General features: G+C 45.4%; 1 protein-coding gene and 1 long non-coding RNA gene across 3 annotated transcripts; one reads left to right on the plus strand and one right to left on the minus strand.

Moving 5' to 3' along the window:
* Positions 1-14,777: 14,777 nt before the first annotated feature.
* LOC140916449 (plasma membrane calcium-transporting ATPase 1) lies at positions 14,778-18,206 on the minus strand. Its single transcript, XM_073358095.1, has 2 exons — positions 18,009-18,206; positions 14,778-17,555 (listed from the first exon to the last, which is right to left on the minus strand). Exons 1-2 carry the CDS (start codon positions 18,204-18,206, stop codon positions 14,778-14,780), a joined length of 2,976 nt encoding a protein of 991 aa, XP_073214196.1.
* A 1,877-nt stretch (positions 18,207-20,083) lies between these two features.
* LOC140916528 (uncharacterized) lies at positions 20,084-31,532 on the plus strand. Of its 2 annotated transcripts, none has more exons than XR_012160540.2 (3): positions 20,084-20,258; positions 22,467-22,589; positions 28,461-31,532. It is a non-coding gene; the product is annotated as an uncharacterized LOC140916528 (long non-coding RNA). The 2 variants fall into 2 exon arrangements; XR_012160541.2 differs by lacking the exon at positions 28,461-31,532 and adding an exon at positions 23,562-23,635.
* Positions 31,533-72,089: the final 40,557 nt, after the last annotated feature.

A 72,089-nucleotide genomic window follows, 5' to 3' on the forward strand; every position in this document is an offset into this window, starting at 1 on the left:
CGGAGAGAAGGCTTTGGATTCTTTGACCATGGGATGGTGTTCCATGGAGGAGGAGTGCTGGGTAGAGATGGGCTCCACCTAACGAAGAGAGGGAAGGGCATCTTTGCGAGCAGGCTGGCTAACCTAGTGAGGAGGGCTTTAAACTAGGTTCACCGGGGGAAGGAGACCAAAGCCCTGAGGTAAGTGGGAAAGCAGGATACCGGGAGGAAGCACAGGCAGGAACGTCGGTGAGGGGAGGGCTCCTACCTCATACTGAGAATGAGGGGCGATCAGCAGGTTATCTCAAGTGCCTATATACAAATGCACAAAGCCTTGGAAACAAGCAGGGAGAACTGGAGGTCCTGGTGATGTCAAGGAATTATGACGTGATTGGAATAACAGAGACTTGGTGGGATAACTCACATGATTGGAGTACTGTCATGGATGGTTATAAACTGTTCAGGAAGGACAGGCAGAGCAGAAAAGGTGGGGGAGTAGCACTGCATGTAAGGGAGCAGTATGACTGCTCAGAGCTCCGGTATGAAACTGCAGAAAAACCTGAGTGTCTCTGGATTAAGTTTAGAAGTGTGAGCAACAAGAGTGATGTAGTGGTGGGAGTCTGTTATAGACCACTGGACCAGGGGGATGAGGTGGATGAGGCTTTCTTCCGGCAACTCGCAGAAGCTACTAGATCGCACGCCCTGGTTCTCATGGGCGACTTTAATCTTCCTGATATCTGCTGGGAGAGCACTACAGCAGTGCCTAGAAAATCCAGGAAGTTTTTGGAAAATGTAGGGGACAATTTCCTGGTGCAAGTGCTAGAGGAGCCAACTAGGGGGGGAGCTTTTCTTGACCTGCTGCTCACAAACCGGGAAGAATTAGTGGGGGAAGCAAAAGTGGATGGGAATCTTGGAGGCAGTGATCATGATTTGGTTGAGTTCAGGATCCTGACACAGGGAAGAAAGGTAAGCAGCAGAATACGGACCCTGGACTTCAGGAAAGCAGACTTCGACTCCCTCAGGGAACTGATGGGTAGGATAACCTGGGGGAATAACATGAAGGGGAAAGGAGTCCAGGAGAGCTGGCTGTATTTCAAGGAATCCCTATTGAGGTTACAGGGACAAACCATCCCGATGTATCAAAAGAATACTAAATATGGCAGGCGACCAGCTTGGCTTAACGGTGAAATCCTTGCGGATCTTAAACATAAAAAAGAAGCTTACAAGAAGTGGAAGATTGGACAAATGACCAGGGAAGAGTATAAAAATATTGCTCGGGCATGTAGGAATGAAATCAGGAGGGCCAAATCACACCTGGAGCTGCAGCTAGCAAGAGATGTTAAGAGTAACAAGAAGGGTTTCTTCAGGTATGTTAGCAACAAGAAGAAAGCCAAGGAAAGTGTGGGCCCCTTACTGAATGAGAGAGGCAACCTAGTGACAGAGGATGTGGAAAAAGCTAATGGACTCAATGCTTTTTTTGCCTCTGTCTTCACGAACAAGGTCAGCTCCCAGACTGCTGCGCTGGGCATCACAGCATGGGGAGTAGGTGGCCAGTCCTCTGTGGAGAAAGAGGTGGTTAGGGACTATTTAGAAAAGCTGGATGTGCACAAGTCCAAGGGGCCGGACAAGTTGCATCCGAGAGTGCTAAAGGAATTGGCAGCTGTGATTGCAGAGCCATTGGCCACTATCTTTGAAAACTCATGGCAAACGGGGGAAGTCCCGGATGACTGGAAAAAGGCTAATGTAGTGCCAATCTTTAAAAAGGGAAGAAGGAGGATCCTGGGAACTACAGGCCAGTCAGCCTCACCTCAGTCCCCGGAAAAATCATGGAGCAGGTCCTCAAGGAATCAATCCTGAAGCACTTACATGAGAGGAAAGTGATCAGGAACAGTCAGCATGGATTCACCAAGGGAAGGTCATGCCTGACTAATCTAATCGCCTTCTATGATGAGATTACTGGTTCCGTGGATGAAGGGAAAGCAGTGGATGTATTGTTTCTTGACTTTAGCAAAGCTTTTGACATGGTCTCCCACAGTATTCTTGTCAGCAAGTTAAGGAAGTATGGGCTGGATGAATGCACTATAAGGTGGGTAGAAAGCTGGCTAGATTGTCGGGCTCAACGGGTAGTGATCAATGGCTCCATGTCTAGTTGGCAGCCGGTATCAAGTGGAGTGCCCCAAGGGTCGGTCCTGGGGCCGGTTTTATTCAATATCTTCATAAATGATCTGGAGGATGGTGTGGATTGCACTCTCAGCAAATTTGCAGATGATACTAAACTGGGAGGAGTGGTAGATACGCTGGAGGGGAGGGATAGGATGCAGAAGGACCTAGACCAATTGGAAGATTGGGCCAAAAGGAATCTGATGAGGTTCAATAAGGATAAGTGCAGGGTCCTGCACTTAGGACGGAAGAACCCAATGCACAGCTACAGACTAGGGACCGAATGGCTAGGCAGCAGTTCTGCGGAAAAGGACCTAGGGGTGACAGTGGACGAGAAGCTGGATATGAGTCAGCAGTGTGCCCTTGTTGCCAAGAAGGCCAATGGCATTTTGGGATGTATAAGTAGGGGCATAGCGAGCAGATCGAGGGACGTGATCGTTCCCCTCTATTCGACATTGGTGAGGCCTCATCTGGAGTACTGTGTCCAGTTTTGGGCCCCACACTTCAAGAAGGATGTGGATAAATTGGAGAGAGTCCAGCGAAGGGCAACAAAAATGATTAGGGGACTGGAACACATGAGTTATGAGGAGAGGCTGAGGGAGCTGGGATTGTTTAGCCTGCAGAAGAGAAGAATGAGGGGGGATTTGATAGCAGCTTTCAACTACCTGAAAGGGGGTTCCAAAGAGGATGGCTCTAGACTGTTCTCAATGGTAGCAGATGACAGAACGAGGAGTAATGGTCTCAAGTTGCAGTGGGGGAGGTTTAGATTGGATATTAGGAAAAACTTTTTCACTAAGAGGGTGGTGAAACACTGGAATGCGTTACCTAGGGAGGTGGTAGAATCTCCTTCCTTAGAGGTTTTTAAGGTCAGGCTTGACAAAGCCCTGGCTGGGATGATTTAATTGGGGATTGGTCCTGCTTTGAGCAGGGGGTTGGACTAAATGACTTCCTGAGGTCCCTTCCAACCCTGATATTCTATGATTCTATGTCTTCCCAGTTTGACAGTGGGCAACTGATAACTACACTTTGGGTATGGTCTTTCAACAAGGTACACACTCACTTTATAGAAATTTCATCTAGCCCATATCCCTAGTTTGCTTAAGAGAATGTCACATGGGACTGTGATCGTAAGTACCTAAGAAATCACTGATTTTTAGTTCTGTGATCAGTTCCCTTTAATCTGTCAAGATGAGGTCTGATATATAATTCCTCTGTGTTGGGTACAACACATTTTGAGTTCGGAAGTTATCATCAATAATATTTAGAAATGATGAGGACATTTTATTACTGGCAGGATGAGCTATCCAGTTTATATCACTCATATTTAAGCCCCCCATGATAATGCAGTTTTTTCCCCTATACATCATAGTTAGATGCTTAAGAAGCCATGCATCTGTTCCCTAGTGTGATATGATGATCTGTGGGAAACATTAACTTAGCATTAGCTGTTAGAAGGAAAGAGTTGTGAACTCCTGGTTCACTAACTTACAAGTGTTCAAGTGAGTCATTTTCACTTACCTTAATAATTTATGTGAATTCCCTCTCCCTGCCAAAGCCACACCTTTTAGGTTCAGTAATTAATTCAGGTCTAATTCAATTATTCCACAGAATAAAGTTATTAACTCTACCATTCTAATGTCTGTCTCCAAGTAACTACCAGTTTTTGTTTCCCACCCTTATCTACAGTTCTGCTGGACCGTGTTATTGAGTGCCATCAAGTGGGTCTTTGATCACAGACCTGGTTAAAGCAGATGGCTGTGATTAGAACTCTTCATCCAGGTTAAATGGAAGGAGCAATTAAATGCCCCTTCATGTAGTGAGAGCTGGAAATAGAAGCCTCCACCTAACATACTGAACTACATGGCAAAACCTGAAGAAGAACTAACCCAGGGACAATACAAGTGATTTCCCTGGGACTGGGGTCTGGTCTACACTACAGACCAATATCGGTATACCTATGTCGCTCTTGAGGTGTGAAAAATCCACACCCCTGAGCGATGTAATTATACTGAGCTAACACCCCTCCCCCACGCAGACAGGACTATGTCACCAACATAAACTACCGCCCCTTGGAGAGGTAGATTAACTATGCTACAGCAGGGCAGCTGCACCGATGCAGTGTTTCAAGTGTAGACTAGCCCTGGTTGAAAATGCAGAAGATAAAGAACTATTTGATAAGCTGTGTGAGAGAGAGCGATTGAAAGCCAGCAAAGGCCTCTGAGGCATAGGGCTGGGCCAGTGATGAGGATTTTGGGGTGCAGCAGGCAGGCTGCCCCAGGGCTGGGACCAGGGAGGAGGACTCCCCCCAGCCCTCTCCCCACTGGCAGCAGTGAGCTCTGGGGGAGAAGGAGGCCCCCTCCCTGCCCCCCCAGGCACGACACTTACCCAAGCCCTCCCAGGCTGCTGCTCAGGAGGTCCAGCCAGGAGAAGCCCCTCCCCCTCTGAGTCACCTGCTGGGGCGAGGCTTCCATGCACCTCCTCCCTCCACAGGCGCAGCAGCCGCTTCAGTCTGCCCCCAGCACCTCTCCCTTGCAGCCAGCCCCAGCAGCGGCTGGCAAGGGAACACAGGTCAGAGCTGAAGGGGGCAGCCACCCGCTGCCTATGGCAGGCAGGGACACTCGGAGGGAGGCGCACAGGGGCAGCCCGGTCCCAAACATTGTGGAGCCAGGCCCCCCGGGCCCTGAATTTGTAGGAGCCCGGACACCACGGGCCCATACAACTCACCATCCCATGGGTAAGATCTGAAATATTCATTAACCTGGGAGGTTAATGTGTCTGATCCTTTGGGATTGGTAGAACTTTTTTATATGATGACTAAGATTTTCAGTAATCCTCATCGTATTTGACTTGGGTGTCTGGGTGGAGGCCTCAGGCTGGATTGCTTCAAGGGAACTGTGTTGTTGGCTTCTGGGTAACCACTGAGGTATTTTGTACTCGTTTGGTAAATCTAACTATTGGAATATCCACCAACTTTGGAGATTGCCTCCCCCATTCTTTGCAGTTCACCCTAAATGAGTGACCTCAGTGGCTCCCCTGGGACTGCAGTCACAAGGCCTGTGTACATTCCTTGTAAGTAAATAAATTCCTCCTCCGAAAGGAATCAATCTGGCAAGGTCCCGCCCCCCAGCTAACCACTCACGTCAAAGGGGCAACCGACCTTTCTGGGCATCCTAGTGATCTGCCACACTGTGTTTGGGAGATACACTGTCACCTCATTAGGTCTGGTTGTAATTATGAAACATTGCTGTGTCTCAACATGGTTGTCAACAATGCAGTTCGCTGATATGATGCTCTCCATGGTAAATGTGGGCCAGGGCAAAGCACCTTCAGGCTCATCAGTGCCAACCATGTGTAGACCCAGAGAGTTGAGGGTACTCAAATCCCAGCCACCAAATATGCCTGTCTACATTGTTTATGGGACAGAGGCTTTGTGAGTGTCCTGTGCTATCTGGTAGGCTGGTGCAGTCCCGGGAGTGCACACAGCCTGCTCTTGCAGGCTTCTTACTGGTACAGCTCTTAACTGAAACCATGACCATGTGGGAAGGCGCCTCAGGACCAGGCCACCTTTTCCTAACAGATCTTTGGGGTTTCTGATTCTGGGCTTCCTCGTTATTTCCCCTTGTCTTCCTCTGCCACGCTAGCTAGATGCTGTCCCATGTCTGCCTCTTCTGACAAGGGCATCCATGGTGATGCTGTGTCACATCCAACCCATCAGGCACATCCTCTGATCTTCTTGGTTGATCTCCTGCATAGGAGGCAGGTGCAGGGGGACCCCTAGGTTTGAGTTGAGGCTCCTGGGACAGCTGTACTGAGAAAACAGGACAGCCGGTAAGGGAGTACATTACTCATTTTAAGGAGAATATACAAGTTAGTCCAACAGAATCTTAAAAACCGTCAGGAAAGTCAGAAAGTTTCATCTGATCAGCCTACTGAAGAAAGATAATTTGATATTGGTGATTTGGTGTTAGTGCTGATCCCTGTGAGGAAAAATAAAATGCAAGCTTATTGGGAAGGACTTTCTGAGATGGACATGACGTCCCAGGCTGCCTGGAGGGCTTCGGACGTAGATGGCATCCAGAGAGGTCTGCTCTGAAGGGGCCGGGCTACTCCATGAGTAGCTCAACATGAGTCGGAGGCCTCGGGCCCGATGGGGATCAAGGACTACCCGACATAGGCCTAGCCTCTGTCCCAGACTTCCCTCGGTGCCATTACAAAGAGGGAGTCTTTCCGGTCCTCTTGGCGTGCCCGGTGGACAAGGAGTGGTGCCGACTGGACGATGGTACCAGAGGGTCTCCACATACCAATGCCGCGGTGCCAGGTCCCGGTTCGGAGCAGTGTGCCACGGTTGGGGCCAGCGCCAACTCCATTAGGATAGCCTGGAGCCTAAAGTCCCTTTATTTTTTAGTCCGGGGCTTGAAAGACTTGCAGATCTTGCACCTTTCGCTGACATGAGTTTCTCCCAAGCAGCACGGACAATCTGCGTGCGGGTCGCTCCTTGGCACAGAACGCCTACAAGAGCCACATGACTTAAAGCCTGGGGCGTGGGGCATACCCTGGCCCAGGCTCAATGACTAACTGAATGACTAAACTAATTGAATTAGCTAACTACAGGTACTACTGAACAAATGAAGAGTTCTGGGGACGAGCTGCAGCAAAGCTGGAGCTGAGCAGTTCCGATGCACCTTGACTGGCAGCAAGAAGGAACTGAGGGTGGGGGGAACACAGCCCTCCCCACACCGCGCCAGGCAGGCGCCGCTCCAGGGGTCACGGGGAGGGCGCTCCCCCCTACCCGCACCGCCAGGGGAAAAACCTCCAGCACCGGTGCACGTGGCAAGCACGCACACATGAGCAATCACTCAAAGAAGAATCTCACTTTTAACAGCAGTAGCTTCTTCTGCCAGTGTAGAAAGACCCAGAGCTCTGCCAATGTTGGCCCCGCGCTCCAGAGGCAAGCTGCCACTGGGATCGCCGCAGTCGCCACCGGCCCAGTACCAGTCTCGGTCAAGGGAACGTTCCCGACACCGCCCAGCGATGTTCAGAGCTCAGTCTATGTGGATCGCCCTTGACACCAGCCAGACTGTCTGGATGGGTGCCGTCCAACCGGGACTCCCAGCATTGCTTGTCTTCGCAATGAAAATATCGACGGAACCATGGTGGATGTCGCCAACAGTCCTAGTCTCGCAGGAGATACTGCAGTCAGTCGTGGCACGATTGTTGACACCGTTCCCGCTTGGACTCCCGTTCCAATCTCCTTCCTTAGATATTTTTAAGGTCAGGCTTGACATAGCCCTGGCTGGGATGATTTAGTTGGGGATTGGTCCTGCTTTGAGCAGGGGGTTGGACTAGATGACCTCCTGAGGTCCCTTCCAACCCTGAGATTCTATGACTCTATGTTTGAAAGTGAATGGAATCACATATGATATAAGGAAGCCCAATGGCAGAAGAGCTGTGCAAACAATGTGTATCAATAGATTAAAAGCTTACCATGAAAGGGAGATGGCAGTAAATATGATTTATAGTGGCTGATGCCTTATCGAAACTGGGAGAGCCCTGATGTATAGTCAGGAGCATCAGTGACACCCCTTCATACATCAGTTTTGTGTTGAGAGTGTGATGCTGGCAGACCAGGTGCCAGCTCATGTCAAAACCCCAAGCCAATTCACTTTTATATTAGTATAGATCAAAGTGATTGTTAAACATAGAAACGTGTATTTGGTATTTAAACTTCAGGAAAACTAGTGGATATTACTTGCGCTGTTTTCACTTATTTGTATCCCATTATAATGTAGTAGCAAATATTTACACTGGGTGTACTCCTGTAACTAAATAACCCACCACAGCAGAAAGAGGTCTTGGGGAATGCAAATGAAGTACTCTAACAGAAAAGTCCTAATTTCAAAGCAAGTGGTCATTGTGCGAGATGATTGCAGGTCAAAGAGTCAAAATGCACTCCGCACTGTCCGTCATCAAAGGAAAAAAACCATGTGGGTGGTGACCCTGCAGCTTGTTTTCTGTGAGAAAAAGCTATAAATATGGATTCAAGGAAAGATCCTTCATCTCTGGACTGTTTGGACTCTTACAGGAAAGTGTACCAGATGCAAAGTGGAGATCTTCAGGGACAATCTGGGAACCCTGAAAAGACTTCTGGGAAACTGGCAGTTTATTACATCACTGCCACCATTTGGAATTACAAACCGCAACTCACCTCTGCATATATTTTACCTGCTTTAACCTGTCAATAACTCTCACTTCCTTAGTTAATATATAGAGCCCTACCAAATTTATGGTCCATTTTGTTCAATTTCACAGCCACAAGATTTAAAAAATTGTAAATTTCATGATTTCAGCTATTTAAATCTGAAATTTCACTGTGTTGTAATTGTAGGGGTCCTGACCTAAGTTTCCTCTAAGCTGCATGGCCAGGTGGCCATCCAGCAAGCTATCAAGTGCCACACACTTCAGGTGTCCCTCTGCCCACTGCCGTGCTGCTCCTGCCCTCTGCCTTAGAGCTGTTCCAGGTAGCCTCCTGTTTGCTATGCAGAGCAGGGGGAAGAGGACGCTGATGTCAGGGTGTCCCCCTCCCACCACCCCTGTATCCCATCTCTGAAGAGTTGGGGGGGAGGAGAAATGTGACAAGGCTCATGAATGGGACAGACGGAGCTTGCTGGTGACTGCTGCTGCTGTGTCTGCTTTGAGTGCCAATCTACTTAAAAGGACAATGTGCAGCAGCAAATCATAGGGCTGAAAAGAAACAGTAGTGCCCAGGATTGTAGCTCCACCATTTGGGCTGCATTTTGCCATCATCTGCGCTTTAATTAAAACAATTCCTGAGTTTCTATCTTTTTCCATTGTGAATACAGAGTGGATGTGATCGTTCCCCTCTATTCGACACTGGTGAGGCCTCATCTGGAGTACTGTGTCCAGTTTTGGGCCCCACTACAAGAAGAATGTGGAAAAATTGGAAAGAGTCCAGCGGAGGGCAACAAAAATCATTAGGGGGCTGGAACACATGAGTTATGAGGAGAGGCTGAGGGAACTGGGGATGTTTAGTCTACGGAAGAGAAGAATGAGGGGGGATTTGATAGCTGCTTTCAACTACCTGAAAGGAGCTTCCAAAGAGGATGGCTCTAGACTGTTCTCAGTGGTAGCAGATGACAGAACAAGGAGTAATGGTCTCAAGTTGCAGTGGGGGAGATTTAGGTTGGATATTAGGAAAAACTTTTTCACTGGGAGGGTGGTGAAACACTGCAATGCGTTACCTAGGGAGGTGGTGGAATCTCCTTCCTTAGAAGTTTTTAAGGTCAGGCTTGACAAAGCCCTGGCTGGGATGATTTAGTTGGGGATCGGTCCTGCTTTGAGCAGGGGGTTGGACCAGATGACCTCCTGAGGTCCCTTCCAACCCTGATATTCTATGATTCTATGATTCATAACACTGTAAATTGATGTGTAAACACTCGAGTGACAGTAACCTCCACAGACCTGCCTCTTGTGGTGAGAGAGGGCTGGGTCCTCTGTAGAATTTTAAAAGGGCCCCTTTCAGTGAGGAATGTGTTCTGGGAGATGTGTTCTCCCACCCTGGATCCATGTTACCCGGGTCTGGGGCAATGGCCTGACTTCTCTATCAGTGCGCAGCTCAGTGTCGGAGCTGTCACTCCGCCAGGACTCCACACTTTGGGCATACGGATACTTTCTTTAAGTTTTAGTCCAATCACTATAACTCAGCATGGGAAGAAGCCGCTCCACTTCTCCCAGAACTCAAGGGGATGCTGTATATACACACTTCCTCCTCAATATCATCCTCCTGCGCCTATGTGTACACACTGGGGCTTTAAGGAAAAGCACCATATAGCATGAGAGTTAGCAATACTGATTACCTGAAGGAAGTCCCAGGGCAGCTGCAGTCCACTGTGGAGTCCTGCCAGGCTGTGAAAATACTTAAAGGGGAAACACATGTCTCTGTCTCTCTCTCTCACACACACACACACTGTGTCTCTGTCACACACACACACAAACTGTCTTTCACACTCACCTCCCAGCACATAGTTGTATTATTGTGGTTGTTGTTACTTCTTGATACTTCCTGCAATGCACATATATCCTCTGTGATTTTATTCTTTCAAAGTACTGTTATTTGAGGTTTTTGACTGGTCTATGTATTTCATAATTTTTATTTCTCTCTTATTCTTAAATTTAATTCTTTGAGTACTGATTTATAAAATGCCTAACCTGTCCTGGCTGGAGTAATTATCCTCATGGTAACTTTTTTAAAATATAGTGTGACAAAGTTCCTCCTCTGCCTTGGTAGGTCCTGCACTTATTGGCGGATTTGCTCGCTTCAGAGATTCACAGCAGCCCTCAGTTTGGTCACTTTTGCTCGTGGCTCAAACCTGCCATTCACTCAGCTAACCTCATCACTGACTAGCATGGGGAAAGGGAGGAGAACAATCCCCACAGTCTCTGCTGATCCACCTAGTGGGTCGGGGGACAAGCCAGGGACCTTCCCCTCTGGTGGGACCCACAGTCCAGGTCAACTCCTCTTGTATCCAATAGGGAGTTGGGTGGATGGGGGGAACCCAGGCCCACCCTCTACTCCAGATTCCACCCCAGGGCCCTGTGAATCACAGTGTTTCCTGTAACAGCTGTGTGACAGCTACAACTCCTTGGGCTACTTCCCCATGGCCTCCTCCCAACACCTTCTTTATCCTCACCGCAGGACCTTCCTCCTGATGTCTGATGACACTTGTACTTCTCAGTCCTCCAGCAGTACGCCTACTCACTCTCAGCTCCTTGCGAGCCTCTTGCTCCCAGTTCCTTGCATGCACCTCACTAACTGAAGTGAGGTCCTTTATAAACCAGGTGCCCTGATTATCCTGCCTGTTCTAACTGATTCCAGCAACTTCCTGATTGTTCCTTTACTCAGGGAAAAGGGACCTGCTTAATCTGGGGCTAATGTATCTACCTTCTAGCACTCTCCTGTAGCCCTCTGGCCTGACTCTGTCAAAGCATATTATATCTAGGTTTTTTGTTTCTACTGGTGGCACACATCCGCACATTACCTCGGTAATTTGGTGAACATAACAAAATTCATTCTGCACATGGATGGAAAAAATTAGAGGGGACATTGATCCTGACCCAAAAAGGAGTTGTTGGGGGGGGTCACAAGGTTATTGTAGATGAGGTTGCAGTACTGCTACCCTTACTTCTGCACTGCTGCAGGCAGCAGCATTGCCTTCGGAGCTGGGAAGCTGGAGAGCAGCAGCTGCTGGCCAGAAGCCCAGCTTTGAAGGAGGAGCTGCCGCCAGCAGCAGCACAAATGTAAGGATGGCATGGTATGGTATTGCCACCCTTACTTCTGCGCTGTTTCTTGCAGAGCTGGGCCCTCAGTCAGCAGCCCCACTCTTCAGCTGCCCAGTTCTGAAGGCAGCAGTGCAGAAGTAAGGGTGGCATGGTATAGTGTTGCCACCCTTACTTCTGTGCTGCTGCTGGCAGGGTGCTGCCTTCAGAGCTGGGCGCCCAGCCAACAGCCGCTGCTTTCCGCCCACCCAGCTCTGAAGGCAGTGAAGTAGTAAATGTGGCAATACCACAACCACCCTAAAATAACCTTGTGACCCCCCTGCAACTCCCTTTTGGGTCAGGACCCCCAATTTGAGAAATGCTGGTCTCCTCTGTGAAATCTGTATAGTGTAGGGTAAAAAGCACACAAAAGACCAGATTTCATGGGGGGAGACCAGATTCCATGGTCTGTGACACGTTTTTCATTACTGTGAATTTGGTAGGGCCCTACTAATAAATGTTCAGTTAGTTTACTATAGAATTGGCTACCAGGGTTGTCTTTGGCATAAGATCTAGATTACCAATTGATCTTGGTTAAGTGGCTGGTCTCTTGGGACTGGAAGTAACCTGATTTGGTGTATTTTTGGTATAAGTGACCTTTTATCACAAGGTCCAGGATGTCTGGGTGGCAAGATAGACTGGAGAGTCTGAGGGGACAGTCTGTGACTCCATGGTAAGACTGGTACAGTGATCCAGGAGTTCACATTTGTTACTGGACTGGTGAAATCTAATTATAGAACACACCACCAGCTTGAAGTGTCTGCCGTTTTTCTGACAGTCTGCCCGGAGGTAGGCACTCACAGTCACGAGCCACTCCAGACAGTGTGCACTTCAGTACTGTCTGGTACTCACCCACTAGGAATCCATCATCTGCCTCCCCGCTTCCACCCAACACTGGGAGGTCTGAATTGTTGAGGATAAAACAACAGTGTGACAGTCACTGGGAATCCTTGCACAGACCCATTACGAAAGCCTGCACTGTTCAGCCTGTGGCGCCACAACCCAGCATTGAGAGGACATTGGAACCCCAACATGGTCAACAGCTGAGTGACTCTTTCAATGAGAAGCTGATGTGATCTGGTGCCCTTCTGACAAGGGCCTGAACAGACTCCCTGAGGCTGTGCAATGTCTGTAGTCTCCTCTCTGGTCTTTTGGAAGGCCCCGGATGGTAGTGACTGTGCTGAAGGCACAAAGAGCATGCGTCCCTTTTGTGGCTCTCTCTAGGTTCTCACTGAGCTCATTCTACAGTTGCATGGTGAGTCTCTACCACTGCATGGCCTGTTCTTCTGGGAGGTCAAGGAAGACCCTGGCACACTCAGACATCCTATTAGCAGAGTAGAACTGTGTCTTCCTCTTCTTCCAGCTCTGGGCCAGTGCCAGCCTGGCTCTTCATTCTGTTTTATATAAAGAGGCAGAAGGATGGCTGGAAGCAGTATGACAGGTGTAGCACTGTGTATCATCCCCCAGCCTGACAAGGTTCATCCCATCAAAAAATGCACATCATCTCCTCCCTCTGGCCTCCCCCAGAGGTATGCCTAGTTTCCCTTCTGTCTCTCCTTCCTTGGCCAGAGCAACTTAATCTGTCACTCTGTCTGTCTTTCTGTCTCCAACACATACTATCATTGCAGTCAGCATATGGGCGTGTGCTGCAGCTATGAGAGGCAATGGGTGCCCTGGTCTACACTACAAACTTATATTGGTAAAACTACATTGCTCGGGGTGTGGAAAATACTAACACCCAGTGTAGACAGTGGTATGTTGACAGGAGGGCTTCGCCCATCAACTTAGCTACTGCCTCTTGGGGAGATGAAGTACCTATGTTGATGTGAGAAGCTCTCCTGTCGGCGTAGGTAGCGTCTTCAGTAAGATCTGGTCTACACTACAGACCTATATTGGTATAACTATGTTGCTCAGGGGTGTGAAAAATCCACCCCCAAGTGATGTAATTATAGTGAGTTAATCCCCTTTGTACACAGCGCAACACCTCTGTGTCTTGGGGAGATGGATTAACTATTCTGATGGGAGAGCTCTCGCCCATCGGCTTAGAGTGTCTTTATTAACAGTGTTTTAAGTATAGACATTCCCTAAGTGCTACAGCGGCGCATAGACAAGCCCTTAGAGAAGCTGCATTTGCAGGGAGAGGTGGGAGCCTTTTGGGCTTTTGAAAATGTGAGATGAGCAGCCATTGCCTTAGCCATGGTATTGCCCCTCCCATTCATCCTCTTAAAGTGCACAGGACCCTTTGGAGCTGCTCCCCCAACTTTCTGCCATGTGCAGCCAAAGCAGCCAACCCACCCCTTTAGGCACTTTCCTGATGATTTCTCCCAGATGCTGGCCTCTATCTTGATCAAGTAATATGGGAGAAAAGAGCTTTTTACAAAATTATTTTATTTGATAATAAGAAATGTTCATACACTATGGGGAACAAAACAAAAACATGCCAACTACACCTATCGTAACACTCCTCCTGGTACACACAACCCTCCTGCTGGAGGGAGGTTGTTAAACACTTAGATTTAAATGAACATACTCCCATTCCACAGATTGTCAAGGGCCTGATCCGACGCAGCTGAAGTCAGTGGCAAATATTCCATTGACTTAAATGAGAGCTGGATGGGGCTCCAGGATAGCAATGAGCGAATATAATGACAAAAATGACTAATGTACTGATCCATTTTGATTTAAACACATTTTATGTTAGATTTAAAAAAACATTTCAAGCAAGTTCCATTGTTTATCAATCTTCCACATTTAACAATATCCTATTGAATTTTGAACAAAACCAGTTATTCCAGACAGTTCTCAAGATTTAACAATATTAAACACTGTACTCAAATCCATTCATGCTGTGCAGTGAAGTCACTTCAAAACTCCAGTGATACCACTATGTTATGTGCCATAAACAGAGCAAAATTAAAAGAATCTATGAACTTTATAAAAAGATCTTTATCTTTTATAAAATAAACTAGTCACATTTTAACAGCTGACATCAGAAATTAGTTAATAGATTGGAGGCATGCTCACCCCTTTCCCTCAAAAAAGCCAAATGAAAGGCTCAAGATAAACATAAGCGCTGTTAATAAGCTCTTCAGTCCCATTTTTGAGTACAGCTAGGAGCAGCCTTTCTATGCTGAATCTCCATTCACACCAGTGTGCCTTCCTTTGCAGTTCAAGACAGAAAGAGTGTCTTGTTATCACCGTGTGTGAAAAACGGCATATATTTCTTAACGCAGTGAATGCGTTAACATTTAGCCCAGTATTATTTTTTGAGTGATGTTTCAATAATGGGAAGGTAGGACTTAAAATTCATTGCTTAGATTTTCTTAAGCTGCGAACTGAACTTTGTGTTTGTGGTTTTTCTAACTCCTCGTAAAAGGAAGTACGAAATGTATTCACTACTTGGCTCTGAGCTCGAATTCTGTTAATCCCCCTAAGCCATAAGATCTGACCATGACATAATTCTCTTTCAGCATGGTCAATCTCTCCTGCACCTTCAGCTAGTTCTGCCTCAAGGATTTCTTCCTTTGGTCGCCCACGACCAAGTTCTGTCAAGAACTTCAAATAGCTATTTGGAATTGTTGTTATCAGCTGGCCCCACAGTAATGTTCCTATCCCTAGGAAAAGTGACCATAGCCATTGTTCTACTGTAAGCTCAGTACAACTAAAGGGCTTCCCACCAACCTCTACTATAACTAACTGTAGAAGTAATGTACCACCAGTTATAGCACAAAAGATGGCATTACTGAATACTCCCTCAAAGACATTCCTTTCACCATGAACCTTTCGGGCATTGATTTCATTACAAAGCTGCATCAACACAAAAGTATTGAATACAATCGTGTAATGCTTGGAGGGTGGGGAATGCAGAGGAGCATTTCTTCCACTGTCAATATCGAAAAGCTTTTCGCCAGTAAAAACAAGTGTAAAGAGGACCACAAGCTGATAGAATGCCTGACCCAAAATGTTTTTCATCATTGTGTGGGAGATTAGGGGTTTATTCCTTCCATAAGGCTTCCGTAGCAAGAGAGACTCAGTTGGTTTTTCGGTAGCTAAAGCAAGAGAAGCAAATGTGTCCATAATGAGGTTCACCCACAGCATCTGCACAGTTTTCAGTGGTGCATCTTGTGTTATACATGCTCCCACAAATGCAACAATTACTGCTACTACATTGACAGTAAGCTGGAACTGCAAGAATTTGGAGATACTGTCATATACATTTCTGCCCCACATAACTGCTTTAACGATGCTTGTGAAGTTGTCATCTGTGAGAATAATATCCGATGCTTCTTTAGCTACATCTGTTCCAGCAATGCCCATAGCAAAACCAACATCTGCTTCCTTCAATGCTGGTGCATCATTAGTACCATCGCCAGTTACTGCCACAACTTGTCTCTGTTCTGAGATGGTGCTATCAATTATACCTTTTACCAATGTGTGTTTGTCAGTGGGAGAGGATCTTGCAAGCACCCTAAGTTTTGGCCAAATCTTGTCTAGGAGCTCTTGCTTAATCTCTCCTTTTTCATTACGAATTAGTCTGTTCAACTCTTTTCCCTCTAAGCAAAGGAAGGTCTCCCCAGGATGCAAAATACCACATTTCAAAGCAATTGTGCGTGCAGTATTAATGTTATCGCCAGTAACCATACGCACTGTGATGCCAGCATTCTGGCATTTTGTTATTGCATCAGGAACCTCAGGCCTCAATGGATCGTCAATGCCAACAACTGCAATACATGTAAGTTCCATGATAATATTGTTTTCATTGTCCCACTCTGGTTCAGGCTGCCCAGCTGGGAAATCTTTGAATGCTAGACATATGGTTCTGAGTCCATCAGAAGCCATAGGTTTGACCACATTTTTTACAATATCATCATTGTCCTTTGAGTTGAATGGTTTAGGTTTACCAGCAGCATTCAAGATTTTGTTGCATTTTTTAAGTACTATCTCAGAAGCACCCTTGGTGAACATTCGGTAACTACCATCAACATTTTTCAATACCGTACTCATTGATTTTCTATCAGAGTTGAAGGTGTATACTTTATACAACTTTTCTTCTGGTATTTGATTTCTTACAGCCTGATAATCCTGTTTTAAATCCAGAAGAAATCCCAGCAAGGCACAATCAGTTTTATTGCCAACCTGACGTGGCAAGCCACTTTCTTTTTCAGGAGGCAATATTTTGGAAGTGTAAGCACAATTCACAGAAATACCTGTTAAAAGATAGTTCAGAGTAGTCTGAGGAATTGATTCACATGCAGGAATAATTTTATGATGCATTTCGCTGATGAAAGCCTGGACTACTGCCATTCTGTTCATGGTTAATGTTCCCGTTTTATCCGAGCAAATGGTTGTTGCATTGCCCATTGTTTCACAAGCATCCAAATGCCGCACTAGGTTATTATCTTTCATCATTTCCTTTACAGAGTAGGCAAGTGAAATAGTGACAGCAAGTGGGAGACCCTCTGGCACGGCCACCACCAAGACTGTAACTCCAATAATGAAGAACTTCACAAAATATTTTATATAAACTGGGGTGCACTGAGCAGTCCAAATATGCTCCTGAATCAAGAATGTTTTAATTAAAAAATAAACTATAAGGACAACCACTGTGATTGTAGACATTGCCAACCCTGCTTTGCCAATCTGAACTGCTAATCTGGTAAGTTTCCCTTGTAGGACTGATTTTTCTTTTTTTGGCAAATTTGATTGCCTGTTGACTGTCTCTTCTCCATTAGTGCTTTCTTCACTAGTTCCAGGCTGCATTTCTGTGGCTGCATAATCCTGAGCTTTTGCTTTGTTGCTGTTCTCAGGTGAGCCATCTTGTTCTCTCTTTTTCTTTTTCACTCTCTCCTTCCCTTGTTCTCCTCCCACTCCAAGCAAAGTGAGGATAATTCCCATCTGTGAGTTTACACCCACTGCAGTTATTACCATTCTTCCAGAGCCTTCCACCACATGGCTACCAGAAAGCAGCATGGGATCTCCACTCAAAGTTTTCTTAACATGATCAGATTCTCCTGTGAGTGAACTCTCATCTATTTTGAGGTCATTCCCTTGGAGAAGCACACCATCAGCTGGTAGAAGGTCACCATATTTGATAGGCACAATATCCCCAACTACTATGTCAGTTATGGGTATTTGGATGACTTGACCATCTCTGGTGACAGCAAACTTCTGTTCTTTTTCAATACGATGCTGCAACCTCCTAAATTGTTTCTCCTTACTCCAATCATTTAAAGCTGTTGCCAATACTACACAAGCTACGGACAAAAGAATTGCAGTTCCTTCAATCCAAGCCATCTCATTTTCACCCTCTTCAGTAGCAGAATGGTTGTCTATACACACTGTAGTTTTTCCTCGTGACGGGGTATAAAAAGAAAGTGCTAGTGATACAGTGGCTGCAATTTCTAATGTAATTAATGTTACATCCTGTAATGCTTCCCATATCAGCTGAAGGAATGATTTAGGTTTTTGGCGGGGTATAAAGTTCTTCCCCAAAACTGCTTGCCTTCTGGCTATATCTAACGGGTCTCCCCTTATCCCTTCTTGGGGGGATGTTTTGAGCCGTGTGCAGATTCCAAAGACATCTCCATAACTTTCTTTTATTTTTTTCAGAGCATTCACAGATCGTAGCTCCATCAGGGCATGCAGCTCTGCCATGGTCATCTCAAAATCTTCTGCTTCGTGGTGATCTTCCCTGGCCACTACTGTCGTATCTGGTGCACGTGGGTTTCTAGACATGTTGTTGCCGTCCTATGACAACACAGAGACCTTTAAAGGGGAGAAGACTGAGTCCAAGAGTCACCCTACACATTTCCCTCAATTTGAATATTTATAGGAGAAACAAAGTCCTTTATCTGGAGATACAGAGAGTCACTGGGGCTGAGAAAAGACACAGATCTTACTGCTGCTGAAGTGCCTCTCCTCTGGGGAGATATCCTATTCCTGAGTAGTGAAGACAGGAAGTAAGGAGGCAACCACAGCCTGAGGTGAGTCCTTCAGGGCCAGGGCCCCTCTGTATCTGTCTACACTGCAGTGGGAAGTGAGCCTCTCAGCCTGGGTAGGCAGACGTGTGTTAGCAATGTGGATGTTGCAGTTTGGGCTGGAATGTTGGCTCTCAAGCAGGGGGGGCTGGATGGGCTCAAGACCCTGCACTCCAGCCCAAGCAGCAGTGTCCACACAGCTATTTTGAGTGTGCTAGCTCGAGCCCTGCTAGCACAAGTCTGTCTACCCAAGCTGGGAGACTTGCTCCCAACTACAGTGTAGACAGATATCTGCTGTGGCTCACTCATTCTCTCCACTCTGCAGTCAGGATCAGCCTGCATGCTCCAGCCTCCACCACCACAATTCACATTCATTGATGCAAAGTGTCCTCATGGAGAGAGGTGGGGAGGGGGAAGTGGGATGATGCACCAGTAGGGAGGTCTGGGGTAGAGGAGGCATCACACGAGATGGGCGTTGGAGACACCACCAGGGGAAGAGGCCTGAGAAGGCATCATGCGGGACTCAGAGGATTTGGCTGCACTGCTCACACCAACTGCTTCCAACTTCTCTCAGCTTCCAACTCCTCAGGACACCAGTAGCTAGGCCAGCACCTTGCCCCAAGCTGCTCCTCCAGTTAGTTACAGGATAACAGGGCAGCATGTGCTCCAAATCACAGGCCTGCTCCCAACGTTCATATTGTTTGGGGAGGGGCTCTTTCCTTTAATTCTGGAGAGTAAATTTAAGGCAGTTTGTGCATGAGTTAGCATGTGCATGTGGGGGGGCATTCCAGTCTGGGGAGGGGAGAGGTAATATTTCCATACAAAAACTGGCTTTAAGAGACTATTAAGGTTAGGGAGGGATGCGTTCTCAGGCTAGGAGGAACTGCTGGCTCAGTGCGCACTGAGTCCTTAACGTACAGTCAGGGCATTGCAAAGACAGCTCCCTAAGGGTGACTCCAGAGGTTACTCCTGAGGGAATTCAGCACCACTGTGCATGCAGAATTTGCACAGAAATTAAAGTTGTGCATGCAGAATTTCCTTTTTCCTCCTCACAGAAATGGGCTGCAGAGCTGCTAGCCACCACTGGGGGCCTCTGCACCCAGCAGAACCCAGCTCTGAAATAGAAGAGACTGCCAGGGGGAGAGATCTGGAGGGTTCCCAGCAAGTGCAGTTCTCAGCACGCCCTGAAGGAAAAGGGCAGCATGCAGGGAACTACACACAAGCCCAGGACCCAGCATCAGGTTGCTTTTCCCACTGGATCCCTGGGCTCTGCAGGGTAGGTAGGTAGGGGGTGTGGGTGTCTGGGCTGTGGGGGGCCCACAGCTGGGCTCTGGGGGAGGAGTGTTTGCACTGGGGAGGGGATGCCCCACGGCTGGGCTCTGGGAGGGGAGGGGGCAGAGAAACAGGAACTGGGTTGTCATAGGGATTTCTTTAACTCTCTACTCCTGAGGGAATTTTGTGCATCTGTATTTTTAAAGACATATTTGTTGACAGGTATTTTTAAATAAATTACCAAAATAATTTAATAATAATACCAAAATGTATATAGTGTTATTCTGACAAAATAAAATAGACAGAATTTTAAAGTAGCATTCACAGAATTTTTTTTTTTTTTTTTTTGCACAGAATTCTCCCAGGAGGAAGAGATGCTATGAGCACCCCAAAAGGGAGGCCCTGCCTCTCCTCTGCACTGGCTCATGGAGTAGGCCTGGTTTACCAGTGTGCTCAGGGAAGGACTGTGCCTCTCTGAAGAACAATTTGTCCCCAAACTCCCCTTGGGCAGTGTGGTTCTGTATCCATTCCTGCAGAGGTAAGTGGCTAAATAGCACCATTTGGCCCTGAAGGGACAGATCAGGCCATGAGCATTGATGGCATCATAGGAGAGGCATTTAGTTCTAACTAAGGTTTCAGAGTAACTAACTTATCCAAACAGAAGGGCACAGGAAGTCTGCCATGGTACCATTGCAAAAAGAAAAAGGAGTACTTGTGGCACCTTAGAGACTAACCAATTTATCTGAGCATGAGCTTTCGTGAGCTACAGCTCACTTCATCGGATGCATACCGTGGAAACTGCAGTAGACATTATATACACACACAGAGACCATGAAACAATACCCCCTCCCACCCCACTGTGCAGGACAGTGGGGTGGGAGGGGGTATTGTTTCATGGTCTCTGTGTGTGTATATAATGTCTACTGCAGTTTCCACGGTATGCATCCGATGAAGTGAGCTGTAGCTCACGAAAGCTCATGCTCAGATAAATTGGTTAGTCTCTAAGGTGCCACAAGTACTCCTTTTCTTTTTGCAAAGACAGACTAACACAGCTGTTACTCTGAAACCTGTCATGGTACCATTGTCTACCAAAATCAAGACATCATTTATTTTCTATGTGAAAATTAAATTAAATATAACCAACCTCACACTGAAGAAAAGGGAGAATCTAATTTGTCCTTCTCCAGGACCACAGGAATATTTCGAATCCTGGCTGTTTGCTGCTCTCTCCCCAGTGGGTGGTGACTGCTGCGGCTGCTGAGAATCAAGATAAGTGTCACTTCTAAGTACCTGTAAACTATTAAAGATGAAGGAAAGAGTGTTACTTATCAAGCAGCTGCTGCTCTCTGAATGCACCCTGTTTTCAGAGCCCCATTGTGTGGCTCACATGCACGGCCACAAAGCCCCAGAACCATTCAAAATAGTAAGAACCATTAGCATCAGGTAATTAACCATATGAATTAATTAAATGAATTAAAAATAATAATAGATCATCAAGGAACCCCAGGATCAGACTCCATAGCAATGATAGGAGAAGCAACAAATTAGTCTGCCTCCCCAGACCCAAGGCCCTCAGCAATACCAAAATAAATAATCTTAGATCTCAGAAAATGACAGTGCTGGAGAAATACAGCTGCCACTGGAGGAGTGGATCGGCTAGGAGATTGGGTTCAGAATCAATGCTGAATTAGTTCTCTTGAACAGGTCCTCTAGTAAGGCTCTCCACAGACTTGTGGCCTTTACCAAGTGAATAGCTAGTTCCAAAGGAGTGATCAAACTTCCCTGCGATTCAAGGGCATCTATTCTTTCAGTTATCCCAGGATCTGAGAAGGCACAACTGAATCTATCTGTTGAATCTGTCCTGAGAATTATGGTGTCTCTTTTTCTCTCTCCTCTGCATTGAGAGGAATCCCAGCTCATGGATGCAAGACTTTCTTATCCAAGATGGATCTGTTTTCAAAATATTTATTTCAAGACTAACCTGATCTGTCTTGGATTCAAACCAATCCAAAGGCTTCTATTTCAACCCATAAGATCTGATTTCCTTGGATTCTGGGGATCCCACTTAAGAGAATTTCTTGTAGAGCCAAAAAAATTTATCAGAAGGACATAAATCTGTGGCTTATTTCCCTTCTTTCTTGGGACAAAAATTCTGCATCAAGCAACTTTGGACAAGTTATTCCTTACCAAGGCATTGGAGATAATTACCATGACTACCAGTGAGCAACCTTTCTGAGGAGGAAAAAGACCACTTCTTAATCCCATTTTGTTAACCACTTTGTTGTAGGCTTAGCATTTTAAAATAAGTAAAAGAATGCCATGATTGTTTTTCTTCTGCATTGCAATTTGATGTTCCTATTCAAAATGTTCTATGTAAATTAATTCTGTTTTGTGTGTGAATAAGGAATGGGTGTTAAGAGATAGTGTGAAGGCCATCACTGAACCAGATGTTCTAGGGAGGAACCAGAGACAGACACAAGGGTGCCAGGAGGCTGCAACAGGCCCCTTTTGAAATGTCAGAGGAGGGCAGATTAACGACTCTAAAGATGAGACAGGCACCTATAAATGGGGACAAGAGATCTGTGATCAAAACCAGCCTGGGATAACTCCCTGAGAGACTTAATAACAAGATAAAAGGATGAGAAAAACAATTTAAGAAAATAAGTACTTGTCAAACAACAATTGATTACAGCTGTATGGTGCAAAACTCATTGGTCCCAATGAAGGAAAATCTCCATATAAACAGGGTGCCTTGCCATGAAACTTTGGGTTCATCCTGCCAAGACTTCCCCAGAGCATCGTGTCACGACCGACAGAACCCAGCTCCTGTGATCTAGCTGGCCACTATATTGATCCAGACTCTGGACTGGTAACTATAACATTGACTGGTGGGACAGTGTGTGTGTGCGGGGGGTGATTGAATGCATATGCTAATTGTTATATCTTCAATAAATGCAGTGTATTGCCTTTTCCCCTGAAAAAGATCCCATGTGCTTCTTATAAGCATAACATTTTTGGTGGAGAATTGCAAAAGGGGGAAGACATGCACTGTGATTGTTGAAAATACTGCTAAATACTGGTAAAAGGTATGCCATACGTATAAAGTGATCAATCATTCAGGTGTGCACACCCCCGGTTGTAGAAGTGCCGTGCCATAAGGGGGACGATCAGAATCCTTGCTCCTACCCATCTGTCGGGGAAAAATTGCATAGGTGAATATACCCTTGGTCGTAGCAGGATCGAACCCAAAAGGTGGGGGCTTAGTGTTTCCCCTCCTGCTCTGTCAGGCAGTTTTTTTTAGTGAGTATAGACTTTTTGTGTTTTGTAAGTCCCAGCACAAGCATGGGCAAATAAGGAGTAGATTTATGTAAGACTTCACTATGGGGGATATAGGAGTGTAATATTGTTGTGATTTCATAATGTTAAGAAAAATGTTTAAGAAAAGGGACCAGGAGGTGTGGGGGCATGTTAAGGAGCCCACCCTCCTTGCTAAATGGTTAGTGGGACAAAGCCTGTGCCCATGGGAAGGGAAGGTTCGGTGAGGAAAACAGGATCAGGCCCAGACAAGCAGACAGGCAACAGATAAAGAGATTGGAAAACAGGTTGGGAGCCCTGTGGGGCATAGTGGCAGGAGTAAGGAAAGGAGTAAGTACAGGCATGGGGAATTCAGATTTCTGGTGATATCTGAACTGATGGTGTCATTTTGGGAGATAAGCAAGTGATTTAAGGAAAGAGAGTGAGAAATTAACTCTGCAGAGGCTGGAGGGAATTAAGCAGTTAAACTGTGAAAATGTTAAAAAGGAAAAGTGTTACAGGGAAATAATTCTTGGTTTCTTTGCAGCCAGCCATTCTGAAGGAAAAATGGGCCCTTTTCCAAAGAAATGTCTAAATAATCCAGGCAAAGAGACAGTCTGATTTAAATAATTTGACTATGGACAATTTAGTCAAATTTGCTAAAAGAACATAATGGGCTTCTATTGGAACTTAACTGCCCCCAACTGTATATAAATGTAATCTATGTAAAAATTAAAGCAGTGTATGGGATGTTAATGAAAGTAGTATGTTGGCTTAGGTCCTCAACGCTTCACATATTTGCACAATATATTTATACACAATATTCTACACCACACACACAGATGTGTGTGTGTTTCAGAGTGGGAGCCGTGTTAGTCTGTATTCGCAAAAAGAAAAGGAGTACTTGTGGCACCTTAGAGACTAACAAATTTATTTGAGCATGAGCTTTCACGTGCTACAGCTCACTTCATCGGATGCATTCAGTGGAAAATACAGTGGGGAGATTTATATACATAGAGAACATGAAACAATGGATATTACCATACACACTGTAACCAAAGTGATCACTTAAGGTCAGCTATTACCAGCAGGAGAGCAGCAGGGGAGGGGGAACCTTTTGTAGCGATAATCAAGGTGGGCCATTTCCAGCAGTTGACAAGAACATCTGAAGAACTGGGGGGGGGGGGGGTGGAGGGGGGATAAACATGGAGAAATAGTTTTACTTTGTGTAATGACCCATCCACTCCCAGTCTCTATTCAAGCCTAAGTTAATTGTATCCAGTTTGCAAATTAATTCCAATTCAGCAGTCTCTCATTGGAGTCTGTTTTTGAAGTTTTTTTGTTGAAGTATTGCCACTTTTAGGTCTGTAATCGAGTGACCAGAGAGATTGAAGTGTTCTCCAATTGGTTTTTGGATGTTATAATTCTTGACGTCTGATGTGTCCATTTATTCTTTTACATAGAGACTGTCCAGTTTGACCAATGTACATGGCAGAGCGGCATTGCTGGCACATATCACATTGGTAGATGTGCAGGTGAACGAGCCTCTGATGGTGTGGCTGATGAGATTAGGCCCTATGATGGTGTCCCCTGAATAGATATGTGGACACAGTTGGCAATGGCTTTGTTGCAAAGATAGTTTCCTGGTTTAGTGGTTCTGTTGTGTGGTTGCTGGTGAGTATTTGCTTCAGATTGGGGGGCTGTCTGTAAGCAAGGACTGGCCTGTCTCCCAAGATCTCTGAGAGTGATGGGTTGTCCTTCAGGATAGGCTGTAGATCCTTGATGATGCGTTGGCGAGGTTTTAGTTGGGGGCTGAAGGTGATAGCTAGTGGCGTTCTGTTATTTTCTTTGTTGGGTCTGTCCTGTAGTAGGTGACTTCTGGGTACTCTTCTGGCTCTGTCAATCTGTTTCTTCACTTCAGCAGGTGGGTATTGTAGTTGTAAGAATGCTTGATAGAGATCTTGTAGGTGTTTGTCTCTGTCTGAGGGGTTGGAGCAAATGCAGTTGTATCATAGAGCTTGGCTGTAAACAATGGATCGTGTGGTGTGGTCTGGATGAAAGCTGGAGACATGTAGGTAGGAATAGTAGTCAGTAGGTTTCTGGTATAGGGCGGTGTTTATGTGACCATTGCTTATTAGCACCATAGTGTCCAGGAAGTGGATCTCTTGTGTGGACTGGTCCAGGCTGAGGTTGATGGTGGGATGGAAATTGTTGAAATCATGGTGGAATTCCTCAAGGGCTTCTTTTCCATGGGTCCAGATGATGATGACGTCATCAATGTGTGTGTGTTGAGGACCTAAATCAACACTCAGATCAGATCGAGGGACGTGATTGTATAAATAGGGGCATAGCGAGCAGACCGAGGGACGTGATCGTTCCCCTCTATTCGACATTGGTGAGGCCTCTTCTGGAGTACTGTGTCCAGTTTTGGGCCCCACACTTCAAGAAGGATGTGGATAAATTGGAGAGAGTTCAGCGAAGGGCAACAAAAATGATTAGGGGTCTGGAACACATGAGTTATGAGGAGAGGCTGAGGGAGCTGGGATTGTTTAGCCTGCAGAAGAGAAGAATGAGGGGGGATTTGATAGCTGCTTTCAACTACCTGAAAGGGGGTTCCAAAGAGGATGGCTCTAGACTGTTCTCAATGGTAGCAGATGACAGAACAAGGAGTAATGGTCTCAAGTTGCAGTGGGGGAGGTTTAGATTGGATATTAGGAAAAACTTTTTCACTAAGAGGGTGGTGAAACACTGGAATGCGTTACCTAGGGAGGTGGTAGAATCTCCTTCCTTAGAGGTTTTTAAGGTCAGGCTTGACAAAGCCCTGGCTGGGATGATTTAAGTGGGAATTGGTCCTGCTTCGAGCAGGGGGTTGGACTAGATGACCTTCTGGGGTCCCTTCCAACCCTGATATTCTATGATTCTATGACTCCTGGTTTGTAAAACTCTGTTTTATAGGTTTTTTGTTTTTAAATAATACCATTAAAATCCATTTGAATTTTTCATTCAAAGTTGCAAAACTGACAGACACTTTTTGCCACACAGGTAGCTAGTGTTGTTTGGTTTTGGTATTTAGCATTTAACCATGAAAGGTACCTCAATGCTTTATAAAGTTCAATAGCTTTTTAAAAACCAAAGCCATGGCTGCATCAGGGCAGTCAAAACCAGAAGAATGGGAAGAGATTCTGGATTTGGTTTTTTGGTAACAAAATAGCAGATAAGAGCTGTAGTAAAAGAATAAGAAATTTTAAAAAAGACAGTGCCCCTCCAGAGCAACAGCAGGGGTGAGGTACACAAAGAAGCAAAGTTAGAAACACTAAACCTTAAGCTGGCTCTGTGTAATCAGACTGTCATTTTGATAAGGGTACATAAAAACTCTGTGAGCACAAAAGAAACAGTTACACCTTAGGTAAAAATTGATATGGCTAATATAATGTTATAAAAGTTAAACTATGAAAGGAATGTGCATTTTTCCCCAAGACATGTGCAGTGTATATTGTAAAGGGGTAAAAGAAATGCAAACAAAACATGCTATTTAATTAAAATCCTATTAGGGCTTCAAAAGGAGCCACAATAGGTTGGGTTTTGTTTTTCAGATCGCTGTGTGTTTTGAAAGCAGGAGTTAAAAGTGAAAAGTAAACAGAACTTTGGTGAAAGTTGATGGTGGCTGTCGTGGGGCAATGACTCACCACTGCGGCACATCCTGCTGGTTGTCCAGGGAATTAGCTCTTTTCAGCTAGGAGTGCCCTCTGCCAGTCAGTGTCTCGCCTGCCACTGGCCCCATGCCCCTCCTGGACCCCGGTGCCCTTCTAGCTTAGGGTCCTGCCCCCTGGCAATACCCCCTCAGTCTGGGTCTCCCCTCCCCAGGGGAACCCCCAACTCCCTATCCCTCCCTTGCCTCAGTGGCAACTGTCAGTCATAGTCTAGCCCCCGCTCCCTGGGGCAGACTACAGCCTGTACCACTCATCATCGGCAAGGGGGGGGGGTCAGACCAGCTGCCTCTGTCTAGGTCTGGGCTGCTTCTCTGCAGCCTTAGTACCCTTTGATGGGCCTTTACCTCAGCCTGCAGCTCTGCTAGGCTGGTGCTCCCTCTGCCCTGCCTCAGCACGGCCTCGGGCTGCAGCCTGGGGCTCTGCTAGGCTGGAGCTCCACAGCTCCCCCTGCCCTGCCCTGCCCTGCCCTGCCCTGCCCTGCCCTGCCCTGCTTCTCAGGCAGCCAGGTCCTCCACCCTCCATGTAGCTAGAGAGAGTCTCCCTCCTTCTGGCCCACTGCCCTCTTATAAGGGCCAGCTGGGCCCTAATTACACAGGCTACAGCTGTGACTGTTTTCCCAAAACAGCCCTCTCCCAGGGTTGTTTTTAGCCCTTCAAGGCACGGCGGGGGGACCATCCCGCCACAGTGGCCTTTTAAAGACAGAGTCTCTGAGCTGCTGATGGCTTTGGATCCAAAAGCAAGCCAGAAAGCATCTGTATTGATGCAAATTACCTAACTGATAGAGAAAGGAGAGAACTGCCCATAAATGACAGCACAAAGGAGCTGCAGATAAAGGACATACCTAGTCAGCAAACAAACTACCTAAAACCAAATGGCTCAAATTATGACCCTACAGAGGAAGGTGGAAAAAGGAGTCAAACCTAACAGTAAGGGAGGGACAGGTTAACCCTAAGTAGAAAAATTCAGTATGCAGTGATGAAATCTGAAAACAGGTACAAAAGGGGTCTGCTTATATGCATGACACGCCTACCTTTTAATTCACCAAAACCCCAAGGATATAATTCATAGTATAACAAGATACCTTTAATAAATTTGACACTAATGTTATTGTTAATATTAAACATTGAGATATATTTAATGTTAATAAGTGCCCCTGTAACAATGTATAGTGTGTATGATTTTTTAAAAAAACCTCTAAGGTAAAATGGTAATGATGCATCTCAGCTATTACCTGTAAATAAACTTAAAGCTTAGCACAGCAGAAAAAAAACATTACAAATCTGGTCTGCTGTATAAAAAGGGAAACTGAGGTACACCACCTCATGAATGTAATGACTGAACAGTGGGATAATTTCCCCTAAACCCTTAAAAGGTAGAAGCCATTGAAAGCTGGCCTGCCTATACAACAAAAACACAGGAAAGTATGGGGGTAATTCCTGTTTTGCCTGCAATCAGCAAGGATATTTGTAAAAGAAAGGGATATTTTAAGTAATAATCTGCCACCCCAAAAGGGGTAGAAAAATGTTATTTTTGCCTTTCAAAACTTCAGGAAAAGCTGGTACCAGCTGAAGAGCAACCCAGAATACCGTGAATCTACATTCACAACAAAAATTGTGTTTTATGTTTTGTCTTGTGGTATTTATTTTGTTGCTAGCATTGTTGTGTATTATGTTATAAAAAAAACTCTACTGCATTAGGCAGAAAAGGATTAATAAGCGTTTTAACTGTATTTACAGAAATCAATGTTGCAGAAGGGTGGAGGTTCAAGGAATGCCAGTATTTTAACAGGAAAACATCTTCATGTAGCAGACACCATATTAGGAGGAGTTGGTTTTGGAGCAGGGATTATGAATACTGTAGACCTGGAAGTAAAGAAGAATAAGTTAAGTTCCTTGTCACAACTGCAAGATAGTCTCATTCACAAGCAGGCAGATACTACTGTGGACTTGGTACAAATAAATCTGGGAAACCTAAAAGCAACACGGAATATGTGGCAGTGGCTAAACACCACCTCCTGGCTGCTGTATAAACAACAAATAGAATTAGGAAATAAATTTGCCTTGGCCATAGGATGTACTGAGATGCAAATTCTTAGTTTAGCATTACTTGAACACAAAATGTTTTAGGTAATATCTAGAAATGTTAGGGTATTAACACATCTTTTAAAACAACGGGAAAGGTCCTTGTTCGATACCTACAAATATAAATGAATGCAATATGTTTCCAGCCTGGTTAAGCCTAATTTGTTATGAGGTAAAATTATTGTTAAAATTGCTCACCAACAGTCTGTGGAGACAGAAATATGGAAAGAGAGCCCGCTTCCAAAATTGACCACTGGATCCTTTTGGCTACGGGTCAGTGGGCTGGGAAACAGGAGAAATTATTGGGACACCCAACAGTGTATGGAATGGAGCCCTCAGAAATGGGTATGCTTGTCCCCACCTGTCACCACAGCACCATGTAGCAGAGATACCTCATTGGGAACATGTGTGTGGGACAAACTAAAAAACGTGACGCGTGTTTTGTACAATGGACAATGTGTATGTGTTACATCCTGGGAAACAGTATTTTTGCAAGATGCATGTATTAGTCAGCCCCCAGTGGTTGAATGTAGATGTAATGCCTGTGTATTATATATTAGCAATTACACGTACTATTTGCCAAAGATAGAAGAAGCACAGAGAACTATAACTGCCACTCCGGTTAATTTTTCTGTTACCCTTGGCCTGGATTGGCATGATCTAACTTATCACTTATTGTCAGAAGCAAAGGTGACTCCATTTTTACAACAGACACACAGGGATATAGGGAAGCATGTTGTCAGGGTTCCTTCCCCACTCTGAACTTTGGGGTACAGATGTGGGGACCTGCATGAAAGACCCCCTAAGCTTATTCTTACCAGCTTAGGTTAAAACTTCCCCAAGGCACAGATTCCTTTCTTGCCTTGGGATTGCTGCCACCACCAAGTGATTTAACAAACAATCAGGGAAAGGACCACTTGGAGTCCTATTCCCCCAAAATATTCCCCCAAGCCTACACCCCCTTTCCTGGGGAAGGTTTGAGCATATATCCTCACCAATTGGTTACAAAGGAACTACAGACCCAAACCCCTGTGTCTTAGAACAATGGAAAAATCAGTCAGGTTCTTAAAAAGAAGGATTTTATGTAAAGAGAAAAAGGTAAAAGAATCACTCTGTAAACTTAGGCTGGTAGTTAACCTTACAGAGTAGCAGAAAATTCAAAGAGTACAGAGGAACCCCCTGTAGCCTTAGTTTCAAAGTTACAACAAAACAGGGATAAACCTCCCTCTAGCAAAGGGAAAATTCACAGGTTGAGAAAACAAAGATAAAATTATGTGTCTTGCCTGGCTGTTACTTACATGTTTGAAATATGACAGACTTGTTCAGAAAGATTTGGAGAACATGAATTGATGTCCGGTCCCTCTTAGTCCCAAGAGCAAATGGCCACAGACACAAAGAACCCAAAACCAAACCTCTCCCCCTGACCAGATTTGAAAGTTTCTCTTGTCCCCATTGGTTCCTTTGGTCAGGTGCCAAGCAGGTTATTTGAGCGTCTTAACCCCTTACAGGTAAGGAGGAATTTAGGCTACCCCTATGGTTATGACACATGTCATTCAAATATTACATGCAAATGGAGACATGCTAAAAATTGCTAATTCTGAAAAAGAACTGATGGCCTATCATTGGTACAGTGTTTTTATAGGCTGGTCCCTGACCTCTAAGGGCATATTGTTTCACCCATTACTAGTTGTGTTAATATTGTCCTGTGTTTACTTGCTAGGAATGTGTTGTATGTGCTGTTGGACAAAAAGAATGTTTGTTAAATTACAACCACAAGCTCAAATTGTCTCTCAGTATATTGCTATGAAACAATTGCATAAAATATGACCCATTCAAGAATTTTCCTTGAGGGGTCAAAAAGGGGACATGTAGTAGTAGGATTTTATGCTTGTATTTTGTATAATTTAGAATGAAGGATAAAGAATAATAAGATAATAATGTAGCATATATTAAACGTATTGATGTAGGATTTGACCATATCCTGCCAGCCACCCTTTTTGAAAGGAATGGCCTAATATGCTATTAGTAGAGATGCATCAGCCAGAATTTCTTTGTGTCTGGACTGATTTCAAGGCAGTAATAGACCTTTGAGGGTCAACACTTTGTTGTAGGCTTAGTATTTTAAAATAAGTAAAAGAATGCCATGATTGTTTTTCTTCTGCATGCAATTTGATGTTCCTATTCAAAATGTTCTATGTAAATTAATTCTGTTTTGTGTGTGAATGAGGAATGTATGTTAAGAGATAAGTGTGAAGGCCATCACTGAACCAGATGTTCTAGGGAAGAGCCAGAGACGGACACAAGGGCGCCAGGAGGCTGCAACAGGCCCCTATTGAAATGTCAGAGGAGGGAAGATTGACAACTCTAAAGATGAGACAGGCACTTATAAATGGGGACAAGAGATCTGTGTTCAAAACCAGCATGGGAAACTCCCTGAGAGATTTGATGAAATAACAAGATAAAGGATGAGACAAACAAATTTAAGAAAACAAGCACTCGTCAAACAACAATTGATTACAGCATGATGGTGCAAAACTCATTGGTCCCAATGAAGGAAAATCACTATATAAACAGGGTGCCTTGCCATGAAACTTTAGGTTCGTCCTGCAGACAGAACCCAGCTCCTACCTACCCGTGATCAACCTAGCTGGCCACTAGATTGATCCGGACTCTGGACTGGTAACTATAACATTGACTGGTGGGACAGTGTGTGTGTGTGTGTGTGTGTGTGTGTGTCTGTGGTGTGATTGAATGCATATGTTAATTGTTGTATCTTCAATAAACGTGGCATATTGCCATTTCCCCTGAAAAAGATCCCATGTGCTTCTTATAAGCATAACACACACACACCCCTTACATCAGCATAGCTACGTCTCTTGGGGCTGTAAATCCACACCCCTGAGAGATGTAGCAATGCCGACCTAACCCCTGGTGTAGATAATGCTAGATCACCAGAAGAATGACCTAGCTACTGGTTCTCAGGGAGGGGGGTGTACCTCGGGGAACATCCTGCAACCCTAGACCATCCAGTGTCCCATCTCCAGCTGTGCCCAGCTCTCATGCTTCAGACAAAAAAACAAAAAAACCACAACCCCAACCCACTGGAATACCGTGATGTTTTTGAAAAGTAGGGGAATCCAACACCCATCAGCCCCTTCCCCACTGCACATCTTTTTCCCTGGGCCAGGTAGGGGGAAAGATCCAACTCCTGATCCAGCATGTGGCTGGGCTCTGTCTGGGGAGTGGGAGCAATATGGCAGCAGGGAGAAGCTCCAGAAACTGGACAGAGCCATATGTGGAACAGGCTGTGACAGCTGAATGTCACTGCTGGGTTAGGTTTGTATGGGACTTATGGGGGAGTAGCAGTGGCTGGGCAGGGAGCCAGTGTGGAAGAGTCCCAGTGAGAGACACAAATTGAACCTGGCTTAGAAACCTGCAGATGCCTATGTGCTTCAATAAAGACTGAACTGGTGATGGCACCCCAGTCTCTAGGCTCTTGATTGGCTTTTCCCAGGTACCCAAACAGGAACAACCCTTGCACCCTTTGAACTATAATTCCTTAAGCAGGGTAGCAGCAATCTTTCCTTTTCATGCCAGCCTTAGTAAAATGCCCTTTCACTTAGCCCTGTGTCTGAGTGGTTATTGGAATTCACCAGGCTTAGCACCTACAGTGCTTGCCTCCAAACTGCAGTATTCCTGGCCCATTAGCATCATAGGTATTTTGTCTAGGCAGTCACATAATTACAGTACAATGATTGTGGGGGGGAATCTGTTCCTGACCTCTGTAAGTGACCATCTGAAACATGAGATATTAGGAACATAAGACATAAACCAGAAGGGACTTCCAGGGATGCTGAGCCCTGTGCTGCACTATCACAAGCATCCCCATCATACAATCCAACTCACCCATTTATCAGAGCAGACTGGCACAACCCAGCTGAGTCCCTTGGTGCCCAGCGCAACACAGCCAACCTGTGGTGCTCAGCACGGCTTGATGGTACCCAGCACAGCATAGCCTAATGATGCCTAATATACCCTGGCCCAGCCTGATGATGCCCAGCTCAGCCAGACCTGATAACGCCCTGCATGGTTCAGCCCACTCCGACACTGCCCAGCCCAGCTGGCCTGGTCTGACAGATCCCAATGTTACCTGGCCTGAGAGTGCCCAGCACAAGCTCATAGTGCCCGGTACAGCCTGGCCCAACCCAGCCACATGGTGCCAAACCACAGCCTGGCCCAGCTGGTCTTCCAGTGCCCAACACTGCCTCACAGAGCCCAGCATGGCCTGGCCTGACAGTGACAAGTCTGGCCTAATGATGCTCAACCCAGCTTCACAGTGTCCAGTCTGGCCACAGAGTTACTAGTGTGGCCTGGCCTGATGGTGACCAATCCAGCCTCACAGTGCCCAGCATGGCCTCATAGTGCCAGTGAAGCGTGGCCTGACTGTGGCCAGCATGGCCCAGTCTCACGGTGCCCAGTCCAGCCTAACAGAGCCCAGCGCAGCCTGACAGTGCCCAGCATGGCCCAGCCTGAGAGTGCCCAGTTTCTCTCAGTCTAACCTTCCCCTATGTGGCCCAGCCTTGCAGTGCCCAACTTGGTGTGGCCTGACAGTGCCCAGTGTGGCCTGGCCCATCCCGTCAGTGCCCAGCCTGGCCTGACAGTGCTCAGCGTGGCCCAGCCTTGTATTGCCAAGTGTGGCCTTGCAGTGCCCTGCATGGCCTGGCCTACCTGCCAACAGTGGCCAGTAACTGCAAGGTGCTGTGGTTGTGGCTGACACAGTCTGAGTAGCACTGACTGCCAATCACGGCCAAGTGAGGGCGTGGCCACCACAGGCCTGGGCTTCGGGGGATGGTCACAGCCCCAGCAGAATTAGCAAGGTAAGAGGTGGAGAATTAGGTGCTGCGTTAGGTTTGTATGGGGTTCATTAAACAACAAACTAGTGAATGAGAAAGGAATAAAACTCTTATTAAAAACAAACTAGAGAGCGTCTATGCACAGTTACACTGTGTTCTCACCCCTGCTTCCAGGGCACGCCTTGTCATAAACGCAGTTACTCTTTGCCTACAGGGCTGTACCACATCCCAATGTTGGCTTTTCACCATTTGAACTTGTGTATGGCTGCGAGGTTAAGGGGCCATTACAGTTGGTGAAACAGCAATGGGAGGAACACCTTCTCCAGGAACTAACTTCTGGACTTTGTAAACAACCTACAAAACACCCTCTGAAACTCTTTAGCCCTTGCTAGAGAAAACCTCAAAAATGCTCAGGAAGAGCAAAAGACCTGGTATGATAAACACGCCAGAGAGCATTCCTTCAAAGTAGAGAACCAGGTCATGGTCTTGAAGGAGCTCCAGGCCCATAAAATGGAAGCATCATGGGAAGGGCCATTTACCGTCCAAGAGTGCCTGGGAGCTGTTAACTAGCTCATAGCATCCCCCCACCTCAAACCTAAAGCCTAAAGTGTACCATGTTAATTCTTTAAAGCCCTTTTATTCCAGAGAATTAAAGGTTTATCAGTTTACAGCCCCAGGAGGAGATGATGCTGAGTCACCTGAGGGTGTCTACTATGAAGGAAAAAGTGACGGTGGCATGGAAGAGGTGAACCTCTCCATGACCCTCGGACGTTTGCAGTGACAGCAGATCAAGGAGCTGTGCGCTAGCTTTGTGCTGATGTTCTCAGCCACCCCAGGACGGACCAAACGGGCATACCATTCCATTGACACAAGTAATACTCGCCCAATTAGAGCCCAACCTTACCAGATGGCTCCTCAAGCCAAAACTGCTATAGAACAGGAGATTCAGGACATGCTACAGATGGGTGTAATCTGCCCCTCTGACAGTGCAGGGGCATCTCCAATGGTTCTAGTTCCCAAACCAGATTGGGAAATATGCTTTTGCGTGGACTACTGTAAGCTAAATGCTGTGACTCGCCCAGACAACTATCCAATGCCACGCACAGATTGGAGAAACTGGGACATGACCAGTTCATCTCTACCTTAGACTTAACCAACGGGTACTGCCAAGTACTTCTGGATGAATCTGCCAAGGAAAGGTCAGCCTTCATCACCCATGTAGGGCTGTATGAATTTAATATACTCCCTTTCAGGCTGTGAAACGCACCCACCACCTTCCAGAAACTTGTAGTTAGTCTTCTAGTGGGACTGGGAGAATCTGCAGTCGCCTACCTTGAGGATGTGGCCATCTTTTCTGATTCATAGGCAGAACACCTGGAGCATCTGCAAAAAATCTTCAAGCACATAAGGGAGGCAGGATTAACTGTTAAGGCTAAGAAGTGTCAAATAGGCCTCAACAGAGTGGCTTACCTTGGATACCAGGTGGGTCAAGGAACTATCAACCCCCTATAGGCCAAAGTGAATGCTATCCAAGAGTGGCCTGTCCGAAAGTCAAAGAAACAGGTCCAATCCTTCCTAGGCTTGGCCAGATAGTACAGGCTATTTGTACAACACTACAGCCAAATCGCTGCCCCACTGACAGACCTGACCAAAAAGAAACAGCCAAATGCAGTTCAGTGGACTGAAGAGCGTCAGAAGGCATTTAACCAGCTCAAAGCGACATTCATGTCTGACCCTGTGCTAAGGGCCACAGACTTTGACAAAACTGTCCTAGTAATCACAGATGCATCGGAGCATGGTGTGGGAGCAGTCTTAGTCTGCAGGAAGGACCGAATCAAGAATTCCATCCTGTCGTGTTTCTCAGCAAAAAACTGTCTGAAAGGGAAAGCCAGTGGTCAATCACCAAAAAGGAATGTTATGCCATTGTGTATGCTCTGGAAAAGCTACGCCCATACGTTTGGGGACAGTGTTTCCACCTGCAAACAGACCATGCTGCGCTGAAGTGGCTTCATACCATCAAGGACAATAACAAAAAACTTCTTCGGTGGAGTTTAGCTCTCCAAAATTTTGATTTTGAAATACAACACATTTCAGGAGCTTCTAACAAAGTGGCTGATGCACTCTCCTGTGAAAGTTTCCCAGAATCAACCGGTTAAACTCGTCCTTGAAATGTGGGAAATATTGTTAATTTTTATATAATCAGTAGTATATCTAAAGGTGCATGTGTCTTATTAACTCTGTTTTCTCCTAGAGCTCCAGGAAGAAATCACAGCTATTGTGGAACAGGCTGTCCAGCACCATCTGTGATTTGGGGGGCATGTCATAAATATAAAGGGAAGGGTAACAACCTTTCTATATGCAGTAACATCAAATCCCTCCTGGTCAGAGGTACAGAATCACTTACCTGTAAGGGGTTAATCAGTTCCATTAACTTAGTTGGCACCTGACCAGAAGGACCAATGGGGAAAGAAGATACTTTCAAATCTGGGGGGGGTGGGGGGAGGTTTTGTTTGTGCTCTCTGTGTGTTCCCTCTCAAGACAAAGAGAGAGACCAAGCAAGTAATCCAGCTTCTACTAAAATGACACATCTAAAATTACAAATTGTAAGGTTTCAGAGTAGCAGCTGTGTTAGTCTGTATTCACAAAAAGAAAAGGAGTACTTGTGGCACCTTAGAGACTAACAAATTTATTTGAGCATAAGCTTTCGTGAGCTACAGCTCACTTCATTGGATGCATTCAGTGGAAAATACAGTGGGGAGATTTATATACATAGAGAACATGAAACAATGGGTGTAACCAGACTGATCACTTAAGGTGAGCTATTACCAGCAGTTGACAAGAACGTCTGAGGAACAGTGGGGGGTGGGGAATAAACATGGGGAAATAGTTTTACTTTGTGTAATGACCCATCCACTCTCAGTCTCTATTCAAGCCTAAGTTAATTGTATCCAGTTTGCAAATTAATTCCAATTCAGCAGTCTCTCGTTGGAGTCTGTTTTTGAAGTTTTTTTGTTGAAGAATTGCAACTTTTAGGTCTGTAATCAAGTGACCAGAGAGATTGAAGTGTTGTAAGTAATAGCAAGGAAATGCGTTAGATTATGTTTTGTTTTAGCTTGTGAATTTTCCCTATGCTAAGAGGGAGGTTAGTCCTGTTTTTTGTAACTTTGAAGTTTTGCCTAGAGGGGAATCCTCTGTTTTAAATCTTATTACCCTGTAAAATTACTTTCCATCCTGATTTTACACAGGTGCTTCTTTTACTTTTTTCTTTATAATAAAGTTCTGCTTTTAAGAACCTGATTGGTTTTTAGTGTCCTAAAAACCCAAGGGTCTGGTCTGTGCTCACCTTGTTTATCTATTTGGTTGGTATATTATTCTCAAGCCTACCCAGGAAAGGGCTTGAAGGGGATTGGGGGGATATTTTGGGGAAACAGGAACTCCAAGTGGTCCTTTTCCTGAATCTTTGTCTAACTCATTTGGTGGTGGCAGCAGTACCATCCAAGGACAAGGAAGGATTTGTGCCTTGGGGAAGTTTTTAACCTAAGCTGGTAGAAATAAGCTTAGGGGCTCTTTCATGCGGGTCCCCACATCTGTACCCCAGAGTTCAGAGTGGGCAGAGAACCCTGACAGGTAGTCTGTAATCCTCCGCCAAAGGTTTCTGGGAGTAGCTACCTTATTTCTTGTGCTGCAAGAGGACACTTTCCCATGCCACTCTGTGATTACTTCAGCAGGCACCACTGCAGCACACACAGAGTCAGCCTTATGGGTGAGTGACCTGGGCGCCTTCCCACACTGCCATGGTGTTAGTCGACGGCCAAGGATGTTTGGTGAGGTGCCAGCTATGCCCGTTTATACCATCCGTGACTTTAACCGCTAGGACGCACTGTCCCTTCGCGGCGGGCAGCCCAGGCTAGGCTGACGGATGCCCCAAGGTCCTAACCACCCGTGACTTTAACTGCTAGAGCTCAGAGCTCCTTCGCAGCGGGCAGTCAATACTGACTGACAGGTGCCCCAATGGCAGCACTAAGAGCCTCTCCACACCCGTGACTTTAACTGCTAGAGCTCAGAGCTCCTTCACAGCGGGCAGCCAGGATTGACTGACAGGTGCCCCAAGAGTTTGCCCCGTGGAGGCGGCACAACTCAACGCTAGGCTCTTAGTACTCTCACCTAATGGCCAGGCTTTAGAGCCAAAACGGCTGAGGTTTTTTAATTGTGTTGGCTGCTTTACAGTAAACCAGAGAAAACAAGTCAGGCTTATGCATAAATGGTTACCAAAATTTATTAAGCTAGATTCTAATTATGTGGTTACAAAATTGCTAGTGCCTATTTATTTAAATGTAGAGATGTTACACACATAAACAAGTTACAAAACTGAAGCCACAATCCCAAAGAAAGAAAACAAAGTATAGAGCTCTATTTCAAAATATGTGTACACTAAAGATAGGAGATCAGGTGTGGGTGCTTCTTACCCTCCTTGCATCTCTCGATTCCAGCGGTGCCAAGCCAGGATCGGTCACTCAATTCCGCGGAAAGACGAATAAGGGACAAGGCGTAGGGACCCTCTTAGCTGCAGAAGCCTTGGGAGGCTGTCACTTATCTGACCAGCAGATAGATAGTGAAAAGCACTCAAAAATCATGGTGCTGTAGGTCCCCTACTTATACCTTTGTACTCCTTTATTCTTTTTCTCCTTTCTTATGCCAAATTGAGGCTGGTCTGTCTGGGTGACGCCAGCTTTTGCAAGAGTAGTTTACACTTGCAAGGGAGAGAAACAATAAGTTTCGACTACTGGACATTTCTTTTATCAGGGTAAATATTTTCCCACCTAGGATGTTGGTGTGTGTGCATCACACTATTTAGTTGGGGCTAAGAGCCATGTCTGTCACAGGGCCTCTGTCTGCTGTGAGCTTAATCGTTGTATCTGTTCCCAGAGGCACATTGTAGCAGCACACCTGTGCTTTCACAGCTTCAAAGGCTGTGCTGGAATATATGTTAAGTGCCCTGTTCCTGCTTCCTCCTGTGTTTCCAGCAATGCTGGTCTGAGGGGGGGGGGGGGCGGCTGTCTGGCTACATTCCACCCCCTGATGCACCATACTACATCCCAGATTGCAAGGTGGCGGTGATGCCAGCACCTCTTGCCCTCCTTGGGGAAATCTAGAAATACCCAACAACCAAATTAGAGGATGAGGGTTCGCGGAATTGGTTAGGATCCCTTTTTAGCTCTAGGTATCTCATTTGCATGGAGGAAAGAGCAGTTTGAATCACACGCTTCATAATACATAAAGTTACACAAAAAACAATTACAATAATTAAAATGGTTAAAACAGTATTCACAACCGAATGTAAAAACGGGGAGAGGGAGAATCCCAAGTGTTGAGCTAACTATTGCATCCATGAGGTTTGTCCATTCTCAGCCACTGCATGTAGTGGTACAAATTTAATTCCCAGTTTATTGGTTGAATTTAGCAAGGTGCACATCCAGCAATTTGTAGCATCAGCAGCTGAGGCGATGGTTTGGATTGCTCCCCGAAGAGGATGTTCTGGTATTGCTAAGGTGACTGGAGCCAACAGAAGGATCGTGAGGGCTTGCAGGAGCATATCTCTGGTGGGTTGTGTTCTAGCTAAAAAACTTATTTTAAAACCAAAAGCAAAAATTACACCTGCTATTATAAGTAATGGCAAATATATCAACAGTCCATAGTAGTCTCTAGTGATCAAACAGGTCTGCTGCATGATCCATTTTGCTGACAGGTTAGCTGGCAGGTTGCTCGGAACCATGGGACCATTCCTGCAATAAATCACATGGTCAGCCGGTCTTGGATGCGATCCAAGCCTCTGTAATGGTTATTAGCCTTTTATTAGCATTTAAGGCACTTCATACACCTTTCTCTTTATAGGTGTGCAAAACGCAGATAAAGGTTCCCAGGGCTGGGTGTTTAATCACAACAGTGTCTCTGGGAGCATACTTGGAACTGTGCAGTGGTGTTCTGGCAGGGGAGATAGCTTTCCCTGTATGGAAGAATCCCCTGCTGATTGGACTTCTTGTAGGAGTCTGTTTGTTGTTTAATCTCTGCACCACTTCGTCTAGTCTGTCTCTCAATGTGCCATTAGTAGGCTTCAAGTGATTCTTTAGCAACCCATTCCAGCGCTCGACCATGCCATTAGATTGAGGTCGATATGGAAGGTGGAAGGTCCATTGGACTCCATGGTTAAGGGTCCATTCCCTTACAAGTTTATTTTTAAAATGCGAACCATTATCTGATTGGATTTCTTGAGGCATTGGGACAATTGCTGTTAAGCGGTTTAGTCCCATAACTGTGGACAACCCTGTTGCCAATCGGGTTGGATATGCAAAACCAATTCCTGAAACAATTTCTACTCCAGTCAAGATGTATTTCCACCTCTGCCTTGTAGTGGGCAGTGGTCCGACATAGTCGACCTGCCAGGTTGCCCATAGTGTTTTTTTATTTTTTAGCCTGGCAAACCTTTGTCTTTCTGCTATATGTTTTCTAGTTTCAGCACAAATAGTGCAGGCTTGCACCAGGTCTCTAGCCTGTCTGTGGGTGATAGGCCAACCCCTGATATGTGCTTGCCGCACTAACTCATCACTTTCTGTGTGTCCTAAATTATCATGTAACCATGAATATAAGCGTTCCCATTCTACTTGTGTGGTAAAGAGCTGGGCAGCTGCATCGGCTAAATTGTTTAACTGTGCAGCTGGGGTATTATTCCTCTGATGAGCTGAGACATGTCCTATAGACAGGGGTTGTTGCAGGGCATGCTGATATAACCACTGCCAGTATTCCAGTCCCCAGACTGGTTTACCTCCTATTTCCCAGTGGTTATTTTTCTAGTTAGTGATCCACTGAGTGGCACCTGCCCATACCGCATAGGAGTCCGTATATACTGCAGTGGCTCCTGCTTCACAGGCCAGTTTAATTGCAGCCAATTCTGCAAGTTGTGCTGACCCATCAATTTCAGCAGTTAGGGGTGCTGCAGAGGTGTCTGCAGGCACTGCTGCAGCTTTTTCCTTTCATTTGCCTTTTACCAGCCTGGCACTGCCATCAGTGAACCATACTCCCTCAGGCTTAGAAGGATCAAATGGGGCAGCATCCTTAATGGGAGACTGCTGTGGAGGTAGGCGGTATTCATCAGGCATTTCTACTTTCCATAGGGATTCCTGAATCATAGTGGGGTTTTGTGCAGTGTCTGCACTCCCTACCCTGTGGTGTATGTAAAGTGCCCATCTTTGGATAGTTATTTTTTGTGCTACACCAGGTGGTAACTCTTTCCCTTCCAATATAGGTTTAATGATTGGAAGAGGAGTGTGAATTGTGATGTCCTTATCCTGAGTTAATTCCTCAGTTTCTCTCAAGACTGTGTAAGCTGCCAGAAGCACCTTCTCATAAGGCGTGTAGTTAGCCTGTGACCCTTGCCATGACTTGGAACCAAACTGAATTGGTCGTCTGGGAGCAGTGTCACTTTCTTGCCAGAGAGCATAAGACATTCCAGTGGCTCTCACAGTTAGGTACAAATGGAATGGGGCTTCAGGATGTATGGGACCCAGAGCCTGATAGGTGTGTATCTCCCCTATCAGTTGCCTGAGGGCTTCCTCATGGGCAGGAGCCCATTCCCAGGCAGCACTTTTCTTTAACAAATTGTACAATGGTCTGGCTATAATGGCAAAGCCAGGTACATGTTTTCTCCAAAACCCCAGGGTTCCCAAAATCTGTCTCAATTGATTTTTACTTTCAGGGGAGGGTGCCTGATTTAGCTCTTGCACAGTGTCATTAGGCACAGACCTTCTACCTCCCATCCATACAGTACCTAAGAATTTTATCTTTTGGGAGGGACCTTGGCATTTCTTAGCTGGTAACTCTAAATTAAGGGCTTCTAGTGCTTATTTGATTTGATTCATAGCCTTTTGTACCTCTTCTGAGGTTTTCCCACCTATTAAGATGTCATCAATGTATTGCACAGTTTGTACATTGTGTGGCAGTATAAGGTCATCTAGGACCTTTGCCAGTGCCCCATGGCAAATAGTGGGTGAGTGTTTAAACCCTTGTGGCATTCGGGTAAAAGTGTATTGTACACCTTTCCAAGTAAAAGCAAATCTTTCCTGGTCAGCTGGTTGCAAAGGGACCATGAAGAACATGTCCTTTACATCTAATACTGCTAGCCAGGGTTTATCCCAGGTTTGTATGGTGTTTACAATATCTGTTATGCTAGGGACTGCTGCAGTTAATGGTCCAGTGTTACTGTTTAGCTTCCTATAGTCTATAGTGAGTCTCCATTTGCCATTTGGTTTCTTGATGGGCCACACAGGAGAATTAAAGCGAGAGTGGGTACAAATTAAAATTCCTCGCTGTTCCAAATCTTTGATCAGGTCAGTAACAGGGCTTATGGCCTCAGCTGGGACATTATACTGCTTTGTGTTTGTTACTGTTGAGGGCGGGAGAGCAGGCGTGCTGCTAAGTAAGTTTACAGAATAGTGGGGAGGGCTTTCCTCTTCCAGGTGGGTGGCATGAGGAACAGAACTGACTCCAAAAGCCCATTTTTCCCCATTAATCCTTCCCTTCTTTCCTCTTAAAACGTCCATGCCCAGTATGTTGGCATTGCCCAAAATCACCTCATATTTTCGGGGCTGATGGTGGGGTTGCAAGGGGATATCCAGTTTTATTTTAACTAATGGGTAAGTTATGGTACTGCCATTTACCCCTGTAACAAGTACCTGCTTTCCGCCAGTAGGTGGCGAGCCCTGAAAACTTTCTCGCTTAATCATGGACATTTGAGCCCCTGTGTCCATTAAGAAAGGAATAATGTGTTTGTCATTTACAGTTACATGTATCCGGGGGTCTTTTGCTGTTGTTTTCTCCTCTTTGGATTTAAGCTGGTTTATTAGGAGAGGAGATTGACCCCCGCAAGCTAGTTTCCCTGCTCTGGTAACTCTTGCAGTTGCCGCAGCAATGGAGTATACCGGGTGTCTGCAGGTGGGGAAAGAGGAGAGAGCTGCAGAGGTGCACTGGGAGTAGCATTAGTTGTCTCCCAGTCAGCTCTTCTAAAGGTGGTGAATAATTTTAGCCGCTCTGTGGGCAGTCCATTTATTACATCTCTGGGATAACCTAAAGCCAGACATTGTCTCCACAACTTGGCTCTAAGCTCCTTTTCCTCCTGGGTTGGCTCTCGCTTGTTTTTATGTCCTTTAGATGGTGCCCCCTTGTTTCCCTGAAGGGAACGCATCTTAGCTTTGCCTGTCAGTGCTCTGATGTCTCCGAATTCTCTAAAGTATGACACCAGAAGGTTTAACAGTGCCCGAAAGGTACTGTTATGTGCTGCAGCTTCTGATCTAAGGGACAGTGCCATAGCCCTGTGGTTACTCGGAACTCCCTTAAGCAGGGGTCTGAGATCATCTACATCTACCTGACCCTCCCATGGGCTTTCATAGGCTAACTCTTGAGGGTTTTGACCAAGCATGCTAATGACAGCCACAGTTAATAGAGCTGTTTTTACCTCATCTATGTTGGTCCAGTGCATTACTGTGGGTTCATCTCGGTCTGCTGGGTAAATTCCTCTTGCCCATCGACAAGCCAGAGACCAAAGTGTTTTAGGGGTGTTCCCCTCTGAGTGTTCCAGGAATATTCCTGCACCTAAGTTAAGGCGCTCAGTTTCTTGGGCTGTCAGGCGTATATATCCACCCCCAGTGTCCCAGAGGCGGACCAGCCACTCTATTATACCTTCCTCAGGCTTTTTAGCAAAATCTCCCTGGATTGTTTTTAACTCCATGGGAGTATATTGGCGGGTGGTAATTTTGGTAAAGTGTGTTGGAGCTTTACTCCCTTTTCCCTTTTTACCTCCCTTCTTTGTTTTTGAAGAGGTGGATGGATAATTGTCATCCCCTTCTTCATCCAGCTCTGCCCCACTCAAATTTTCCTCATGTTCTTCTGATTTGTGATGTGTGATAGCTGGTCTTAATTTTACAGAGGGACCTTCCTCCTCAGAGGAGGGGGACTCATTTGCTGAATCCCAAATGTCTCCATCCCATTCCTCAGGGTCTAGCCAGAGAGCAGTCTCAACTTTAGCCCGGTTGATTCTGCGTGTTTTAGTCTCCAGCTTTTCCCTTCGTTCTATCCCTTCTTTCTCAATTAAGGGAAGTAATCTTTTCTGAAGATGTTCCATATCCCTATTCAGTGTTCTTACTCTGGTATCTAAATTCTGGCATTCCTGGTGCAGTGTGTCCCTTTCCTGTTGTAGCCTATTAAATTCTATTGCCAGACCATGATAATCCTTACAGGCAGCTTGCCAAACGTTAGTAAGCAGCCATATACAAGCACCTTTTCCTTTCCCTTTCTTCATCTTGCAGGCAGTTCTCCAGTTACAGAAATGCTGCCAGATCTCTGCTGGTTTTCCCCAATATTTCTCCAGCAGTTCTTTGCTCCACAGAGGATTTCCCCATCCCTCTTGGGTCAAACTTTTCTCTAGCTCAGGGAATTCTGTGGTGTTTATCATGACTGGTTTCATTGTGTTACTGTAGTGCAGCCTATATCACAATCCTGTTCGTGACGCCAATTTCTGTTAGTCGACGGCCAAGGATGTTTGGTGAGGTGCCAGCTATGCCCGTTTATACCATCCGTGACTTTAACCGCTAGGACGCACTGTCCCTTCGCGGCGGGCAGCCCGGGCTAGGCTGACGGATGCCCCAAGGTCCTAACCACCCGTGACTTTAACTGCTAGAGCTCAGAGCTCCTTCGCAGCGGGCAGTCAATACTGACTGACAGGTGCCCCAATGGCAGCACTAAGAGCCTCTCCACACCCGTGACTTTAACTGCTAGAGCTCAGAGCTCCTTCGCAGCGGGCAGCCAGGATTGACTGACAGGTGCCCCAAGAGTTTGCCCCGTGGAGGCGGCACAACTCAACGCTAGGCTCTTAGTACTCTCACCTAATGGCCAGGCTTTAGAGCCAAAACGGCTGAAGTTCTTTAATTGTGTTGGCTGCTTTACAGTAAACCAGAGAAAACAAGTCAGGCTTATGCATAAATGGTTACCAAAATTTATTAAGCTAGATTCTAATCATGTGGTTACAAAATTGCTAGTGCCTACTTATTTAAATGTAGAGATGTTACACACACAAACAAGTTACAAAACTGAAGCCACAATCCCAAAGAAAGAAAACAAAGTATAGAGCTCTATTTCAAAATATGTGTACACTAAAGATAGGAGATCAGGTGTGGGTGCTTCTTACCCTCCTTGCATCTCTCGATTCCAGCGGTGCCAAGCCAGGATCGGTCACTCAATTCCGCGGAAAGACGAATAAGGGACAAGGCGTAGGGACCCTCTTAGCTGCAGAAGCCTTGGGAGGCTGTCACTTATCTGACCAGCAGATAGATAGTGAAAAGCACTCAAAAATCATGGTGCTGTAGGTCCCCTACTTATACCTTTGTACTCCTTTATTCTTTTTCTCCTTTCTTATGCCAAATTGAGGCTGGTCTGTTGGGGTGACGCCAGCTTTTGCAAGAGTAGTTTACACTTGCAAGAGAGAGAAACAATAAGTTTCGACTACTGGACATTTCTTTTATCAGGGTAAATATTTTCCCACCTAGGATGTTGGTGTGTGTGCATCACACTATTTAGTTGGGGCTAAGAGCCATGTCTGTCACAGGGCCTCTGCCTGCTGTGAGCTTAATCGTTGTATCTGTTCCCAGAGGCACATTGTAGCAGCACACCTGTGCTTTCACAGCTTCAAAGGCTGTGCTGGAATATATGTTAAGTGCCCTGTTCCTGCTTCCTCCTGTGTTTCCAGCAATGCTGGTCTGAGGGGGGGGGCGGCTGTCTGGCTACACATGGTCAGGGGTAACATCTGTGCTTAATTTGTGCCAGGGCTTGCCAGGGCTGAGCCCTGGTACCTGAAGGTTTGGCAGTTCATAGCCCCAGCACCTCCGGGCTCCCGACCAGGAGCTGCCGCCAACAGCAGCACAGAAGTAAGGGTGACAATACATCATACCTGCAGCGGCACTGCCTTCAGAGCTGGGTGCCTGGCCAGCAGCTGTCACTCTCCAGCTAACGTGGACAAGGAGCAGGGCAGGCGTGTGGTGCAAGGCCACAGAATGGATCTTGGGACCACATGAGTGGGAGGCAGAGCAACCCGGGGGCATTGGGTGGGGGGAACCTGGGGAGGCAATGGGAGACAGGTATGATGGGGGCATGGATGGGGAGGCAGTAGCCTGGAAAAGGAAAGAGTGGAGAGGAGTGGAGAGGAGAGGAGAAAAGGCCCAGGAGTCCAATTCCAAGCTGGCGAAGGAGAGGGAGATGCACCAGAATGTAATGGGGCTCCTCAGGCAGCAAATAGAGATGCTGCAGATTTTAGTGGACCTGCAGGTCCAAGAATCCCATTCTTGCCTCCCTCTGCAGCCCATTGAGCACTCAATATCGAAACCACTCTACATCCTGCCCCCCACCCCCACAACATTCAAGAAAGCTTCAGGGGTCGCTGCACTCCATCCCAGGGGATATTAAATATAATCACAGTTGCACATACACTGACCTGTGAAAGACACAGTTGGTGTATGTGGACCTAAATAGGAAACGACTGTTCTTTCCCCTTTGTAAATTATGTTCCCTTAATTTATTAAATTTTACGAAGTTCTACGTGTTTTTTATTTGCCTGTTTCATGTCACAGAATTAAATTATTTTTTTAAACATAATTCATCTCTATTAGTTCAAGACATGTGCTGGTTGGTGCTGAGCAGGTCTGACACCCACTCATTCCCCACCACCCACTCCCAGCTCAATCTGGTTTCCCAGCTCCAGCTTCCTCATGTCCCCAGATGCAGCCCCCAACTAGGGTTGCCAGGCATCTTGTTTTCCCCCAGAATAGCCAGTTGAAAAGGGACCTAGGCATTAAAAGTCCAGTCAGCGGCACAGCGGGGCTAAGGCAGGCTCTCTGCCTGCCCTGGCTCCATGCAGCTCCCGGAAGCGGCAGGCATGTTCCAGCAGTCCCTAGGCTCAGGTACAATCAGGGATTGTACTCCGCCTCAAGCACCGGCTCCGCAGCTCCCCTTGGCCAGGAACTGTTACTCATGCATGTTGCTGTTCCCCTCTCCCCAATACATTATGCACTGGTGTGTGTTATGTTACTGACAGCCACAACATGCCAACTGTGCTTTGCTTAACATCTCCTCCTCCTGTTTTGGAAGGTGTTTGCTGTATCCCTGATCATTATTCTGTTTTTAGGCCCCTAAACAATCTCATTTTAAACAAATTTTTGTTTTAGTCAAAAAACTTTTCTAAAACAAATGGGAAATTTTATCAAGAACTGCCATGATTGATTTGTAGCTTAGGTTATAGTCCCCAAACAGGTGAGCCCAAATCTTCCCAGGACTCCCACTTAGGGGCCTCCATGAAGTATCCCAGGCATACACTTCAACTATCTACTGCTACCCTGAAAGTGCCAGACCAGATATGAGAGAGATTCTGAAAAATCTCTGTGTAGAATTGTTCTGTGAGAGGCACACACAAAATAGTAAGGAAACCCAGAGAAGTGGGAGCACTTCCACATGCTACTTTCAAATTATTACATTTGGCAGCTACATTTTTGCAGTAAATGTTCTCTGGGTGCTGATGCTTCTGCCTCTGGACCTGCATGCTGCAGCCTTCCTCTAGGCACCTGGATGCCTAAGCCCCAAGGCACAACCCAGGGGAAGACAGGCATTCATCTGCCTAACTCACCTGCAGGTCCCAATTTGGTAAGTGTGTTCAGACCTTGCCCACCAGATCAGGCACCTCTCGATGAGCATCAACAAACCAGCCAGGGAGGAATCATAATCATAGGACTGGAAGGCACCTTGAGAGGTCATCTAGTCCAGTCCCTTGCACTCATGGCAGGACTAAGTAATATCCAGACCATCCAGACAGGTGTTTGTCTAACCTGCTCTTAAAACATCTCCAATGATGGAGATTCCACAACCTCCCTCGGCAATTTATTCCAGTGCTTAACCACCCTGACAGGACGTTTTTCCTAATATCCAACCTAAACCTCCCTTGCTGTAGTTTAAGCCCATTGCCTCTTATCCAGTGATGCTGGAACACTTTTTACAGTGTGGGTGCTGAAAGCCAGTGGTTCCCAAACTTTTTACTTCACACCCCCCTTACCTTTGCCCATGCCCCCTCTCCCCAGAGCTGGGGCCAGGAATGGGCTGTGGCTCCAGGAGTGGGAGGACATGGACAGGTGTAAGGGGGCTGAGGCTGGGACCACAGCTGGGGCTGGGAGCAGAGTCCCAGGCATGGGTCCTGCAGCCAGGACGTTGGGTATGGGGGCAGGAGCACAGCCCTGGATGCAGGGCTGGCAGCAGCACCATGACCCTGGGTGTGGGGTCGGCGGCTGGGACCCCACACAAAACCTGGGGGTGCTGTAGTACCCCCCACACTCCTAATTCCCAGGCCTATGCACTTATCCTATCCTCAGAAGTTAAGAACAATTTTTCTCCCTCCTCCTTGTAACAACCTTTTATGTACTTGAAAACTGTTATCACATCCCCTCTCAGTCTTCTCTTTTCCAGACTAAGTAAACCCATTTTTTCAATCTTCCCTCATAGGTCATGTTTTCTAGACCTTTAATCATTTTTTTTGCTCTTCTCTGGACTTTCTCCAATTTGTCCACATCTTTCCTGAAATATGGTGCCCAGAACTGGACACAATACTTCAGCTGAGGCCTAATCAGCGTGGAGTAGAGCGGAAGAATTACTTCTTGTGTCTTGCTTACACAGGAGCAGCCCTATACTAGCTGCCAGCAACTGGTGCCCTAGGCAAACCATGCAGTCAGCGCCCCCACCCCCAAACCCCAAGGGCAGATCTAGGCGGGGGTAAACTGGGAAACATTTTGCCCCTTTTTTCCTTTTAATGTTTTTCAGTGTTTTTTTTTAAACAGAGGCTTAATTATTCGGTTTGTCGTCCGTCCTTCTGTCCAACCAATGTTTCTGAGATCAGATAAAATAGAGACATCAAATTTTCAGAATAGATTTGTACACGACAGCTAGATGATATTTCAGTCCGATTTCAAATAAAAATGCATTAAAAATGTTAATTATCATTTTTATTATTACAAATTCAAAATCATCCATTACGCTATCCTGCTTTAACTGCCATTACCACCACATCCAATATAGAAAGAAATAAGAAAACTGTTCAATGAACTTTAACCTGTATTTACAAAACACTCTGAATAAAAAACACTCTGTGCTCTTAAAACATGACTTTTCTTGCTTTGAGTTTTGAAAATTCAGTCACTAGTTCTTTTAGATCCAGTTTTCCTCTATTTCATGCTCTATTGACATTGTAGCAAGTCCAACAAGTCTCTCTTGCACCATTGTTGAATGCAGATATGTTTTTATCAATTTTAACTTTGAGAAGCTACGTTCCCCACTAGCTACAGAAACTGGCAAAGTTAAAAGAATGTGTAGAGCTATAAAAATATTTGGAAAACTGTCTGTGAGTTTATTTTCACAAACAAACTTCAGTACTTCTTCAGGAGTGGAATGTTTTTTAAGTCGTCTTGAAAAAGCCTGAAGCTCACTACACAAATCTGTAGCATCAATGTCTTTTGAATTTTCATGAGTCAATGCCGACTCCAGTTTTATACAAAATTCTCTTATCTATTTTGCTGTTTTCTTTTGCAAGCTGTGGATATCATGTAAAAAGCCAAATACTGACTCTAGCTGCTGCATCTGTTGAAAGCTTTCCTCAACCTTGTGAATAGCAGTATCAAGGACTGTGAAGTAGAAATTCACTTTGAACCTTTGTTTTGGGTTCTGAATGGGCGTGTTTCGTCCTTCATACGAATACTGCTATTTCTTTTGCCGAATGCGAACTGGCTCTGGTTCAAATTCTGTTGGAAAGTCTATTTCTTCAGCAAAGAGAATCTACCAGTGTTCTTTCGAACCCTTCATCACTTCTGAATTCCTCCAGAATATTTTTAGTTTGCTGTAGTTTTTGAATAGCAGAATGTATGTTCAAGTTCTTTTCCTGAAGCTGCTTACTAGTGAGGTTAATCTCAAAAAGGATATTATACCACAAAATGAGTGAAGTCACAAATTTGAACTTAGAAAGGCCATTTGCAAGAGCTTCTGCATCTGAACGTGGTATATTGCCAAATGATCCAGTAAAGGTAGTATCATCAGAAATTTCAATTAGGATATCATAAATGTTTCCAAGTTCATAGCGAAGAGGCTTCAAAGCATCAGTGGGACTCTCCCATCTTGTCTGACTAAGTGGTTTCACAGTTAGAGAATTCACATAGCGACTCAGAATCTCCCAACATGCCATTGAGCCTGAGGAAAAAAACACATAAACACATTGCACCACGTTAAAGAAACTGCTTGTCTCCAAACAGCATCTAGCAGCATCATTGACAACCATATTCAGAGAATGCACACTGCAAGGAATGAAAAAGGCCTTAGGATTGATTTCCATCATTTTCCTTTGCACACAATTGTCTTTACCCTTCATATTATTACCATTATCATAGCCTTGGCCAGGTAAGTTTTCAACAGATAATGACATTGTTCCAAGCTCTTGTAGAATAATTTCAGTCATAAATGCTCCAGTCGTCTCCTTCAGTGGTACAAAACCCAAAAAATGTTCCTTTATGAGCACTTCAGCATTATCTTCATCTGCAGACTTTTCCATATCCACAGAACGAATGATCATTGTCATTTGTTCAACATGACTCACATCTGGTGTACAGTCCAGTATTACTGAAAAGTATTTTGCAGAATGAGCAGCTTCTACAATTTTCTTTTTAATGGCATTTGCTAGGATTTGAATCAGTTCATTCTGCATATTTTTTCCTAAGTAATGAACCTGTATTTCATGATCAGTTGTTTTACATAGATGCTCCTTCATGACTGGATCAAACAAAGCTAGGTATTCAAAATTTTTTTAAAAGTTTCATTTCTACCACGGCCGCAGAATGTTAAATTTTGCCCACCTAGAACTCTCACTAAAGTGATCAGATACTCTAATATTTGTTGCCAATACTCTTCTTTTTCCTTGATCACACGTAAATTTTCTTCATTAATAGTTTTTCCTTTTTTCAATCGTAATTCAAGTTCTTTCCAATTCTGAAAACATTCCAAATGTTCTGTACTTCTTTCATGTGAAGAGAGAATTGAAGACATGTTTTTCCAGTCCTTCGAACCATTTTCAGTAAGTGATGTACCAATTGCTTGATTTCTAAACAACTTGTAGCAAAAGCAAAACACAAAGTCCTTCGACACTGAATATTGTAACCAGTTTTGATGAATTTCTTCCCCATTAATGAGTTTCCTCTTGTAATACTGAGCAGAGAATTTTTTTTTATTTACATCCTTAGGGAAGGGGAATTCATGAACTCGTTCCGGTCCATGTTCCATGAGAATTTGCCACACACTGTCATCACATCTGGGCCATGAAGCTGGGTCCCCATACTGTAACTTGTTTGTAACTTCTTCATCCTTTCTTCCTTCTACTTCATTTATTTCAATTTCTGCATGTGTCTCTGAAGGTGAATAAATTTTCTCCACTTTCATATCAGTCTGATGCTGTGAACTGCCTCCATCTAGAAGTAAGCTTCCATCATCTTGAGTTTCCAAACTGCTTTTTTGTGGATGTGAGCTACCCTCATCTCAAGGTAATATACCTTCATCTTGATGTTCCAAACTGCTTCCATGCAGATGTGAGCTAACCTCCTCTCCAAGTAAAATTTCTTCATCTGGATGCTGTGAATTGCTTCCATGTTTATTTGAATTAAAGAGAAGATATTTCAGGAAGGATGCCTGCTGTTTTGCTTGGTTATTTTCCTTCTCAGCCTTTCATTCACCATACTCAGCTCCTGAGGGTTTTCTTTTTCCTCTCTGCCATGGGGCATTTGAATATTGTTATGTACTGTGCTCCCAAGTGCAAGCATTATAGCATTAAGGATAGCTGACACACCCACCACATGGTTGGCGATTTAAACCACATTGCAGCCATCCCAACATGTCTTTGCACTGCTTAAAGATGATGATTAGTACCAATGATTAGTAACATACACTCACTTACCTATTAAAACAGTTAGTTACAGCATTTAAACAGAAACAAAATGACCTTTTTCAACATTATAACCTGACACCGGTTGTTTGGAAAGTAATCCCCTTTCTCACGGTTACCCGCTGGGAGTGTGACATCATCACTTTTGTACTCTATTAAGCATTAACACTGTTACTTTTCTTTTATGGACCTTATTTATTACATGTGAACAAGTTATAACAAAGAAAAGTTCATCATTTTACAGCCCGACAATAATGCTAAGGTTTAATAACTATTAAAGATACTCACATTTTGGATTTATAATTCTGAAAGACATTATTCTTTATTCTTTGGCACCAAGAAACACAATTTTCCACAGTATTCGCTCAATTCTTAACCATCTACCTGTGTGTAAAAATGACCGTTTGACATGTATCTACCATCTCGCGATATCTCCACTCTACATGAATTTCTGGCTATGCGACCTTGATGTATGTAAGAGGACTTGTCCCTCTGTGGTGTGGTGGGGCACCACACCGCCTTGCTACACACTCTCGGCTGGGTTGGGGAATACTCAGTCTATGGCCCAGACCTTCAGGCACGGCCCCGCAAGCAGTACAATATAAGCCCAGGCCCTGGGTCAGGGCGGGCAGCAAACAAACAGTCAGAAGCTCAGACCCTCTGAGCAAACAGTTCAATAGCAAACCTCAGGCTCCTGGCTTTGAGTGACCAGGTAGAGGGGGAGACTGCCACCCGCGAGGTGGGTGGCAGGGGGGACACAGGCCCACCCATCCCACTGGATCCCAGCCCGGGGCCCTAGCAGCGGCAGAAGACCCGCTGCTGTGTCAGTGGGGATCCTGGCCGCAACACACTGACATTGGCTCCAGCAGTGCTGCAGCCAGACTAGGGTCTGCTGCCCCCGGGCTACTTCCAGACTCCCCCTCATAGGGTACCTGGGTCAGGGTGGTGTCCTCGGAGGGTTCCAGCACCATGGGCTCCTCTGGGTAGCTGGCGACGGGTAGGCTTGGCAGCTCCTCCGTGCACCTGTCGGCTTAAGGCATTGGCCGGTCCGGCCAGTCCTCGGGTTGGCTGCGGATTGCCAAGGTCTCCCAAGCCGGAGCCAGGCCACAGGCATCTGGCCTCTCCGGCAGCTGCCGCCTGAGTGAGCTCTGCGGTTGGGCTTTTATACTTTCTGTCCCATGTCTTGACCTCTGTGGGGTGGGTGCAGGATCCACTGGCTCCGCCCTTTTTGGTGTCTGGGGAGGTTCTTCCCTCTGCAAGGTGGTGGGGCACCACACCACCTCGCTACAATATATATTTGAGTTAGGTGTTACTGGCATTGCAGCTCTTGCCGCTGGTGGGTGTGTTTCATTGTGGCTGAGTTATTGCTTATCAAAATTGCGGAGTGGGTCATCTTCACCCTATGTCGCAAATTGAAAAAAAATTCGCTAAAATATTATTTATGTTTGCAGTAAATATAATATTTGACATATTAATAAATTCTCAGAAATGTAACAATTATAATGCATATTCCCTCCATACACACACGGGAATTGAAATGATGACATCTTTGTTACTTTATTTGTATTTTTTTCATCTTTTTCTTTTTTTTTTTTAATTTGATTTTTTCCCTCAAATTTGGCACCCCATTTAACTTGGCACCCTAGGCGACCACCTAGTTTGCCTATATGGACGGGCTGCTCCCGTGCTTACAATACTCCTGCTAATACATCCCAGAATGATGTTCGCTTTTTTTACAACAGTGTTATACTGTTGACTCATATTTAGCTTGTGGTCCACTTTGACCCCCAGATCCCTTTCCGCAGTACTCCTTCCTAGGCAGTCATTTCCCATTTTGTATGTGTGCAACTAACTGTTCCTTCCTAAGTGGAGTACTTTGCATTTGTCCTTATTGAATTTCACCCTGTTTACTTCAGACCATTTCTCCAGTTTGTCCAGAGATTTGAATTATAATCCTATCCTCCAAAGCACTTGCAACCCCTCCCATCTTGGTATTGTCCACAAACTTTATAAGTGTACTCTCTATGCAATTATCTAAATCACTGATGAAGATATTGAACAGAACTGATCCCTGCAGGACCCCATTCGTTATGCCCTTACAGCATGACTGTGAACCACTGATAACTACTCTCTGGGAACGGTTTTCCAACCATTATTCCACCTTACAGTAGCTCCATCTAGGTTGTATTTCCCTAGGAGGAAAGAAGGACCACATTCCCAAAACTTTTAGCCCAGAAGTTTGGGTACTCACATGGCATGTGGGAGATCTCTGATTCAAGTCCCCTCCCCAAATTACTGGAAGAGATATGAACAGGTATCGGCCACTTCTCAAGTGAGTGAGCTGGCCATTGGGTTCTGGACTATTCTACAGGGAGAAGGGAGATCCCCTCATTCTCTCCTGTTGAAGTTGTTCCACTGTGGCTAAATAATTTTAAAACGTCTCTGGAACAGGATTGTTGTTCTCCCCACTGAGGCCTCAGACCACCAGGCTATAGAGTCATTCTCCTGATTCTCTCTCTCTGACCCCATGATTCTTTCATTATTTAATCACAGTGGAACAGATTTAAGAGGAGAAATTGAGGGTGTCCTCCCATCCCCACATAAGACTGTCCCATAGCTGAATGGTTAGAGCACTTACCTGAGTGGTGGCAGATCACTGTTCAAATCCTTCTTCCCCATAGAAATGTGAAACTGGAATATGTTATTATGATGGAGTGTACAAACCCCACACTGGGCAACAAGGGATTATTTTGGGCTCAGACTGCCCCGCCCCGCCCCACTACACCTGCAGCACATGCTCCATCTGCTGTAAGAATTAAAAGGCAGGGAATTAGCTCATTGGGGGGCAGAGCTGGAGATGCAGAGGGAAGCTTAAGATGCTAACACAGCTGCCCAAAGGGCCCTCCCTGAGGGAAGGGAGGACCCACACTGGAGACAGCCAGAGAGGGAAGTATCCTGTGGACCTTGGACATTGGTAACCCCTCTTACTTATTGGGGTTTGGGTTTCCCCACCAGGCGAAGGCCTTGGACTAAGCTGATGCAGGGAGGGGCTGGGGGGGGGGGGAGGGACAAAAGGAAAAGACCCAGGGAGGACAGCCTTCGTTTCTAGACTACTGGTAGCCCAAAGGAACCTGGGTCAAAGTCTGGTGGAGTGGGAGGGCCTCGACTCCCCTTCCCACAACCCCCTTGGCAGTCAGGAGTTGCAGCTGTGTGTTAGGATATAGATATTCAGGCCTGCCTGTAAAGGCCTATACTTCAATAATTTAGGTATATGTTTATTATTTAGCTAGTAATAGAGGTATACAAGAAAGAATCTGTGTAAGGGCCTTCTCTTACTGTGACAGTCTGAGGCCCTGTTCTTAGGCCAATGCCTTTGGCTAAGCAGCAGAGGCAGCCATAAGCTGGGAAGCGAACGGTCACATCTTCACATTCCAAACTAGTCAATATGGGGTGTTAGCAAGGTGATCCAATCTATCACCTCCAGAGAAAGAGAACAGCCTAGAAGATGTAAAAGGAAATTTAGGTTGATAGTTTTCTGTCTGGTAAGAACTCACTTTTCAATAGACACAGCTGGGAAACCCTTATGTCTTTATAGATGTAGTTGTGAAATCCTCACTTCTGTATTTTTGTCATTCTAGTTTCCACTTTGCTACTGTTTATTTGCATGATCTCTGTCTTGTTCTGTGATTGTTTGTGTCTGCTGTATAATTAATTTTGCTGGGTGTAAACTAATTAAGGTGGTGGGATATAATTGGTTAGCTAATCATGTTACAATATGTTAGGATTGAACAGGTAAATTTCAGTAGAATGATTGGTTAGGGTATAGCTAAGAATATTACTATATAAATTAGGGGCAAAAAGGAAGTAAGTTGGGATTCGAAAATAAGGAAAAAGGAACTTGGATTTAAGCTTGCTGGAAGTTCACCCCAATAAACATTGAATTGTTTGCACCTTCAGACTTTGGGTATTGTTGCTCTCTGTTCATGAGAGAAGGACCAGGGAAGTGGGAGAGTGAAGGAATAAGCTCTCTAACACTGTGACCACTAGGCCACACTCTCCAAGTGAGGACAATTACAAATTGGTGGAGTGCATTCTCAGAGAAGTGGAGATTGACTGACCTAGGCAGCCAAACCTCCTGATTTAGAATAACATGGGCTGGTAGGCAGCAGAGATGGCATTAGAATGGTTGCTGAAATGGATGACTGAGAACCAGCAGCAGCAGGCAGTGCAACAGCAGCAACAGCTCCTGCAGCAAATGGTCACCCAGCAGCAGCAACTGATTTGGGACTAAGGGGTCCAGCAACAGGAACAGCAGCAAAGTTTAGTTCAACAAGTCATGGCATTGATGCAGCCCCAGGAGTCCCCCAGAGCTTCTCCACTGAGGAGCCTGGGCCCAAACCCAAGAGCCATGCCAGTTCCCATGAAGCTCACAAAGATGGGCCCTGAGGATAACCCCCAAGGCTTTTCTGATGACATTTGAGCTGGTGGTGATGACTGCCCAATGGCCCCCTGAGGAGTGGGCCATCCTGCTGGCACCCTACCTGACTGGACTGGCATAGGCTGCACACTGAGGACTGGATGTAGAGATTGCCCTGACTATCCCCAGGTCAGAGTGGCCATCTTGGACTACCTCAACATTACCAAAGAGACCTTCCACCAGAGGTTCCATGGGGAGAGGTACCCTCCAAGGGCCTGACCCCGGGTTGTCACCCAGAAACTGCAAGACCTATGTTGGAGGTGGCTAAAGCCATGATGGACCAGAGTAGAGATGGTTGAACTCATCCTGGTTGAGCAGTTTGCCCAAATCCTCCCAAAGGGGGGCAAGGACTGGGTGCTCAGACATAAACCAGAGTCACTTACCAACGCCATGCAACTGATGAAAAACTATCTGGCAGCTGATATGGCTCTAATTCCCACATCTGAGCCATTGCTTGATTCCAGAGGGAACCCTCAATAGAAGGGGGAAGCCATCAGGGGAGAGAGAAGCTAGACTGGGGCTCCCCAAAGCCCCAGCCTAACAAGGGCCCAGCCAGCCCTCAAGCCCAAGGCTGGGAGCCTGGGAGAAGCCCCAGGCCTTCCAGCCTCAGCTCAAACATAAACCTTGGGGTCCCCCAATGACTTCCCCGCCCAAAGGCCAGGAAGGGCAAGGAGGCCAAGCATCTGTGGGAAGACATCCCCAGAGCCCAAGTTTCCACCCAGCAGTCCTGGGGCTAACCACTGGCGACCTGTTTCTCCTATGGGCATCAGAGCCATCATTATCAGGAATTCCTCTATATGAAGTGCAGCTATGGGCAAGTATGGATGGCAGAGAGCTGGGCCTGGAAGCGCACCCCAACAAAGGTAACAGTTCCTGTACAAATAAATGGAACTGAGGTGATAGGTCTAGTAGAATCTGGGTGTGGGCAAATCCTGGTATGGGACGACTTTGTCCCCAACCCTGAAGCCCCTCGGGGAGACCATCGTCCTGCAGTGCATTCATGGGGACATTAAACCCTAATCCAGTTCCCAGGTGGAGGTCACCATAGGGAGAACACAAAGCCCCTTGTGGTAGAGCTAGCCCCAACCCTAGCCTACACCATTATCTTGGGTTGGGATTGGGAACACTCCTCTGATATATTATAGAATCATAGAATATTAGGGTTGGAAGAGACCTCAGGAGGTCATCTAGTCCAACCCCCTGCTCAAAACAGGACCAACCCCAACTAAATCATCCCCACCAGGGCTTTGTCAAGCCGGGCTGTCAAGGTTCCTTCCCCACTCTGAACTCTAGGGTACAGATGTGGGGACCTGCATGAAAGACCCCCAAGCTTATTTCTACCAGCTTAGCTTAAAACTTCCCCAAGGCACAAAGTCTTTGCCCTTGGATTAGGTAAAACGCTGCCACCACCATGTGTTTTAGACAAAGAACAGGGAAAGGACTACGTGGAGTTCCTATTTCCCCAAAATATCCCCCCAGGCTCTTACACCGCCTTTCCTGGGGAGGCTCTTACACACACAGGTAGGGAGCACCAGCTGTAGAATCAAAAAGTCTACAAACAGCTCTCTGTGAGGAAATTGCCCAGCACTCAAGTGCAGCTTCCCTCTGGACAGTACACCCAAGATAATATTATCTTGTGCTGTATAGAAAGATCTGTACAGTGCAAGCTCATAAAAATTCACCCTCTCCCGCAATGTGAAGAGAGATATGCACAACTCCTTGCACCCTGCCCCTTCCCCCAGTTATAAATTGCACAAACTGGATTATGTTATAAACAAGAAATGAGTTTATTAACTATAAAAGGTAAATTTTAAGTGATCATAAGGGATAGCAAACAGAACAAAGCAGATTACTAAGCATATAAAACAAAACATGCAAACTAAGCTTGGTTCACTAAAGAAACAGGTTACAAAATGTAATTTCTCACCCTAAATGTTGAATTAGGCAGGATGCAGAGTTTCTGTAGCTCAGAGTTCCAGTTATTCAGTCTGGACTCAGCCGTTGCCTTTCCCACAGCTTGGTTCCTTTTTCTCTTCAGGTACTCTTAGCAGTCTTTCTTCTTGGGCAGGAAGGCAATTGAGAAGAGTCCTGTTTGCCTTACTCCCCAGCCTTAAATAAGATTTACATAAGTATTTTGTTTCCCAGTCTCAATCTCCCCCTCCTTTTAGTGGAAAATTACTAGAAGTACAAGAGAGTGTTTAGTACCAGGTGACAGGACCACCTGACCTAGTAGTGTCACAGCTACGTCCCAGGAAGCCTCTCAGGAAGGAAGTCTTATTGTTTCTTCCTAATGGCTCATCAAAGCTGTTGGCCTGTTGTCTGGTGGGTGTCTCCCAAATACACACACAGTTGTAATTGTTACCTTGTCAATATTCCTAACTTTAGATACAGAAATGATATGTGCACACAAATTTGATAATCACATTCAGTAAATCATAACCTTTTCGGTGATACCTTACAAGAACCATCTTGCATAAAATATATCTTAGTTAGGTCATATTCATATCATAACCATATTTCTATGAAGAATATGGGATGTAAAGTCACTGTGAGCATAAGAGATTTCCTTGCTATACATATTCTGTATGTGTTGTTAATAAATAGATGTTTAGAGCACAATGGCATAAAGTTCTTTCACTGTGAAAAGTTTCCACACATCTGTATAGTCCTGAGCCCTGAGGGAAAGGGCGGGGTACTTAAATTGACCAGGTTTCTTCCTGGGCCCTGTGGGTAAGGATAGGTGCCTTACACCTTGAACCCTTGGAAGGGAAAGGGTGGGAATGTCTAAATTGATTGGGTCACGCCTTGAACCCTGGTAGGGTGTAGTTGGGTGTAACGATGCTGCCTTTGGTGGGACACAACTGAGAGTATCAATTCAGGAAAAATTGCATAGAGCACAGCAATCTCAGCCCCAGGCTTGTGGTTCTCCACCTCTAAGGCACACCAAACCAGCCAAACAGAGAGGACTTTGGTCTCACCCAATTGGCTAACCATACGTCATGCAAGCAATTCCCTTAGACACTCCAATTTCCCAGTATTACCACTAGTGCCACTCGTTATGGGGATGAATGGTTATGAAAACCAATACATCAGTAAAAGAAAAAAGGTTCTCACAATCCCAAAGGACCAAGCCTCAGACCCAGGTCAATATACAAATCAGATCTCACCCACAAATCACGCTGTTGCCAATCCTTTAGAATCTAAAATCTAAAGGTTTATTCATAAAAGAAAGAAATATAGATAGCTAGAATTGATTAATGGAATCAATTACATAGAGTAATGGCAAAGTTCTTGGTTCAGGCTTGTAGCAGTGCTGGAATAAATTGCAGGGTCAAATCAAGTCTCTGGAGTACATCCACAGTTGGGATGGGTCATTCAGTCCTTTCTTCGGAGCTTCAGTTTGTAGCAAGGTTCCTCCAGAAGTAAGAAGCAGGACTGAAGACAAAATGGAGGGGTATCCAGGGCCTTTTATATTCTCTACCCTGTGGAAGGACACACCTTTGTTCTTACTGTGGAGAATCACAGCAGCAAGATGGAGTCTGGAGTCACACGGGCAAGTCACATACAAGGAAGCTAGTCTATGTCCATACTTTTCAAATCTATTATCCTTTTTCAGATGCATGTATTTTATCATAAACTGTATATGCTTTTAAAGTGTGCATTAGTATTTCAATTTCCGTTCAACTTTCCAATCAATCAATAAATTGGCAACACTGAATGTAACTAGTTCACAAAACTGGGGGGGGGGGAGGGGTTGGGGAAATTCAGGGCGGGTTTAAACGTCTCCATAGGGGGAGTGTAGGGAAATCCGTGGGACCTAGCAAGGTGCCCCTCCAGCTTCTGCCCATTACTGGGGTGGTTTTTGCCAGAGTGTCTGTGGATATTGTGGGACCACTACCAAAACCTTCAAGGAATGGGAAGAAATACATCCTTGCATTGGTAGATTTTTGCTACCAGATATGCTGAGGCTGCAGCATTGTCTAATACTGAGGCAGAGACAATGGCCTTGTTCTCTATTTTTCCTCCCCAAAAAAATATTGTCTGACCGTGGGTCTAATTTTATGTCTGTGGTTTTCAAGCAGTTGTGGGAATTATGTGGGGTGAAGCACCTGAAAGGTCCTCCTTACCACCCCCAGACTAATGGTTTGGTGGAAAGATTCAATGGGACCCTGAGGTCTGTGTTGAAAACGTATGTGGATAGACACCAGTATGACTGGGATGTTATGCTGCCATATATATTGTATGCGCACAGGTGTGTGTCCCAAGAGTCTATAGGGTTTGCTCCCTTTGAACTGCTCTATGGGAGGCAGGTCCGGGGGGCCTCTAGATTTTGTTTGTGACTCGTGGGAAGGTAATGTTGAGGCGGCATGGCTGAGTATGTGGCTCAGTTCAAGGAGAGTCTGCAAGAAATGATGTAGTTGGTTCAGCAGAATCTGAAAGAGAGCCAGGATACTCAGAAAGCATGGCACGACAGAGATGCTAAGGAAAGAGTGTTTGAAATAGGGGACATGGTCAGGAAAAACAAAATGAAAGATGTTTGGACTGGACCCATAGAGGCAGTGGAAAGGATTAATGATGTTAAATATGATGTGAGGAAAACCCAGGGCCGGGGAAGTGTGCAGACAGTGCATGTTAACAAAATGAAGGTCTACCATGAAAGGGAGGTAAATGTGAACATGATCTGTTGTGCTGAGGCAGAGGCAGTGTCCGTCCTTTTGATTTACATGGTTGCTGAAAGTCAGGAGGAGATGCCTTTTGAGAGAACTGAGGTGGGGGAGAGTTTGACGCCACTCGGAGGAAGGAATTCCTGTTGTTGAAACACCACAAGCGAAGAGTCCCCAACAGACCAGGGCTCACTGATAGGATGACACACTCCATTCAGACAGTGGGTCCCCGCCAAGCTCCTAGCAGAGTTTACAGGACCAAGGGAGAGATGCAGCGACAGATCCAGGAAGAGGTGGCAAGCATGTTGACAATGGGAGTAAACACCAAATCATAGAATATCAGGGTTGGAAGGGACCTCAGGAGATCATTTAGTCCAACCCCCTGCTCAAAGCAGGACCAATCCCCAATTAAATCATCCCAGCCAGGGCTTTGTCAAGCCTGACCTTAAAAACGTCTAAGGAAGGAGATTCTACCACCTCCCTAGGTAACGTGTTCCAGTGTTTCACCACCCTCCTAGTGAAAAAGTTTTTCCTAATATCCAACCTAAACCTCCCCCACTGCAACTTGAGACCATTACTCCTTGTCCTGTCATCTTCTACCACTGAGAATAGTCTAGAACCATCCTCTTTGGAACCACCTCTCAAGTAGTTGAAAGCAGCTATCAAATCCCCCCTCATTCTTCTCTTCTGCAGACTAAACAATCCCAGTTCCCTCAGCCTCTCCTCATAACTCACGTGTTCCAGACCCCTAATCATTTTTGTTGCCCTTCGCTGGACTCTTTCCAATTTATCCACATCCTTCTTGTAGTGTGGGGCCCAAAACTGGACACAGTACTCCAGATGAGGCCTCACCAATGTCAAATAGAGGGGAACAATCACGTCCCTCGATCTGCTGGCTACACCCCTACTTATACATCCCAAAATGCCATTGGCCTTCTTGGCAACAAGGGCACACTGTTGACTCATATCCAGCTTCTCGTCCACTGTCACCCCTAGGTCCTTTTCCGCAGAACTGCTGCCTAGCCATTCGGTCCCTAGTCTGTAGCGGTGCATTGGATTCTTCCGTCCTAAGTGCAGGACCCTGCACTTATCCTTGTTGAACCTCATCAGATTTCTTTTGGCCCAATCCTCCAATTTGTCTAGGTCCCTCTGTATCCTATCCCTACCTGCCACCATATCTACCACTCCTCCTAGTTTAGTATCATCCGCAAATTTGCTGAGAGTGCAATCCACACCATCCTCCAGATCATTTATGAAGATATTGAACAATACCGGCTCCAGGACCGACCCTTGGGGCACTTCACTTGATACCGGCTGCCAACTAGACATGGACTCAATGATCACTACCCGTTGAGCCCGACAATCCAGCCAACTTTCTACCCACCTTATAGTGCATTCATCCAGCCCATACTTCTTTAACTTGCTGACAAGAATACTGTGGGAGACCATGTCAAAATCTTGCTAAAGACAAGAAACAATACATCCACTGCTTTCCCTTCATCCACAGAATCAGTAATCTCATCATAGAAGGTGATTAGATTAGTCAGGCATGACCTTCCCTTGGTGAATCCATGCTGACTGTTCCTGATCACTTTCCTCTCGTGTAAGTGCTTCAGGATAGAATCCTTGAGGACCTGCTCCATGATTTTTCCAGGGACTGACGTGAGGCTGACTGGCCTTTAGTTCCCAGGATCCTCCTTCTTCTCTTTTTTAAAGATTGGCACTACATTAGCCTTTTTCCAGTCATCCGGGACTTCCCCCGTTTGCCACGAGTTTTCAAAGATAATGGCCAATGGCTCTGCAATCACAGCCGCCAATTCCTTTAGCACTCTCGGATGCAACGCATCCGGCCCCATGGACTTGTGCACGTCCAGCTTTTCTAAATAGTCCCTAACCACCTCTTTCTCCACAGGGGGCTGGCCACCTACTCCCCATGTTGTGTTGCCCAGCACAGAAGTCTGGGAGCTGACCTTGTTCGTGAAGACAGAGGCAAAAAAAGCATTGAGTACATTAGCTTTTTCCACATCCTCTGTCACTAGGTTGCCTCCCTCATTCAGTAAGGGGCCCACACTTTCCTTGGCTTTCTTCTTGTTGCCAACATACCTGAAGAAACCCTTCTTGTTACTCTTAACATCTCTAGCTAGCTGCAGCTCCAGGTGTGATTTGGCCCTCCTGATTTCATTCCTACATGCCCGAGCAATATTTTTATACTCTTCCCTGGTCATCTGTCCAATCTTCCACTTCTTGTAAGCTTCTTTTTTATGTTTAAGATCCGCAAGGATTTCACCGTTAAGCCAAGCTGGTCGTCTGCCATATTTACTATACTTTCGATACATCGGGATGGTTTGTCCCTGTAACTTCAATCCAACAGCCCCTGGGCTTCTCCTATTGTGATGGTGTCCAAAAAGGATAAAACCATGAGATTTTGTGTGTATTATAGAAAGCTAAATGTTATAACTCAGCCTGACCCTTACCCTACACCCAGAATAGAGGATCTATTGGACACACTGGGGAGGGGCAACGTTTATAAGCACACTGATCTGACTAGGGGGTACTGGCAAATACCCCTAGATGCTGATGCATGAGAAAAGTCTGCTTTCATAGTGGAATCTGACCTGTATGAGTTCAAAGTGTTGCCCTTTGTGATGCAAAATTCAGAGGCTACTTTCATGAGATTCATAAATGAGGTCCTATGGGGATTAGAATCTTTCGCAAGGGCCTGTATAGACTACCTAGACATTTTCAGTAATTGGTAGTAAGATCACCGTAACCACATAGGAATTGTGTTGCAGAGGGTCAGGGAGGCCAATCTAACTGCTAAAGTTTCTAAATGCAGAATGGGAGTTGTTGAGGTGACCTACCAATGGGCTACTGCGCCCGGAGCCTTTAAAGGTGGGGGCCATTAAGAACTGGCCTACCTTTAGAACTAAGAAGTAGGTCCAATTGTTCATTGATCTTGTCAACTATTACAGGAAGTTTGTAAATATTCAATGACATTGTTGCTCCCATCATAGACCTAACAAAAAAGGAAAAACCAGACTAGATGCTGTGGACAGAGGACTGTGAGCAGGGATTTCAAAGCATACAGAGTGCTTTGGCCAAAGAGCCTGTTTTGGCCAGTCTGATTTTGAAAAGCCTTTTTTGCTATGTTCGGACGCTTCCAATATTGGGCTGGGGGCAATGCTAATGCAAGAGCGGGTGGGGGAGGTAAGAGACATCCGGTGGCATATTAAGCAAGAAGTTGTCCCCCCAGAGAAAAAAATTATGCTACCATTGAGAAGGAATTTTATGCCATTGTCTGGGCTGTCTAGCAGCTTAAGCCCTATTTGTACAACAAAAAAATTCACTGTATTGAGTGATCATGCCCCTTTGGTCTGGCTGGTACTACAGAACTGAATTTATACTCTCAGTTGTGTCCCGCCAGAGGCTGCTTCGTTACACACCCCCATAGCACCAGCACAGGGAACCCAGTGCGATGGGCATATAGAAAAGAAGCGGGGAGGGAATGGGGAGATAGGTGACAGGGAGTCTCTCTTTTTCCTTCTCTCTTCACTTTCTGGTCTTCTCGTCTAGGAACTGCAGTCACAGCAGGCATGATTAGGGATCTGTGTCTGTCATGGAGGGATAGTATCCTCAGGATTAAGAGCAAAGGACTCAGGCTGACAACCGATTTAACTCCACTAATCTGAGATTTAACAAATTGTCTTCCATGGAGACACTGGGAACTTATTACATTGCTCCAGAGTCAGGGGGTTCAGGCTGCTTTAACTCTTAGTAAAAATATGAACTTGATTCCAAGAAGGGAGAGCGGAGAAGCCTGAAGCTGACTTTAGTCCCAGACTGGGATCTCCTGGATGGTGGGAAACATCTTTTGCTGCTCCAAGGGGAGAGTGAGCTACTGGAGATATACCAGGGCTGTGGTGAAAGAGGAACGTTGTATGGACTTTATCATACAGGCCCCAACCTGCTTCTCAGAGCCCAAAGGAGAGAATCTAGAGAAGGGGGTCTCATTTCTCAGCTGCAGTCTCAGGAGATGCCGATAGCTGTCCTTGAACAGTCACCTAGAAGAGTAACCAACACAGCTCGGCAGAGAGCTCTGGCTGCTATGGGATTCAGCTGGGAGAGGAAGTCCTGGGGGCTCTGCAGTTTTGCAGTGTGGAGGAGAGCCAGACCAGTGGGGCTGTGTTAAGAGTCACAGGTGGCTTTGCCAGTGTGGAGGCTCTAGGTCACATGTTGGATGTGTGTGTAACTAGGGACTAAAGGATGTTGGGCTGGTTAAAATGAAACTGCACAAAAACCCTCCCCCTTTGCTCCAGCTAAAGGTCCTACTTTGGCCTCTCTCCCTTTCATGAAAATGTCCATCTCTAACCTGCCTCTCAGAAACCTCCCTCTCTCCCATGGGTATTTTCACTGTTTCTTCCTTTTTTCATGGTCTCATAGAAATGATCAAGGGCATTTAAAATGAGGAAACAATCAAACAACAAATTTGTATTTCCTTCACCAAACATAGTATGATGTCTGAATATTTTTACAGAAAAATCTAGGCAGGCAGAGTCACCCCTACATTTATTTTACATCAGGTACAGGACTTGCAGCCAGCAGTTCTTGGGGCTGTGGGACAGAACTGAGCTTCACTGGCAGCAGCAAGGGAGGATGGTTGGGACTGAGCTGTCTGTGGAATATTTTAATCCTTTATATTGTATATATTAAGGCTGTCCATTAATCGAAGAAAACTCATGCGATTAACTCAAAAAAATTAATCACTATTAATCACACTTATAACAATAGTATACCAATTGAAATTTATTAAATATTTTGGGATCCTTTTCTACATTTTCAATATTCATTTCGATTACAACACAGAATACAAAGTGCACAGTGCTCACTTTATAGTAGTATTTTTTATCACAAATATATACACTGTAAAAATGATAAACAAAGAAATAATATTTTTCAATTTACCTCATACAAGTACTGAAGTGCAATCTCTTTACAGTGACAGTGCGACTTACAAATGTAGATTTTTTTGGTTGCATAACTGCACTCATAAACAAAACAGTGTAAAACTTTAGAGCCTACCAGCACACTCAGTCCTGCTTCTTATTCTGCCAATGGCTCAGACAAACAACTTTGTTTACATTGATGGGAGATACTGCTACCTGCTTTTTATTTACAGTGTCACCTGAAAGTGAGAACACGCACTCACATGACACTTTTGTAGACAGCGTTGCAAGGTATATGCTAAACATAGAATCATAGAATATCAGGGTTGGAAGGGACCTCAGGAGGTCATCTAGTCCAACCCCCTACTCAAAGGAGGACCAATCCCCAATTAAATCATCCCAGCCAGGGCTTTGTCAAGCCTGACCTTAAAAACGTCTAAGGAAAGAGATTCCACCACCTCTTTAGGTAACCTATTCCAGTGCTTCACCACCCTCCTAGTGAAAAAGTGTTTCCTAATATCCAACCTAGACCTCCCCAACTGCAACTTGAGACCATTGCTTCTTGTTCTGTCATCAGGTACCACTGAGAACAATCTAGATCCATCCTCTTTGGAACCCCCTTTCAGGTAGTGAAGGGAGCTATGAAATCCTGCCTCATTCTTCTCTTCTGCAGACTAAATAATCCCAGTTCCCTCAGCCTCTCCTCCTAAATCATGTGCTCCAGCCCCCTAATGATTTTTGTTGCCCTCCACTGGACTCTTTCCAATTTTTCCACATTCTTCTTGGAGTGTGGGGCCCCAAACTGGACACAGTACTCCAAATGAGGCCTCACCAAGGCTGAATAAAGGGGAATGATCATGTCCCTCGATCTGCTGACAATGCTCCTACTTATACAGCCCAAAATGCCGTTAGCCTTCTTGTCAACAAGGGCATGCTGTTGACTCAGATCCAGCTTCTCGTCCACTGGTACCTATAAGCTATTGAACAAAACCGACCCCAGGACTGATCCTTGGGGTACTCCACTTGGTACCAGCTGGCGACTATATATGGACCACTACCCGTGGAGCCCAATGAGCTAACCAGCTTTCTATCCACCTTATAGTCCATTCATCCAGCCCATACTTCTTTAACTTGCTGCCAAGAATACTGTGAGAGACTATATCAAAAGCTTTGCTGAAGTCAAGGAATAACTCATCCACTCCTTTCCCCCCATCCACAGAGCCAGTTATCTCATCACAGAAGGCAATTAGATTAGTCAGGCATGACTTGCCCTTGATGAATCCATGCTGACTGTTCCTGATCACTTTCCTCTCCTCCAAGTGCTTCAAAATGGATTCTTTGAGGACCTGTTCCATGATTTTTCCAGGGACTGACGTGAGGCTGTCTGGCCTGTAGTTCTCTGGATTCTTCTTCTTTCCTTTTTAAAAGATGGGCACTACATTCGCCTTTTCCCAGTCATCTGGGCCCTCCCCCGATCACCATGAGTTTTCAAAGATAATAGCCAATGGCTCTGCAATCACATACGCAAACTCCTTTAGCACTCTCGGATGCAGTGCATCCTGCCTCATGGACTTGTGCTCATTCAGCTTTTCTAAATAGTCCTGAACCACTTCTTTCTCCACAGAGGGCTGGTCACCTCCTCCCCATGCTGTGCTGTCCAGTGCAGTAGTCTGGGAGCTGACCTTGTTCATGAAGACAGAGGCAAAAAAAAAAAATTAGTACAGTAGCTTTTTCCACTTCCTCTGTCACTAGGTTGCCTCCCCCATTCAGGAAGGGTCCCACACTTTCCCTGACCTTCTTGTTAAGAATAACAAAAAGAGTTTCTACACGTACGTTATCAACATCTGTCATAAATATAAAGGGAAGGGTAAACCCCTTTAATATCCCTCCTGGCCAGAGGAAAAATCCTCTCACCTGTAAAGGGTTCAGAAGCTAAAGGTAACCTCGCTGGCACCTGACCAAAATGACCAATGAGGAGACAAGATACTTTCAAAAGCTGGGAGGAGGGAGAGAAACAAAGGGTCTGTGTCTGTCTATATGCTGCTTTTGCTGGAATGGAGTCTTAGAACTTTAGTAAGTAATCTAGCTAGGTATGTGTTAGATTATGATTTCTTTAAATGGCTGAGAAAAGAATTGTGCTGAATAGAATTGTGCTGAATGTGTCTTTTTTGTAACTTAAGGTTTCACCTAGAGGGATTCTCTATGTTTTGAATCTAATTACCCTGTAAGGTATCTACCATCCTGATTTTACAGGGGTGATTCCTTTACTTCTATCTACTTCTATTTCTATTAAAAGTCTTCTTGTAAGAAAACTGAATGCTTTTTCATTGTTCTCAGATCCAAGGGTTTGGGTCTGTGGTCACCTATGCAAATTGGTGAGGATTTTTACCAAATCTTTCCCAGGAAGTGGGGTGCAAGGGTTGGGAGGATTTTGAGGGGTAAGACGTGTCCAAACTACGTTTTCCAGTAAACCCAGTTAGAGTTTGGTGGTGGCAGTGGATATTCCAAGGACAAAGGATAAAATTAATTTGTACCTTGGGGAAGTTTTAACCTAAGCTGGTAAAAGTAAGCTTAGGAGGTTTTCATGCAGGTCCCCACATCTGTACCCTAGAGTTCAGAGTGGGGGAGGAACCTTGACAACATCCCTTGCTTGCTGCAACTCCAAGTGTGATTTGGCCTTCCTGACTTCACTCCTGCATGCCTGAGCAGTATTTTTATACCCCTCCCTCGTCATTTGTCCAACCTTCCACTTCTTGTGAGCTTCTTTTTTGTGTTTAAGATCAGCAAGATTTTCACAGTTAAGACAAGCTGGTCGCCTGCCATATTTACTAGTCTTTCTACACATCGGGATGGTTTGTTATTGCAACCTCAGTAATGATTCTTTAAAATACAGCCAGCTCTCCTTCATGTTTTTCTCCCAGTGGATCCTGCCCATCAGTTCCCTGAGGGAGTCAAAGTCTGCTTTTCTGAAATCCAGGGTCCATTTTCTGCTGCTCATTCATATGCCCCTTCCATGTTTCTGCCACCATTCCAGAGGACATGCTTCCCTGCTGATGATGATCATTTAAAGGATAATGCGTCAATTAAATTTGTGACTGTACTATGTGGGGGACAGGCGGGGGGATTGTATGTCTTTTGCTCTGTTTTACTTGCATTCTGCCATATATTTCATGTTATAGCAGTCTCAAATAATGATCCAGCACATATTCATTTTAAGAACACTTTCTCTGCAGATTTGACAAAACCCCAAAAGGGTACCAATGTGAGATTTCTAAAAATAGCTACAGCACTTGATCCAAGGTTTAAGAATCTCAAGTGCCATCCAAAATCTGAGAGGGATGAGGTGTGGAGCATGCTGGAAGTCTTAAAAGAGAAACACTCTGGTGCAGAAACTACAGAATCCAAACCACCAAAAAAGAAAATGAACCTTCTGCTGGTGGTATCTGACTCAGATGATGAAAATGAACATGCATCAGTCCACACTGCTTTGGATCATTATCAAGCATCATCATCAGCATGGACGCATGTCCTCTGACATGGTGGTTGATGCATGAAGGGACACATAAATCTTTAGCGCATCTGGCACGTAAATATCTTGCAACGCCGGCTACAACAGTGCCATGCGAATGCCTCTTCTCACTTTCAGGTGACATTGTAAACAAGAAGCGGGAAGCATTATCTCCTGCAAATGTAAACAAACTTTTTTGTCTGAGTGACTGGCTGAACAAGAAGTAGGACTGAGTGGATTTGTAGGCTCTACAATTTTACATTGTTTTATTTTTGAAATACAGTTATTTTTGTTTTTTACCGTGCAAATATTTGTAGTAAAAATAAAGCAAGCACTGTACACTTTGTATTCTGTGTTGTAATTTAAATGAATATATTTGAAAATGTAGTAAACATCCAAAAATATATAAAATAAGTGGTAATCTATTGTTTAACAGTGCAATTAATTAATTGCACGATTAATCACAATTAATAGCGATTCATTTTTTAATTGCACAATTAATCATGATAAATTTTTAATCGCTTAACAGCCCTAGTGTGTGTGTGTATATATATACATATACATATGAGGATTAAATCAATGTAGCTTCCACTCCTCGGACTCTCCCATGGAAATGATGTTTCTGCACAACGTACCCAAAACTTTTAACAGTAAGAAATTAAATGAAATGGCCACACGGTGGCGCCAGAACCTAAGAAATGAGACGCCATCTGCTTCTTCAGTGTGCATTGTGCTGAAAAGGGATGTAGAAAAGGGATGTATTTTCTCTTTGACTCCCAGCCCCCCCTACTCTAACCCACTAAGTCCCACTCTCCCCCCCCCCCAGCCAGGACTAGAACCCAGGCGGCCTGACTCTCAGGCTACACCCATAGGCTCTAACCATTGGACCTGACTTGGCAAGGTTAGAACCTTGGACTCTTAACTCAGCCCCCACCGCTTTAGCCCACTAGACCCCACTCTCTGTGACAAAGGAAGAGCTCAGAGACTCCTGTGCTGTCCCCCTCACCTGCCTGCCTGTATTGCACTTGAAATCCAAGGGGGTTTCCTTGAGCAGTTTTGAATCTTAGGGTAATTTTAGGTGCAGGTTCCAAATAGTGTAATGAACCAGACAGAAGGGAGAGCAGGTATTAGGGTAGGAGGCATTGCAATAAGCATAGCAACATAATTAAGGGAAACATTTATTAATGAAGCGTCAATAAAAGGTCAGAATCTGATTATGTCAGTGTCTCACTAGAGGGCACTGTGATTGTTTTAAATTTGTCATCTAAACCTAGCCATATTTTAACCTCTTCTTCTCTTACTGTTGCTGATTATCAGCGAAGGGGGGAAAGAGAGTGAGGAAAAGAGAGACCTAGTGACTGAAGCAAACATTTCTTTGCTCCTTGCTTGACTGTGTCAGTTATTTGGGGTACAAACGAACCCACCACACAATTTCTCTCCTGCTTCAATGGGACGGAAGAGTTCAGCTGTCAGTGGGACTTGGGGTGCTCTGGACATTAGTGTGAGCTGGGACCCGACTCACTCTACCCATCCAGCTCCATCCAGTTCTATGCACTGCTGCAGTTCAAATTCCCTAAGACTATCCCCCCCCCCAGCTCCCCTCTCCTACATTCCCCATCTGTACCCTCAATGCCCCTCACACACTTTCTTTAAGAACTTAAGAAAGGCCATATTGAGTCAGACCAATGGTCCATCTAGCCCACTGTTCTGTCTTCTGGCAGTGGCCAATGATAGATGCTTCACAGGAAATGAACAGAACAGGTAATCACCAAGTGATCAGCCATCCCCTGTCGCCCATTCACAGCATGGGACTAGGGACAGACAGGGGCTAGGGACATTTCAGAGCATGGTTTTGCATCCCTGCCCATCCTGACTAATAGCCACTGATGGACCTATCCTCCATGAATTTATCTAGTTCTTTTTTGAACCCCGTTATAGTCTTGGCCTTCACAACATCCTCTGGCAAAGAGTTCCACAGGGTGACTGCGCATTGTGTGAAGAAATAGTTCCTTTTAAACCTGTTGCCTATTCATTTAATTTGGTAACCTCTAGTTCTTGTGTTATGAGGATTGAATAACACTTCTTTATTTACTGCCTCCACAGCAGTCATCATTTTATAGACCTCTCGCATATCCCCCCTTCGTCGTCTCTTTTTCAAGCTGAAAAGTCCCCGTTTTATTAATCTCTCCTCATATGGAAGCTGTTCCTTACACCTCATCATTTTTGTTGCCCTTTTCTGTACCTTTTCCAATTCCAATATATCTTCTTTGAGATGAGGCGACGAGATCTGCATGCTGTATTCAAAATGTGGGCATGAAAAGTGAGGGGACGTGGCCTCTCCCCCAGATGGCTGGAGGGACAGCTGAGCTCCCTCCCCCCACTCCCAAAGCCTAACAAGCCTCCATCCAAAGCTGCCTATTTTCTTCTGCTGTCTTGCTTCTCAGGTGGCTTCTTCTGCGCAAGTGTCTTCTTCCTTGCAGGTGTCTTCCAGCTTCTTCTATCTTCAAGGTCCCTGATCCCACTACAGGGTTTAGCTTGTCAACTGTTGGTCTTATATACTATTTGATCTCCCAAGTTCAGCCAACCAACTTCCAACTTTTCTTAGCTCCACCCTTGATAGGTAGCTCCTCCCCCTCCATAGACTTCTATAGGGCTATAATGTATCTCTATGGGACTTTGCTGATGCAACCTCATGCATCTATTGCATCACCCAGAAATGGTGCAATCCTACCTCCTGATTGCATCATCTCTACACATTCCTATGGGCTCCTATGTATTCCTATGAGT

This window comes from Lepidochelys kempii, chromosome 8 (genome assembly GCF_965140285.1).
Source record: "Lepidochelys kempii isolate rLepKem1 chromosome 8, rLepKem1.hap1, whole genome shotgun sequence".
In the NCBI taxonomy this organism is placed as follows: domain Eukaryota; kingdom Metazoa; phylum Chordata; order Testudines; family Cheloniidae; genus Lepidochelys; species Lepidochelys kempii.

Excerpts from the sequence above, each read along its gene's own strand:
- LOC140916449 (XM_073358095.1), bottom strand. The coding sequence starts at position 18,206 with ATGTCTAGAAACCCACGTGCACCAGATACGACAGTAGTGGCCAGGGAA. Across the intron at positions 17,556-18,008 it reads TCAAAACATCCCCCCAAGAA|GGTGACCTTCTACCAGCTGA; the intron begins GGGATAAGGGGA and ends CCTATCAAATAT.